Raw genomic sequence first — 67,218 nt, forward strand, 5'->3', positions numbered from 1 at the left:
ATAATAGTGGATTAGGATGACAGGTGACCGCCATACACTTAAACATGCCGTTATCTTAAAGATCAAGGAGAAAATTGATTGGTGATTGTAGGTGCGAATAAGATTCATCCAAGCTATGTTCCAGTAGGACCTGCCAAATTATACCGTGTTTTGAAAGAAGAAAAACAGTAGATATGAATTCACAGGGGTGCGAAATGTCTAAATTTCGATACTTTTATTGGTATATATTATATCTTTTATTTTTGATACAAGTAGCCACTATCATTACTATTATTATTATCATTATCATTATTATTACTAGCATTATCATTATTATTATTATTATTATTATTATTATTATTATTGTTGTTGTTGTTATTATTATTATTATCATCATCATCATTATTATTATCTAGTTCTAGTGGGAGAAGAATGGAGACCAGTCTAAGTTACTGCCGAGCGTCGCCAGACAGCTGTTCCGCGAAATTATTGAGGAAAACTATTCCGGACGTCTTAGATGAGACTACGGAGAAGTATCCTGACAGGGAGTGTGTCGTATTTTCTGCGGACAATGAACGACGGACGTTCAGACGTTTCAAAGAGGAGGTAAGGAAAGTAACGGGTGGCGTGATTTTGCTCACTTCGTAATCCATGCTATGAAATCTGTATAACTATTGTTTGATATGTTTATGTCGAGTCCTGTGATGTCCTGTATTTTCAGAAGTAAAACTAAAAGGCACCTGGAAAGTATTCTTCAAAGCTCTGATTAAAATAAAAACACGAAATCCGGACTTCTTTATTACACATGAAACCATTGAGACAATGGCACCCTTTACGAATATTTCTCATTTTCTGTCAGCATGAATGGACAATGTTTAATTCCTGGTTCGATTCTAACAGATCTCCCTATCACAGAGGTTAGACAACCAGCACCTCACAAGGGCAACAGCTGATACATTGTTCAGAAGATGTTCACAAAAACATGTGTAGGGAGATGAATGGAGTGCAAACAGATGGATGGAAAGACAAAAAGAATTCAAATGGATGGGGCAAGAAGGAACTCGTTTGATTTTATGGGAGCAGAACCTGTCTCTCATTGGATTGTACACGAACACTTTACATGCACTCGGCAGAGAACATAGGTGCCTTAGCGTTCTTGACGTGTAGAATGTCTACCTAAAGAAATATCAAATTCGACTTACTTTGATGAGAGTCTATTCATACCCCACATTTTGCCCAAAGCAATGAAGAGGTTACAGAGGAGGCGGGGGGGGGGGGGTTACTTCGAATCAGTTTTAGATAATGTTGTTCGGCTACAACTGCAAACAGATATACAATGTAATTCTTCCTTCCTACAATTCCCCCGACAGATGTTGTCCTACGTCTAAAAAGCGACACAGAGGCTCAAAAGATATATTCATGGTAAACAGGATACTCATACACTGCCGTGAACATGATGAATGCACACACGTGTACACTAGTATGCTGGTGGAATTTCCATTTGTAACGTGCTTTTCCTTTTCTTTTTTACTGTACTCGCATTGTGTGTAAAGGTTGAAAGGCTCGCCCTCGGTCTGGTTCGCATCGGGGTACGCCACGGAGACCGGGTGGGAATCTGGGGACCCAACACCCTGGAGTGGCTACACACACAGTATGCTGTGGCGTCTATAGGCGCCATCTTGGTCAATATCAATGCGGCTTGTCGACCCTCCGAATTACATCACATCGTGGCTAAGGTGAAAGGGGGTTAAACGTTGATAGTCTTTGTACTCTTCGAATTTGTGACCTATACTTACTAGCCTACTTGCAGCAGATCCATACGCCACTCGTGGCTGTAAAGGAAATTGATTCCATATAACTATAATATACCCCTGAAATGTCGTTCTTCATAAGCTATTATCCCAAACATTGATGGACTAATGTCAAATGTAATATTTAGCTATGTTGCATAGATTGTGAACTTATACTGCTTATATGTAGCCTCGACCAATTTTAGCTTCGAGTGAATGACTTGTAAACGACCAACTTGAGCTGAGAACATTACACCAATGACCGAACATTAAATTTAGCTTTGAAGTGCGACCCCTATGCCAGGTTAAAAATGCAGTCATACTCAGTACTGCATATAAGTATGACGTAAAGTGTTTTTCTGGATAATACGAAGAGCAATGAATTTGAGTTCGAGGGCCAAGAAAATCCCTCCCAAAGAAAAACAACAAAGCAAGAACTAGATAAGGAAATGAATAAATGAATAATAGATTAACAAAAATATGTAGATAGACTAATAAATAATATTGAAATAATGGCGAGATCGCCGTATTGGTGCTGATATGCAACACGCCGTTAAGGATGCGGCTTCATTCATGGTGCGTCCAACCCACATTCAAGGGGTCGCTGCATTTAAAAGATTTCCGTCTGTTCATGATACCGTCTGTATTCCGTTTTCGGATTGGATTTTTGTCGAGCCCACCGGGGGTGTGGGGAGACTAAGGGATCGCCTGCAGCGTCTGTCCGGCCTTGTCCGTCCGTCGTCCGTCCGCCCGTCGTCCGTCCGCCCGTCGTCCTTCCGTGCGCTACGAAAACTTGAATAACTCTCTACTGAGGACTTCAATTTCAATCAAACTTGGACGGAAGAGTGGTTATACAAAGTTACACATATTACAAAACATAAAAGTCACCTCAAGGTCAACGGACACAGGGAGAGGTCAATGAACTTTAGGGCCCAATGTTAAGTTTTTACGGCGCGTTTCGACTATGGTTCATAACTTTTGATGTAGGCTACATGTCCGTTTGTGACCAAACTTGGATGGTAGATGTCCCTTGGGGAGTTGAAGGTCACCGCAAGGTCAAATGTCATAGGCGGGTCAATGAACTTCCGGGAGTTAGAAAAACGTTAATTTCTTCTACGCGAATGGGCGAGACACAATTTGGCACTTGCCTTGTTTTTTGTTTTTTTTGGGGGGGGGAGGGAAGGTGTAAGTATGACAAGGCCTGTGTAAAAAAACAGGACGGAACTACTGCTTTTATTCCTGAAGAAAAGAAAATACGAATGGTTCCGATTATTGTTGTTATTTGTAATGTTGAGTCGTCTTGCTTGAGAATTACTGTAAGTCTTAGGGATTGTATAAATCTAAATTCTTTATGTACGTAATGGTCACTCCATTTGCGTTAATGTAATTTAGAGTGTCATATAATGACTGTTCCTTATATCACACACTCAGGCAGGTGTGAAGACTTTGGTGTCTGCATCATCGTTCTTGACACAAGACTACTACGAAATGATCGCTGAAATTTGTCCATCCATTACTTCATCGTTGGCGGGAAAGTTGCAGAGCCCTCAGTAAGTGTAAAGTTGAACAAACTGCGTGAGTGAGTATGCGTGTGTGTGCCTGTGTGTGTGTGTTTGATTTCAGTTTTTATGATTTTTTATGATTTTTGATTGTGTTTATGCAATGAAAGATTCAGGCCAAAAGAGAGCTGTCTAACCTGCAGTTACTGAAGTCTGACCAAGGAGGTACTAGGCGAGCTCGCCTAGTACCTCCTTGGTCTGACGCACGAAGAATTGGGTAAAGACAGATCAATTGATATTGATGGCAATAATCATAAAATGTTTATTAAATTGATGGCCATGTCAATGCTAACTGCTGCTTCTGAAATACGAATGAATAATATACTAAACGAGGCAGCTGATTTTGAAGCTCTTGTGAGTTTATTTTCCAGCGAACAGTTCTTTTGGTCAGGCACACGACGGAATATGCCATCTAAATTTATGTCTATACTGGGGGGGTTTTTACGATACCATAAACAATAATTTCCACTTTTTAGTTATGTAAGGTCATTACTCTCTTTAATATATTTAAGTACAATGTTATACTATCTACATAGGTTTGATTTTTTATGACTTCCCCATTGATGTATTTAGACTGCCTGATATGGAATCTGTGGTTATGTATGGAGGTGAAAAGCAACCAGGAGTCTACGTCATGGATGACGTCATGTCGATGGGGACTGCTGAAGACATGAAGGTCTTAAAAGAATGCAGGGACAAGCTTGAATGCGATGACACAAGCAACATGATTTTCACATCTGTAAGTGTACAAGAAGACTCAGATAAGATTGTTAAGGACGCTACAACGGACCATCAATATTGTAAGGTCCCTGCATATGGGTGGAATTCCCTGTCAGCAGGGGTTATGCCCCGTAGACAACGTATTTCATTCCTGTGGCCTAGCCCTTTAAAGAGGACTTTAAACCGTTGGTCATGTAGAAGCATGCGCACAAGCATTAAGCAGTTTAAGTACTTCTTTTTAGTAACAACTTATAGTAAGTCCGCATGAAAACAGAAGTGACGTAATTCACTGTAAAGAAAATTTTCTCTTTTTTCATAAAATTGCTGGTGGACACTTTTTTTCGCATGATTCAAGACCCGTTTCGAGTTAACATCTCTGCTCGTATGATACATATCAGATCAACAGTGAGACTATTCCTCGACACCCCGCTGTAAATCGATTCATGAGTTTCCTATAGTCTAATGCTAATGACCTATCACAAAGCCGGCACTTTCACAAGCATAATCATATTGTACCAAATTACTGTAATAATGATTGCACCAATAATATTGTAAGGAAAAAAGAATGGCAAAATCCTTCACCGGTCTTGATGCTTGACAATAAATCACAAAGCTGTCATTTTTACAAACGTAATCATAGTTTACAAGTACCTTATCATTGCAACAATGATTGCACCAATCACCGGTGTTGACGCTTCTGCATTGAAAGGAAGCCTTTATGTTTCCTACAATCACGAGTGTGGGCTTTACCTATATGCGAGTATAAATCTGGAGAATGCTTGTTGATTTAGGTGATCTCTTATTGTTACCTTTCAGGGAACGACTGGGGCACCGAAAGGAGTGGTTCTAACTCATTTTCAGTCTATCAACAGCATGCATCATGCTGGCCTGAGAATGAGTTTTGACAAAATCGTGAGTAATCATGTGACAAGCGCTGAGTTGGTGAGGAGTTTGCAGTCCATAAAACAGGTGCTAAGATAAACACTTCAATTAATTACAATTACATTGATTCATTAAAGGTGACGAGTTTGCAATCCATAAAACAGTTCTAATATGAACACTTCAATTAATTACAATTGCTTTAATACATTAAAGGTGACGCGTTTGCAGTCCATAAAACAGTGTTAATACGAGCATTTCAATTAATTACAATTGTTTGGATTCATGGAATTTCTTTTTTTTTCTTGCGTTGGTCTCTAAGTTACATTTCTTTGATTTAAAGCCTATAGATAATTAAGGTTTAAACTTTTCCCTTTTGTTTCATCAAACAGGATCACATATCTTGTGCACCGGTTCCTTTCGCACATATATTTGGCACCAATAATATATCACTATTCCACGTTTTGTTTGGTCGAAAAATGGTGATTCCATCCCCAAGTTTCCAGGCAGAGTCAACCATCAAGGCTATCAACGATGAAAGGTAGTGTTATTGTTGTTGTTGTTGTTGTTGTTGTTGTTGCTGTTGTATTACATTGTTTATACATTATAACACTTTATGACCCCTCTCCCTTGATATATTATTCTAATAGGTATAATTCTGTCAGAGAATCTCCCGCCGTTGTCACTCTTATCATCAAGGAAATAAACTTCAACGGAGACATTATCAAATTTCCCAGTACTTTTCCTCCCTTGATTTTTGTCCCTACACACATTGATCCATCTACTGAATACTGAAATGTGCGTTTTTTAATCCTCCCAAGTTGACGAGACACCCCCAACATGGCAATTGCCTAGAGCTGTATTATAGGCGACACTGCTTTCGCGCTGTTTATCATTACATGATACATTGCCGTATTCAAAACAGTTTACATTAGCTACGTTCAGATGGTGATCCTTAACCTCGAGGATAGCTAATCTCGAGGATAATTTCTATGGGGTGCAAAGTGTCGCACGGTCGATTTCGTTACGAAATCAATCATTTTCAGCGACAAAATGACCGATTTCGTAAAGAAATCGACCGTGCGACACTTGGCGCCTCATAGAACTTATCCTCGTGGTCAGCTTTTCTCGAGGTTAAGTATCACCGTCTGAATTGTAGCTACTATGAGTACTGTGAAATCTCGTGCCAGTCATAACCCTAGAAAGATAATATCACAAACATAATTTAGGCTGTGAATCATCGCAGTTCAGTATCTGTTTAGCCTTAAATTTGAACTACGTGTAAACTCCTCTGCTTTCGAACTTTTCTGGCCAGGTGAGTGTCATTATAAGAGCATAGTACACCGATAATGGTCACAAAGCCAACACTCGTCTCAGTGATATACCATCCCTCGTCGATTAGGTGCACGATGATGTTCGGCGTACCGACAATGTACATTGCGGTCCTAAACCACGAGTGGATCAGTCGCTATGACGTCACCAGTGTAAGATCCATCTTCGTCGGAGCGTCGCCAATAGCCCCCGAGACCCTGGTGGAGGCTAAAAAGGTCATGGGGCTGGAAGAAAGCATGGTAACGTTTTCCTTGCCCCCCCCCCCCCCCCCATCCTATTTCATGTCTTGGTCCTATGAGAATGTTTGTGGCCTTCTGTCTTAGAGCAAATGTGGGACATAGCTTCAAACGATAATGTTACTTCAAAGATGGATTTACACTTTACTGACGTCCTATGTACTAATTCTAAACTTTACAAGAGATGGATTTACAAAATTCATATGTCAGATGACGCAATACATATGAATCCTAAAAAGTTCTTTGATACTTGATTTCAATTCGTTTAGTATTCAAGTAAAACATGATAGTTTTAGGCAAACAAAAAAATGATAATACATTCTGTCATTAGAAGAGTACTTGATGGTATAATGCAAAGAAAATGATCACAATCGTAAAATTTCAAAAGGAACTTAATTTATCGTTACGATAAACTATTGAAACCACCTCATTGCACATCTGCCCTCTTAAAAACAAATACATTCGTGTTGCATGACATCAATATAAGAGAAAGATGATTTGACATGAACTCATGACGACTTTATATTATTCATTCATATCCATTTATTTTTAATCAACATTTTGATATGTAAATATATACACTTTGTGAGGGCTATCTTCGAACAGAGCGATCGATATGGAGAAGGCACACACACACACACACACACACACACGCGCGCGCATATATATATATATATATATAGATATAGATATAAATTATTAATATTATTATTATTATTATTATCATTATTATTATCATTATCATCATCATCATCATCATTATTGTTATATAATTACGAGCAATTAACGGAAATTGCGAAATAAGTGCACGAAGGATGGTTGATAGATGTAGATAAAGAGTTCTCTAGACACATCCAAAAGTTACATTTACCTGTGACAATTTCGACGACGGGCTGTCATCTTTCTCAAACGATGGCTAATCGGCAACTGATGATTTGGCGCCAATCAGCAATCACCCAGATGTGACATCTGAGTGATGGCGCCATCGTAAATGTTAGCGAGAGAGAGAGACAGCCAGGACCTGAACAGACGTGTCAGGGAGGTAATTAGGATTATAGAGAACCCCCCCCCCCCCCCCCCCACAACACACACACACACAGCATGAACCGGGATTGGGGGTGCATACCAACTGTCTCACATTTACGATGGCGCTAACGGATGTCACACCGATTAGCCATCGTTTGAGAAAGATGACAACCCGTCGTCGAAACTGTCACAGGTAAATACAACTTTTGGATGTGTCCACAGAACTCTTTATCTATTAACGGAAATTGTTTCGCTGAATGGAGTCCAGCTAACAAATTTTTTTTTACGATATTGTGAAGTAATTATAGAATTATATTGATGCCATCGAACGCCAGCTAAAGTTGATCCATCATTTCACTTGACTTAGATAGTCACGACCCAATGGGGACTGTATGACATCCGTTGATATCCCCTTATATAACTCCTTACTTTAGAATGCGTGCAGTCTTATAACATAAACTTAACAGTCCCTTGTTTATCTAAGTTTGTTCAGTTTCATACATCTAGAGTGCCTACGGGCTGACAGAAACTTCACCAATGGTAACGATGACAACACGCAGTGACACAGAAGAGAAACGTATCTACACAGTTGGGAAACTGTTACCCTACCTGGAGGTTTGTATGTTGATTTTGTAGACTGTAGAGCTTTAGATAGACCTTCAAGACCGTGTCACACCTTTCCAGGCAAGCTACGCGGGCTTATTGCGAGTAGGGATTTTCCAGCTCGCAGGAGAATTTTCTGCGGGCGGACAAGAATGTTTGCGAGTTTTGCACTTGTGCCTTACCTGCTAGACGCGTGCTACTTACCTTCTACTTGCGTGTAGTCGGTGTGACTTGCGTGAGATCTTTGAAACCGATCCGTTTTCTGTTACGAGAGACTTACGCGTACTGCGAAGTACCTGCGTTGGAGTTGCCTGCGAGGTGCTGCCGGTAAGGGTCTCCTACTTGTGTTCTGCGTGTACCTCTGCGGGCGAACCCCGCGACTCATTCGGAACAAGTTTTGAGCATGCTCAAGGCCTTGTCATACTGTATTTGGGGAAGTTTTGCGCGGTGACTTGCGGAGGAACAAATGTGCTACCCGGAGCTCTCCGCAGTTGGTCCGCACCTGACAGTATTCTAGCGCGTATCTCGCCCGTAGTTGCCCGGAGACAGCCATTGTCCGGTATGCTGGAAAATACCCACAAGCAACAAGCCCGCGTAGCTTAATCGGAAAGGTGTGACAGGGCCTAAACAAGGTTGCGGGTAAAAGGATTTGCGTGCGCACCTCCGGGCGACTACGGGTGAGATACGTGCTAGGTACTGTCATATGCGGGTCATCCGTGGGGACCTCCGGGTGGTAAAAATTGTTCTTCGCAAGTCGCACGCAAGGCTTGCCCGGAAAGGTGTGACACGGCCTTTAGATGTAGCAACTCCGCAATCGAGTAAACTGTATACCATAAAAATATAGGTGAAGAAAAGGGGTGCACGTCACGTGTTCGACACCCACGAATCAGACAGCCCACGAGTCATACAGCCCATGAGTCATACAGCCCATGGGTCGTACAGCCCATGAGTTCGACACTAAGCAATTAATCTCTAAAAAATAAACGAGTGAAAATGTTCACTCTTGAAGGAGTGAATAACAGAAAAGAGTGAGTTTGGAGTGAAATTGGAGTGAATTTTGAGTGAAAATGTTTATTTTCACTGATTTTGGGGTGACCTCAGGGTTTACTCAAAGATTTTGAAGTGGTCCCTGAGGTCACTCCAAAATTAGTGAACATGATAATATTTTCACTCAAAATTCACTTCAATTTCACTCTAAACTGCACTCTTTTCTGTTATTCACTCCTTCAAGAGTTAACATTTTCACTCGTTTATTTTTTAGGGAGTAAGTTCCATGATTAAGTCTTACGAGACCAACACATTAAGCTCCTTGATGATTGTAATGTCGAACTCGTAGCTTTTGCTTAGTATCGAACTCGTGCGCCTTGTCTACCTATTGTCGAACTCGTGGGTCGTGTGTGCCTAGTGTCGGACTCATGGGCCTTATTTACCCTAGTGTCGAACTCATGGGATGTATGATTCGTGGGCTGTATGACTCAGTGAACCTTTTTTTAAAGTCGAACCCGAGGGCCGTATGACCCGTGGGTGTAGGTCTCTTGCAATGATCCTAATAAAAGCACAAGAAGCTATAGAGAACATAATCTTTTATTAGCGTCCTAACAGAGGGGCAACGTTAGCCTTGCCAACTCTAAATCCATGCAGACACTGAACTTCCGAACACATTCAATAATTTTTTTTTTCATCAATGCTATTTATCAATTTCTGCGTGATCGAAGAATATGGTCAGTTTATCTCTGTTGCTCAGAACCCGTTCTGCAAGAATTTCTGAGCTGGTAGACTGATAAAAGTTTAAACGATAACCATCAATCGATCGATTGATAAGCCAATGTCTGACCACAACGGGATAACGTTTGCCCTACTTCAATTCTGCGCAGATGAAGATTATAGATCCTGAAACACAGAAGACGGTTCCCGTGGGGTCTCCAGGTGAGGTGTGCGTGAGGGGCTATGCCGTCATGGCGGGATACTGGGGACAGGAGGCAAAGACAAGAGAGGTCATTGACGACGAGAACTGGTTGCACACTGGGTAAGGTCATGTCAGGAGCAGGAGAACAAGCTTGAAGTTAGTGTTTTAGTGTGTGGTTGGCATAGACGTGCTTCACAAAACATTTTCTGAATCCTCACAAATTGGGAGGCGGTGTTGCCCGTGCCTATTGGACACAAATGATAGTGAACACACTCTCAACCCGACTGTGTTAGACATAGTGTTATCAGTATATATTTCATGGTTCATTCAAAACTTGAGCATACAAAATGATTTGCCCCAGCAAGTTGTTGAGGTCTCCCATTAGGTTCTGCCAGTGAACATTGAAATGATCGTAGTATTGCGCATGCGATCTATTTTGTACACCGAAAGAGGTACTAGGCGAGCCTGTTCCTTCTTGGTACACCTTGGTCAGAGTGGATCGAGGTGTTTAAGGGAAAAGTAATTGTCACAGAATGTATGCTAAACCTACCAGAAATGAAACTTAGAACTAGATGGTGTAGAGAGTCGACTCTGGAGCACTTTTACACTTTACAACAATTACTGTATACAAGTAATTCTTAGCCCCTTTGGTTTCGAGATGTCATAACACCTTGTATAGGCATTATAGGTATCCTACTTACGGGACATCAGTGAGGACCTTCAACATGTTGTAAAGGGTAATTAAAAGAACCTCTCGAAGCCAACCAAGGTGCCTAGACGAGTTTTAGGAATACATCTTCTTACAATCTCTTGTTGAACAATGCGCCTGAGTGAGTTCGGAGAAGGCTCCTGGATGAGTTTGGAAAAGGCGCCTTCTCGCATGTTGAAGCGTCAATAGCCAATGGTCCGACCAAAAGAGATAAGTTCAACCTAAGTGCATCATAGGGCACATCAAGACAACCAGCCTTCCAGAAAATAAATATGTGGGTGCATACGAAGACCATGATACATAATACTGGACTTCTCTTCCTCTCAGTGATGTGGGTAGTATGGACAGTGAGGGATACCTTAGGATTGTTGGACGCATCAAGGACATGATCATTCGAGGAGGGGTTAACATCTACCCCACGGAAATTGAAAATTTCATCTACACTCATCCAGCCGTCCAGGAAGTACAGGTAAGATATATATATATATATATATATATATATATATATATGTAATATATATATTTATATATATATACATATAATTCATATATATATATATGTATGTATATATATATATATGTATATCATAATCTTTATTCTAATTGTTGTGTTATATCATATGTACATAATGCTGTATTTTGATTTGATATTTTTTCCGTATTAATGCGCGAAGAAACGTCAGTATTTAGCGCTATATAAGTGTTACTTGGTATGGTATGGTTTATTAGATAAAATGATCTCGCAGCCAAAATGCTGAATTGCAACATTCGTTCACACAATACATACTTGATTAAAAAAGAAAGTAATTACAATTTTCAAATCATTCATCACTATTTAAAAAATAACAATTGACATCATTTACAACATTATTCATTATAATTCTTATTATTATCATTATTATGATTATTATGATAATAATAATAATAAAAATTATTGTTATTATCATTATTATTATTATTATTATTATTATTATTACTACTACTACTACTATACTTTTTAAAGGTTTTTGAAAAGCAACACGTGACGTGTTTGGTGTATAAAATCCGGAATAGAGATTTTTAGTCCATCTCACTCTTGGAAAAATTGCGCTCTTCATCCTTTCTTGTACATCTATGACAGTTATAATTCCACTTCTATTTTTCTAATTTGTAATATGTCAATAGAGAGCATTAGTCCACGGAGGCAAGACCTCAGAAATGACAGCTTGTAGTGTGCGTACCTCCGATATCATAAGATATTTGACAAACTTATGAAATAATACATGACTGTGTAATTTCGGACACACGGTAAAGAGCAGAACGCTATAGGTACCCAGTCTTCTTCATTATCATTGTATTATATTTAAAGACCGCTCGTCGTTAAGTTAAAGGGACGGTATTGTTTGGATTGACGTGGGGATTCAGATTTAAGCTTTTTGCAAGATATTGAGAAACCACTTATGAAATACTATAGATACGACACAATTCTAATTCTGAGAGTAATTCAAAGTTTATTTGAGATATCAAAACGCAAGCTGAAACAAACTGGTCCTAATAAAAGATGGGTCCCTCCTTTTATTAGGACCTCTTTGTTTTTGGATATCTCGGCCATATCAAAACCTATTTTCATCGAATAGATGTTGAATTCCTCTTAGAATTGTACGCTCTTTCATATTTCATAAGAGCTTTCTATTATCTCGCGAAAAATAGGAAACCTGAAGCCCCATTTCTACCGAAATTATACTATTCTTTTGAGCGTTCGCACCCGTAAAGTTTGAGATGACATGGTAGATCACACTGTACAGCACGGTTAAGTATATTTTCCGAGAACGTAGAATGAGTTACGTCTTTCTTGTCAGCATTCAAACTTCACACAGCAAGATAAAATCCGATACGTATTCATTGTCGTATGACCTATGCAACGTACTCGCGTGTTGTATTATGCATGTTTGTGTGTATGTTTGTTTGTTTGTTTGTTTGTTTGTTTGTTTGTTTGTTTGTTTGGTGTACGTTTTATGTTTTTGAAGAGGAAACGTTGGGTTACACCGTTATTGACTTTTTTTTTCAGGTGATCGGCATACCGGATAGCTATATGGGGGAAGAGGTTTGTGCGATTGTTAAGCTTAAACCAGGGGAAAGCACCACTGCTGAGGATATCAAGGCCTTCTGTAAAGGAAAGGTTCGTTGACGTTATGTAGAGCAGTATTTAATCTCGCTTCAGAAGAGGCGAAGCACAAAAGAGGAAATCCAATCCAAAAATGAATAAACTTAAGAAGGAAAATATTCCCTGCAGAACGATACAAAAGTGACAAAAATCGGATAAGAAATATGGCATTTTGAAACTTTACACTTTTTCGGAAAACATATTTTGGCCAGTCCTTGTGAATATTCAAATGAGAGTTGATGACGTCATGCCTTAAAAATATGTATGTTTTATAAGAAAATTGGGAAAAATATTTTTAACTAATACGATTAAAAGCACATACAGAGTTAACATTATTCCCTTTTATTTTAGATGGTTTTATGACACGTTTATATCTATACAGCTAAAATATGGGAATTTTTGTCACGTGTGTATCCTAAATGAATAAAAATTGTTAGAGCATGACATTGTCAACTTGCTGATTTGAATGTCACGAAGTGGCTTTCGAAAATTTGTGAAATTTTAGAATGTCGTAACTTCCTCATTTCTTATCGGATTTTGATCATTTTTGCACTGTTCTGCACTTCTTTTTTTCTGACTAAATCTATACAATTTGGGGTTGCATTTCTTCTTTAAGGCTAAGGCAAAAGGCAAGACAACCACGACTCCGATGATTTGCTACGGACGCATGCAAACGTGAATAGTATTGGCTTTTGTAGTTGTTTTACTCTTTGCAAGAGATCGAGTTTCCATGTAAAATATATCATACCCATAACTGGTAACGGCGTATTAAAGACAAGTTTAATTTCATTGGCGTCACTAAGTGTTCCCTGATCTGTTATTGATGTCTGTCAACGTTATTACTCTATCCCACCAGATCTCACACTACAAAATTCCGCGGTACATACGCTTCGTCCAGGAATACCCGATGACCGTGTCCGGCAAAATTCAGAAGTTCAAGTTGAGAGAGCAGTGGAAGAACATCGCTGATGAATAACTTCGTCAAAAGAAGAAGAAAAAAGTTTCATTGTAGCAGTCATGACGACCAAAGGGAGAGTCGTGTCACGTTATGCTATGGATGCCGATGACATAATGTGTACGGGTTGTCTCTCCGTCCATCCCTCCCACATCCCGTTATTACGATTTATGAAAGAAGAAAAAAACCTCTCCACTAATCTGCATGGTACTTACGTCTGTCCAAGGCATCTGCAGGATGTTACAGATGCACTGATTAGATTTTCGATGTGACGATCTCAGCAGTGTATATATGGCAGTCCAGTGGGAATACGTGGGATAAAGAATAGGTATTAGCCAGGTTCACACGTACACCAATTAGCGGGATACAAATCTCGAGATTTGCATCGCGATCGTCATCCCGAGTTTTTTGCACGTGTGGACAGAAAAAAACCCGAAAATTAGCGGGATAAGCATCGCGATGCTAATCCCAAGAAATCTTGCGCTGGTTCGTCAATTAGCGGGATAATTGTAGTGGGGCAGATATGTGAAAAAGATGCTCACATCCGGCGGAAAATATGAAATTTTGCATATTGGGGTATTTTGGGGCGCTGATTTCAAAAATTGCCGGATCCAAGAAATCTGGCCGCGGGGTCGGCCGCCATTTTGAATTTCAATATGGCCGCCGTCAAAGATCCCTATCTTCAATTCTGAATGACATAAGCCATTGAAATTTGATACATAAAAGCGTTGTGATATGATGACTTCAATAACAGACTTATGTGATTCGTCTGACAAGCAGCACGGCAGTCAATTTGAATTTTCCTACGTAGTTTCCATGTTAGAGTGGTGAAAATCTCTTTCTCGGGTTTGTGAATCAGGCTACCTGATTGAGCGCGCGTTTGTAACTGATTGAGTGCGCGCAGCTGTATTTCAATTGTGACGTCAGTGAAAGGTGCGTTATGCTTCATTTTTGCTGCACTTTTTTGCATGCCCGTGAATTTAGTCGTGATGTTTGTCTTCGAAGCCATATTGGAATTCAAAATAGCGGGCATTGAATTTGTCAGACACTTCGCATTTGTCCATTTTTAAACTCAGTATATTAAAATACTTCTTTGCACCTAATTTCAGCGTCACTCACCACTTAGAACTCGAGATAGGGATTTGGAACATTTCGTCGAGGCGGCCATATTGGAATTCAAAATGACGGCGATTCGATGTTTGTCAGACACCTCAAATGAATCTGTCATCACATTCAATATGTCAAAACGCTCTTGTGTACCAAATTTTAGTGCCACAGGTCATTCAAAACTCAAGATAGGGATCTTTAAATTTATTTTGTGATGGCGGCCATATTGGAATTCAAAATGGCGGCCGACCCCGTGGCCAGATCTCTTGGATCCGGCAATTTTTGAAATCAGCGCCCCAAAATACCTCTATATACAAAATTTCATACTTTCCGCCGGATGTGAGCATCTCGACCAATTTTTGCTACATATCTGCCCTACCAGTGCAGATATGTAGCAAAAATTGGTCGAGATGCTCACATTAGCCGGGTTCACACGTACAAATTAGCGGGATGACGATCGCGATGCTCATCCCGAGTTTTTTGGCGAGCGTCCACACGTACCAAATTAGCGGGATGGCGATCGCGATCGGTATCCCGCTAATTTGGCGAGCGTCCACACGTACCGAATTATCCCGCTAATTGCCGATAGAGACAACAACAAAGCCTGCAAACTGGGTCACACAGCGCCCTTCTCTATCACTGCTTGCGCGCACTTACCTTTGTCTATTGTCTTTTACGCGTCAGTGGTGTGGTTCGCGCGCTGTTGTTGTTGTGCTCCAAAGAGGTGAAGGACCTCTTCGCAGAGGCCTCGCCGTTGTGATGTGCGCATTGCATGATGGGATGTAAAAACTCGAGATTGTAATCCCGACCGTTCACACGTACCAGCGCGCGGCCAATTATCCCGCTAATTGACGAACCAGCGCAAGATTTCTTGGGATTAGCATCGCGATGCTTATCCCGCTAATTTTCGGGTTTTTTCTGTCCACACGTGCAAAAAACTCGGGATGACGATCGCGATGCAAATCTCGAGATTTGTATCCCGCTAATTGGTGTACGTGTGAACCCGGCTATTGGCCCCGCGCTGGTACGTGTGAACGGTCGGGATTAGAATCTCGAGTTTTTACATCCCATCATGCAATGCGCACATCACAACAGCGAGGCCTCTGCGAAGAGGTCTTTCACCTCTTTGGAGCACAACAACAGCGCGCGAACCACACCACTGACGCGTAAAAGACAATGGACAAAGGTAAGTGCGCGCAGGCAGTGATAGAGAAGGGCGCTGTGTGACCCAGTTTGCAGGCTTTGCTGTTATCTCTATCGGCAATTAGCGGGATATTTCGGTACGTGTGGACGCTCGCCAAATTAGCGGGATACCGATCGCGATCGCTATCCCGATAATTTGGTACGTGTGGACGCTCGCAAAAAAAACTCGGGATGTGCATCGCGATCGTCATCCCGCTATTTTGTACGTGTGAACCCGGCTATTGAAAGGCAAGCTCAGAACTCAGATTGACTGTCATCTTACTTGTAGTGAAACCTCACATTCAATTGGTAAATAAATGTGTTCGAAGGAAAGTATAGGTGTATTGTATAAAAGTATGTTCCGCAGCGCATTCTTGTGCTTTTGTATAAATCTTTTATACAACCACACATATTATATGGTATTGAGGTATGGGGCAGTACATGTACTTATAAATCTCACCTAAATTGTATACATATTTCTCAAAAAATGGCTCTGAGAGCTATAACATTTTCGACTTTACGAACGCATTCAGAGCCATTGTTCCAACGATTCAAACTTCTAGATGTTGTTAGGTTACATAAGTTTTCAGTTTTAACATTTATGTACGATCTCTGCAATGGAACTTTTCCGCACCCACTGTATGAATATTGCCAAATTGTGCATCATACTTACAGGACAAGAACAAATGAAAAAAGAATGTTGTACTTACCAAAATCTAGACCACACAGGGACAATTTTCGATTTCTTACTTAGGACCAAAACTTTGGAACACATTGCCACGAGAAATGCGTGAACAAAGCAAAAGATCTACATTTCGTAAATGCCTTGTAGATTTCCTACTCTGATAGATATTATACTGTAACAAGTATGATTAGTTTTCTGTGTTAGAAAATGAATGATGTACATTGTATACATATTAACAGCCATTTCAACTAACCATGAAATAATTTTTTCTTTTGTGTTTAGCTTTTTAGTATGAAGATCAAGGTGACCAATCTCGACTAGCACTTGTGCTTACTTTTGGTTCCCTTGTTAACAACAACTTTGTAGAATTATGCTACACGTATCATATTTAAATATAAATCTCAAATGTCATCCTTTAATTATGTATTGTAAAGGAGTAATAGATAAGTATTTTTTTCACATATGTATGTAATTATACAATAATGTTATGATTGAAAATGTACATGCTCAATTGTTGTTGCTAATAAAACTTCAAACTTCAAGCATTTCCACGATGAAAGGTCATTTGCAAGTCCTTTTCAGTCAGTACTTCAGCTAGAAATATGAAGTTGTGATCTAAGTTGGAGAGAGTATGAATTCATGAAATGACAATAATAAGTTCGAGCATGATGGTGATGCCAGATCAGAGGTCACTGCACTGTGGTTAAAAAGTCTTGCTGGAGCAATAACTTCAACGAAATAGGGACTTCCATAGGGAGTGTTGTCTCGTATAAGAAGAATAGTATACAAATATCGACTGCTGCAGAGGGAGATGGTAAAACTATTTGCACCGAGGTGATTTCTCAACATTGCTATGTCCCGAGACGAAGTCGAGGGACATGGCACTGTTGAGAAATCACCGAGGTCAAATAGTTTTACCATGGCCCGAAAGAAAGCAGTCGATATTTGTTTTATATCCCTCTCGAGCATTTTACTAGAGTAATGACGGTTCCCTTTTGGAAAAATGTGCATGGTTTCTGTAACGTTAGGCCGTAGCAGTGCAGCAGCGGCGCTACGTTGTTGATTCCTACACACGAGCTACACTACACTATATACAGCGTGCAAAACTCCGAAAGATCGAGGAGGTCCAGGACTACGTTAGAAGTAGGTCCAAAGCGGCTTGGTTACCCAGATCATCTTCAAAATCGCTTTTAGTTTATTCCTAATTCGTACCTGATCTGATATGGTGTCCTTCTGCTGCAATCATTCCTCCGTTACTTGAAGCGCAGTCACTTTCTCTTTGTCAATTAATTGAGCTGAATTTAACTGCATTGATCACACACACACGCGCCATCGCACCACAGATTTCTGTAATGCCGTCGCGCAAAGCGCTGCTCAGCGCTCTAGCTATTACTACAATACAAGCCGGCCACGCACAGGACTGTCGCTCAAAAGTATCGCTACTACGCGCACTGCGTACATTCTTAAGTGAGAAATGTCGATATCGATCACACGGTCACGATTGAGTGCAGATCGTGGATTCCCAAAAGTACTATATCCCGCTGGCTAGTAACCAATTGCACCGCATCCAGCTGCTCGTAGCTAGCTAGTAAAACTACACCATGTTCGTGCTCTGTACAATCCTATGGCAAGAAGCTTTACGTGAGGGATATAACAATGAATATTAGAACAATTCGTCGCCCGCCATAACGGGAATGAAAGGTCAACGTTCAAAGCTTGCCAAACACATAGCTTTAATGTTTATATACATTTATTTAAGTGGAGCTTTTTTGCAAAATAAATGTACACAAGTCCGATTGCTATCAAATAATGATGTAATTTGGCGCTATGGGTATAAATGTATTGAAGGATATTTTCTTTCTGGAGAGGGGGTAAATTATTGTCAGTCCTTAGATCGGTTGACTTCGTCAAATTTCAATGAAGGGCAACGTTATTACGGCAGATGCAGATTGCGTGAGACGCGGAAAAGTTCCAGTCACCATGTATTTTTACATATGTAAATTATGTATCGACATGACAATTTCATGTCTGTCATCATACAGTTCTACAATATATCAAAAACTAGACTGTTAGAACTATTTATATAGTAACAGTTTTATGTATGAGATAATAGCTTTATTGTTAGTCTATGTTCTGCTTCTTTTTTTTTTCGCAGGTGATATTCTCTCAGGTAATCCTTGCGACCATTTTCCATGGTGTCAAATTATCTCAGCGAGGTGTACTATATTGCAGATATGCTCATGAACGGGTTTCAGATATTAAATGAAATTAAACTCGGTTATGCGGGTGCAATGGTATCATTTTACACATTTATATCTCTACTGTATGTAAATGCAGACAAATACAAGTTACCGTAAAGTGTGAGTACATGTACTATCTATATACATTCGCAATTTTCATATGTCTCCGGTTGTTTGAAGTTAGTTTTTCAACAGCACATAAGTGCTGTTGTGTAATAACTTTTGATAGGCTTTGTTTTTGACCGTTGTTTTCTCGGTGATCTTGTAAATATTTCTCACTATATCGTATTATGTCTTCCCTTTTACATTAAGTTTCAATCATCCTTAAATAATCATGTGGTTAAAACTGATGTTCTGGTTGAAAGGAGGAAATATTTTTTTTTCGACATGCCGCGTGGAAGCTGTAAAGATTTCCATCTCATTCCCTTATACTCTATCACACTATTCTGATTTGCAGAATGCTGTAAGCTTCCATGTCTGGGGTATATAATAGTATAGTTATAATCGCGTTCTGGTCATGTAGGACATGATGGTCGCTGGCACTTTGAATGCTGTAACGCTTTCACAAGAATATTCAACTTTGGTTATCTGTTTGTTTTGTTCATCAGCTCAATAATAAACTCTATGATCAAGATGTGATACCGATTCATGACGAAGAAGAACTCCAGTCACAATGATTATTTCGGTTAATATTTATTCTAAACGTTATACAAATCCAAATATAACAGCATGACAGTGTTTTACTATGCATAAATCTGGCTAAAACTTTTTCTGTGATAGGATATTGGAGTGAAGGAAGACGCTATACTGTATATTACATGATGATCGGTCAGGGAGTATCTACATTGTCATGATTTCTCTTTTTCTACCTCTGTATAACCATTACATTGAAAAATGTCATAGGCACACACAAACATATCATGAATGCAATGGTGACAATGTGAATTATGAAATAAAGTTACTTACACTTGAATAATGTGCGTATTGTCTAATGTTTTTCGAAATTTTGTTTGTGCCAAATACGTGTAATTCAGCCATACGAGTATATGCATTAAAACCCAGAAAAAGACTCATATTGATTTCAAATGATACCATAATTCTTGAGCAAAATGAATTACAAGTAAAAAATATCAAAAATTAGCAGACTCACTGTTACTATACTGCATGAGAAAATAAGTACATTACGAGCTAAAGAAAAATCCGTACTTTGATTTCCCGATGGATGTCGCGTTACAATAATCCGTAAAATTCAGAAGGATGCATACAATCACATTCCATCCAACTCAACTAAGAATAAAGCTTGAATAACACTTCTGTGACATTTTGAGAAATAATTCCACTGGATATCAGGTTGCAGAAAAATAAAAGGCATTAACCTTGTTTAGAATACAGCTTGTTTTGCAGCATCCTGTGACTCTACAATACTCGAAAAAATAAATGCTTCCCAATTGGACCCCACGTATCACGTGACATTCTCCAGAAGTTATCTCTACATGTTCTCGATGCTTAGCGTGCACATTTTGTTTTGTCGAGCCAGTTTGGACGGCTCACGGTGATCATGATGTCATCCATTCACATTAAAGTATTCCCCTGATTTAATCAAACTTAGATTTGGACCATCGCACTCCTCTGACGGCACAATATAATTGTTTTGCACCTCCCACTCAATCAGCTACAACAAAATTTTACTTTCAATCGATCGCTCCTCAGTCCATATTACAGTTCCACTCACCATTTGCTCATCTTTCCTGAAATATTACTATTACTGTACTAGATATCCGGGTACTCGATTCGTCTATACTCGTTATCTTCCAATGTGTTGTATAAAACAAATAGTGAATGGTTATTATTTTGTGATTTCGCATTGGGCATCGAGCGCAATTTCTTTCCATCGCACTCGTGACCATTCATGATTTGTAAACTATGTTACCGGGAGACACATGGAAATGCTAAGTGGGAGAAAGAAAAGGCGAAGGGGGAGGTAGGCCTCATATTACAGGAGGTTCAAAAATGGTTCGCGAAAGTGCATAGAAGGCATTTCATGCAAGGAAAGGTAGCTGATTTTTTTTCCGTAATTCATTTATCACTGGTGGAGTCTATGAACTGTTTAACACTTCAACACTTCTTGAAAAGGCTTGTTCTTCCGTTTGTCTCAGAAAGCCTATCATATGCAGAAGTTTGTCAGAACATTAGTCATGAATGGACCACCATTTTCGTTACACAGCTTGTAGAAAAAAAAAGTGGCTGCGAGTACCGACTTTGTGGAGCGCAGAAAGATCGAAAATATTGGACAGGTCTATCCCGATTCAATCCAGCGCGATGTCCTTTAGTTCTTCTTGCAGTTGATTTTTTTGTACTTTTCCTGAAGCTGTCATCGGATATGCCTCCACGAATCTGACGTAGGTCGGTATCTTGTAGTACGAAATCTGACAAGACAGTAAACGTGAAATGCATCAATCGGCACTGTAAAGGTGAAAGTTTGTTCCACAGACGCATGATGCAATATTGCAAGTATTCATAGTTGACTTGTTCAATAAAGTCATAAGCATATAGTAGTTTCCTCTTCGTTTCCACTGAAGCATCACTGCCTAATGATTGTGAAATTCATCTTCCCTGTTGCCCACTGTCAATCTCCTCTCTCTCTTCCCACCTTTTCATATCTAGTAGTTCTCTTTTCTTTCTTTTTTCCACAGTCTCTATTCCTTCCTCTCTCTTCATTTGGGAAGAAGGCTACATGTGACTAAAAGCAATCGATCATATGTAAACATGAAAGACAAAATACAAACCCACAGATATGGGGTTTCAATGGTGAAAGAGAGAAAAAGAAAGAGAGGGAGAGAGAGGAGGAGAGAGAAGTCTTCGTTGGAAAAGAAGGCAAGGGCAGGGGTCAAAGGGTCGACTTGTTATCAAACTAACAGTCAACAACTACAACAACAACAAAAAACTTATCGCTGATAGACTTCTGATAGCAATCATCGTAATACATGTATCAGTGTTTAATGCATTATGATATGAAACATCCCTATCCCCTTCAGAAAGAATATGTACACCGCACATGGCCGCGACATCCGGCTATAACAAGGTCATGTTTTAAGACAAGGTCGTACCTTTCCTTTGCAAAACGTCTTGACCTCTTCCTCTGTAGTTTCCATTCCAGCCCTCAGTATTAAAACTGCACACACAGCTTCTCCGTAATTCTTGTGCGGAACACCAATTACCTTTGATGGATATCAAAGCAGTATATTATGGTAAACTAAACCACTTAGACTAAGAAAAGACTAAAAAAATTGAGTTTCATGTCGCTGTAACAATCATGGATTGTGCATGATGTGAAAGTGTGATGGCGCAATATCATTCAGAGAATCCTTCAGGATTTTAGAACTGAAATCTTCAGTTCTAAATCCCAGAAGGTAGAAACTTAGTGATCAAGCAGTGTCAGCAAAAACAAAGAGGATATATACTTAGACTCTGAATGCATTGGCATCGTGTATGTGTGTGTGTGTGTGTGTGTGTGTTTGCGTGTGTGTGTGTGTTTAAGTTTTCACGGGATAAAGGAAATGTAAAAACAGTACAATGTGTGTACACTGGTTAAATATACATGGAACATCTCACCTGCGCTGCAGCGACTTTTGGATGCCTTACAAGCACATCTTCGACCTCTGACGGAAAGACTTTCACACCGCCCCGGTTGATCATTTCCTTGCTACGACCTACAATTTGACAGTAGCCATCTTTGTCCAGTGTACCGATGTCCCTGGTGGTAAAGATAAACCTCTTTTACTCTATATTTCCTGGTCACTCCCCGAGGTAAACATTGATTATTTTCAAAAATTTGTTCAAAAATACAATCCTTATATGTCTATAAATTATGAAGGAGTTTTTTTTATGGCGTGTGTTTCCGTTTATTATTCATAATATACGGTATCATCACACTCAGTCTATATGGCGGTTCGGGGGGGGGGGGGCACCGCGGGAGTGCCCCCTTTAATTTGTTTCTTTAAGAAAGAAAAAATCCATTACCGAATTCCTGGATCCGCCCCTGTACTTTTGAATGACAACATTTACAGGTTCATTTACGTACAAAAGCTGGATGCCACATACCCATTTACTGACAAGTATTCTGCAGAAACTTCATTGGACAGTCTATGTTAAACTGTTCAAAAATACAATCGTCGAGTTTTATATGAGCTCATTATCGTCTCAAGAGCATTCATATCTAGACGCAATAATTATACATTAAAACTCCTTTAACAAAAAGACCATCTTGTTAACTGTTTTTCCTCGAAAAGAAGATTCTACTAGTAACTTTATGACACACATGGTACCTTTTCGAAGCTACAATTTGTCTTTGAAGGGTACACGTGATAGCCCTTTTAGAGCTTTATCATCTGACAATTCATTCTACATTTCTCAAAAATATTGGAGGTAATACACAACACCCAATGCGTGACCGACCGTCGGCGAGTCACAGTAATACAGTTTTCTTATAAGTGACCGATTGACATCTTGTACTTACCCTGTTAAATACCAATTGTTGGGGTCAATAACCTCTCTAGTTTTCTCCTTCTGTCCCCAGTATCCCTTCATCACGTTGTAGCCCCTGATGCATATTTCTCCCTTGGAACCCAGTGGGACGATCTCTCTGGTATCAAGGTCTACAATCTTCACCTATGTGTAACATGAAAATGAATATCAAAGGGATCGTATAGTTATGGTTGAGACCTAACTTCAGGTTTCTAACATTTGTTGTTGTTGTTGCTGCTGCTGTTGTTGTTGTTGAGATAAAGAGAAATCTCTCATGAAATGTGAAAGAGCATGTAATTCCAAGAGGAATCCAATGTTTATTTGATGAAAATTGGTGTTAAATGGCTGATATAATTAAATGCAAAACAGAGCAATCCTATCAAAAGGTGGAACCCACCTTTTATTACGATGGCTTTGTTTAACTTTGTTTTTGGATGTCTCAGCCATTCCAAAACCGATTTTCATCAAATAAACTTTGAATTCCTCTTTGATTGGCAGGCTCTGTATCATTTCATATTTGGTTTCTGGGCATCTCTCAAAAATTTTAAAGCCCATCAAACCTTATCTCCACCAATACTATACCATTCCTAACTGTTGGATGTGTGATGTCTTGCTCCTCACTGGCATCATCATCCGTAAACCAGTTTCATTATATTTCATTTCATTTCATTTTATTTCGTTTCCGACAATAATATAGAATGAAATATGACATTTGCATACTCAAAAATTGAATACAACGTGTCTTTTGCATATTCAAGCGAGATTAATGCAGCTAGTATTTTTTAATACAATAGAACACAACATCAATCTATATAAGGAAATACATAGGCACTGTAATTGAATCGTATCAAGGAAAAGATTTCGGAAATGGAGGGAACTGCTAAAAAGCCTAACGTGTAGGATGCAATCCCATTGTTAGCATTAAATATAGTAGTAATACTCAAAAGAAACGATAAAACAAATTACCCGAGAAACAGAGAGAACATTAAAATACATTATCTATTAATACATTACCCATATTCTTATATCATAAATGATTTCAATCCTACAAGGAAAATCAAGTATGAATTTCACGTATTCAAAAACTGAAGTGCACACCTCTACGTGTGGTAACACTTTTCCAACGGTGTAGATACGTTTCTCTTCCGGGTCATCGGGTCGACTTATGGAGACGCCACATGTCTCGGTTATGCCATACGCGGTCTGGAATAAGGGAAAGAAAACAAAACCCATCTGATCAACTGGACAGTTACAAGGGGTATCAATGATATCGAATCACATACTCATTGCCTGCTGTTAGATGAAGCAAAAATAATCGTAGTAAATAAAGTAAATCCGGACTGATGTAACTTATAATGAAAGGTCACGTGCGCATCTGAAATGCCGAAGTTGCCATTATGATAGTCATGATGATGCACAGCATAGCGCCATTTGTCTATAAATCATTCAAAGGTGCCCGGCTCCCACAATTATGTCATAAACATATCTATCATTCACAAAGCTGCTGGTATGCATACATACATACATACATACATAATGGTTTAGATTTGGAGTACATGTATCAAGGTTGTTACAGTATCGAAGTTGAATTGGCAGAGAGTTCCACAGATGTAAAGCAACAGACGAGAAGGCTCTATCCCTGTAAATTTTTAGGTGGGTAGGCACCTATCATTGGCTATTGGGCACTAGAAGAGTTTTTGCTCAGTTACTCACCACGATTTCTTCGGGTCTAAAGATGCCTTTGGCCTGAAGAATAAGTTCGGGAGGAGTTGGGGAGGCGCCAATCATCATAGTCCTGATACCCGATACATCGTGTCGGGCGATCGCTTCGTGACTGAAGAGTGCTACGTACATCGCTGGAGTGCCATAGATTAGAGTGCACCTATTTGGTTGGGAGGACAATACGTGTAGATATAATGCAGGGTATACTGATAGATATACTGTAGATAAGTACATGACATATACAGTGTAGATTGATAGATATGGATAGATACGGATAGATATAGATGGATAGATAGATAGATACAAAACGGGAGGGGAAAGGGGGCAGATCATACTTTGAGATTGAGGAGAAAGATCGACGTGCAAAAAGTCGAAGTCAGTAGTGATATATCAAAGAAGAAAGAAGAATGAGGTGGATAAAACATAAAGAAGAAGATGAAAACGAAAAGTGAAAGAAGGAAAGGAAAAGGATGCCTATTTAGCATAGAAAGTTCGTAACATCATCTACACTGCTATACAAACATAAACAAATAGCATAAAGAGATTATGTTTATCTGACGAAGGTAAAAATATGTGGCTGACTATTATAACAAAAATCAGGCACTGTAAAGATAAAACCCTTACAACACGTACAACGTTCATTCCCCTTTCATGCATGTCGACATCAGTACAAAAATACTAATTATGAAAATATGGCAAATTTTCGATCTACTGTACTTTACAAAGAATAATTAATATTTTCATTGAAATTGAAGATCTACAGATTCTCAACATGATCAGCTGTGCCATGAAGAGCTACGATAGAACGGCCCAGCAAATCGAACCTTTCGTCGTCAATCGCCTTGATTGTAGCCTCTGGGTCAAAGCCTGGTGACGGAACCACAGAGTGCACACCGAAGGTCACGTGACATAATGACGTCAGCATGCACCCAAGAAGGTGGGTAAAGGGGACAGTGCAGCATGCTGTATGAGCCTTGCATGGTTTTGAAACAAAGAAGGGAAATGGCAAGTTGTGGATTTTTCTCGTTCAAAGTTACTCTGTAGTAATGCGAGTGTCATCGTGTAGAATAACACCTCATTACATGGTTGGCCAAGATAAAGACACAATGAAGCAGTAGGCCCTCATTGTTTTCTCTCGTTTCCTGTTGTTGTTTTTTTTTTCAGTATATCATTCTCACTGCCTGGCAAAGGTGTATTTTCGTGGTACGAGTGAGACCTCTCAAATTACTAGTATCATGAAGTCGATGCGTGCATACATATTCCAAACTGCAAAAATGTCTGCTCAACAATTAAGGTAATTCGTAAATACAGTAATTACTGAACATGAGCGTCGTGAAATGTAAGTATAAGGCGACGGGGAAAATGAGTGGGGAACAAACAAAAAACAAATAAATAAAAATGGCATGTAAAAACAATCGTCGTGGCACAAGTCAATCAAGTATAGTATTAATCAGTGACGTAAAAGAATTAAGTGACACTTTAACGCCACGAAGGTAAAAGTGTTTATGGAATTAGATACAAATTGATTATTATTGAAGTGTTATTCTTTCTATGCTCCAATTCATACTTCGTTTACTTAATTGAGATGACGTTTATGATTAGGACTCAATGGGTAACACAGGACGAAAACTTGTTTGACGGAGTAAATTGGACTCCATGTAGTTGTGCTAACTTTAATGTGAAATTTCGACAAAGGAAATATTTGGACGAGAGAAAACAGAAAATGAAGTAGAGGAACTCACAAACTTGTCAAATTGCAACATTCGTCCCAAATGATACACACTGTTCACAGCGTTGTAATGTGTCAGTGTAGCACCCTTAGGCAGTCCAGTGGTACCCTATATAAAACGCAGAAAGAGAGATTACTGGGGATGGGATGTATAGAGGGAGGAGCGCAGAGATCTCTGTTACTTACTAGTCATTCATATACACGCACGCACACGCGCACAAAGACACACACCCAGACACACACACACACACACACACACAAAGGGTGTGTAATTGTGTGGGTATTACAATTGATTATAAGGAAATAAATGATGCAACCCAAACAGGTTGCTTGGGTCTGGGTAAGTGGACCTCAACCAAGAGGTGGACAACAGCCTCAGTCAAGGAGCAAGGTGACCTTGTCATGCACGAGATTCGGGAGGCTGAGGAGAAGAGATTAGCCACAGCAGCAGTAGAAACCAAGAACTGAACATGATCTGTATTATGGCAAATGGAGCCACTCCGAAACTCTCTCTTTGTTCAATCTACTCATGACGTTATTTCCCACTTCTGTCAACCTTCACATGTGATGCGATGAACCTAACAAACGTGTTGCTTGTGGAGGAAGAGAAACCCTCCAGCATATTCTGAGTGTCTGTGAATTCAGTCTTGGATGTTGAATGTACATAGTTATGGAGGCACGATCAAGTCTTGGAGGCCATTTATAGAGACTAAAGAGAGTGACTAGCCCCAATTCCACAAGTGGTATCTCTGGTGTTGCTAGGCTCCAGATAGATTTTCTTAAGTCGGGGGCAAAACCAAGAGTGATGCCAAGAAACAGTCGCCATATAGCATCGATCCTGTCATCAGCTGGCGACTGGCAGGTCAAAGCTGATCTGGACGGGAAGGATAATTATGGTTTCCCCACAGTATGTGGTGCTCACACATCTGCGTCCAAATATAGTACAGTGTATAGTGGGCTAACTCGGTCAAGGGGATGCTCGATCTTGGAGAGCTGACTGTTCCATGGGAGGACAATTATCGACTATGCTTTTGAGCGTAAGCTTACTAGATATTCTGAGCTGGCAGCAGAGGGCTCAGACAGAGTTTAGAAGGTCTCTTGTTTTCCATTTGAGGTTGGCTGTCGCGGATTTGTCGCTCGATCATCGCATAAGTGCTTTCATGATTTGGGTTTTACAAGCGGAGAGACTAAGGCTGCATGCTTCCAGAGCTGCAGCAGAGAAGGGTTCTCATGCCTGAGTTTTTCACCAAGTAGATCCAGGAGAAAAACGCGACCAGCGACTATTTGAACAATGTTATTTTCCACTTTCGCCTTTTCTTTCAATTACTACCAATGGGGAAAGTGACGCATTACACTGCTGGCTCACCACCAAAGAGAGTATTGTAAATAACGGCCAAAACTCCCGGTGATTAGTGGAGGAACAACTGATGATCCGCCTGGTAATTCATGAATTTTTACCAGCATCTCGTGTTTATTCAACTTATATATGCAACTTATATACGGGCTGATTATTCACACTATACAAAAATCGGGATCGAGGTGGGAGAGACCGTTTCAGGGCAATTACCCCCGGCTAAATACTGGTTAGTGATAAAGTTTGAGTAAAGATTAGGGTTAGGGTTAGGTTTAGGGTTAGGATTAGGTTCAGGATTAGGATTAGGGTCAGGGGAAGTGTCCGGGATAATTGCCCAGGGCGTAATTGCTCTAGACCCGGGAGAGACACTCTTACCTCCCTATATCAACCATGGAGCTACTACACAATTCCACTCACAAAATATGATTATCATAAGGGAACATTATAGAAGGAATGTACCGATGTAAAAATGATGTTGCTTGGATCACTGCATCGACTGACACTCCGACACTCTCTGAGTATCTTCGCCTCCTGGTCGGACCCCACAGACATGACGTCGTCCATGACGTAAGTCCCAGGACGCTTCTCTCCTCCGTACATGATCACGCTTTGCAAATCAGGCAATCTAGAAAAACACGGAAGAACAATAAATGGATCATTGCTTATTTTATTCATTTGTTTATTTATTTATTTGTTTTGTTTCAGTAGGGTAGCTCTGTCAGTGGCTTAACACTGTTATTCTCAGAGGCCCTACACATATAATAAACGCAATAATCAGTCATGATCCTTAACTTAAAAAGCAAACATATACAAATGTTATGAAACTTCAGCCGTACACGAATAGAAAATAAAATATGATATATGAAGATGATAATGATGTCTCGAACCCCTCCGGCAAGAGGGTCATTTGATTTGTAAATTTTGGTCACATTTTCCGAAACAAGATTAAGCTTATGAATGGTGTACATCTGTCATTACGTTATCCGCATCTGAGAGATTTAACATGGTATACATCTTTGAAAGCGTTTACAGAACAAACTAGATGTCTTTTGAAGAACTTTCTGTAACTTGGAACATCAGTGGTGGATCCAGAGGGGGACGCATCGGGCGCACGCCAATCTCTTTATTTTATTTTTTTTTTGTCAAAACAAAAGAAATAAATAGAAAAAATAGGGGTGTGTGTAACCCCCCCCCCCCTTTAGTTTTGTAAAGGCGCATCCCCTTTGCGGAATTCCTGGATCCCCCTGAATATTACACGAGATTGAATAGCACTACTGCCTTGTCCTTCTACGACGGGCAGAATACACGAATTCTGATACCGGTGAATTAGATGCTGCCTAGGTGAATTTAATGTCCATATTTGTTTTTTGTGTACAAAAATATCTATGGAATTGTAAGAATTAATGAACCCGTATGACATATTACTTAGACAACACTCTTAAGGAATGGAGCATATAGATTTGAACGCACAGTGACACGGGATTAAATGATGGAGCTATTTCCCACTCTACCTAAACCCCGGTTTTGTGAAAGTGCAAATTCCTCTTGTAGTCGCCGTTCCTTTTCAAATAGGACATTTTATGCACGTAAACATAAAGCCGCATTAGGGCATTTGCCATCAAGGCAATTGCAAGCATCGTTAGTCGTAGTCGTCAATACGTTCTTCTTCAACGAATAACAAAAAGAGAACGAAAGAGAGAGAGGGGGGGGGGGAGAAGAGGTAAAGAGCTAGAAAGGGAGATGGGGAGGTATTGGGGAGGATTACTGTACTCTTGACTCCGTATCTTCCCTGGGGTAGCAGATGATATTTCTGGAACGACTTCAGCCATGATGTCATAGTATTCTTGTGTCTTGTACGATGATGCCGAGACGATGGTCTGCACTCCAGCCTGCAAGAAGTGATTATGTTAAAGTGAATGCTATGGTAAAACCAGTTGTAGGTTTCAGGAAGTATGGAGATAGAACACGAGACGAGTATAAAAGGTGACGTACGTAGATCTAGACTTATGTTAAAAAATAACGAGTGCTGTGATTAGCTGAGGGACTACTTTTTATTTTGAAATGATCACCATATTGTTATGATTCATGGTGCATACATTCTCACTCAAGTCGGTAATACCTGTATTCCTTTTGACTATAACATTGTAAACGTTAATTTTTGTATTTTATGCATGTGGTACATGTAGTTCTCTGATCGTACTGCCTAATTGCTTCTCTTGTATACGACCTATTTATAGCTTTCTCTTTTATTTTGATATATTACTTACATCGAAATAATCACGAATATAACAATTGCTTCAGTTGCACTAGAGTGGAATTCCGCACCTTGTTCACTTTGACGTAAATCAACACAGTATAATTAATCAGAGGTTTCTTCGAAATGGGACATAAAGGAAACTGTAATGGAATTCTTAAATTCAACGTGTTTCCATTAAACAATTAAGATCGGTTGCAACCATACATTTCCTAATCGGCAAGACCGGTGTAGTCTAGCTGCATGCCGTAAACATATTCACAAAGATGGTCGATATGTTTGATGATGGCATTATCACCTCTCCTAAACTTTCTACGTGTGATTGCGCTAATAGCAGTGTCTCGTAAAAACTACTGTAGTTTCAAATTCGTAGACTCTCTAAATTCTCGTGCGATCTTGATGAAAATATCAACGATTCCATCCGTCTAGGTTTTAATGTAAAAATAAAAGTCAACTTGATCATGTTATGAATTGCACCTTTAGTTGCATAGTTGCCATTGCTGCAATTAGTATAGGCCTATGATTTTAAAGGTTTGCAATTAAGAACACGCCGGGATCCAGATCGATCAAAGACAGACTTATCGTGCATTCCTGCTGTTCTGTCCAACCCTTTTCCATAATACCTGAGATGCAATTTGTCGAAGTTCAGCTGGCCGACAAGCCGGGTTGATGTTGACCAAGATAGCGCCTATGGACGCCACAGCATACTGTGTGTGTAGCCACTCCAGGGTGTTGGGTCCCCAGATTCCCACCCGGTCTCCGTGGCGTACCCCGATGCGAACCAGGCCGAGGGCGAGGCGGTCAACCTTCCAACACACACGAAACAAAATGTATTCATAAGATTCAACTGAGACGTTACAAGCAGCGACTGCTGATGGGCAAAAGATACTGCAATGTTGAATTATTGACAACATTGCCATTTATGTCGATTCTGTGCATAGAAAACATGTTGACTTTGACCATTGATAATGTATGATAATATACAATATAATCTAGTTTCCATTCATACAAATGAACTTCTCCACAAAACAAAAAAAAAAAAAATCAACAATACATCACTGTTCACAGGGAATCCAGCTCTCCTGCTTTGAGGCCATTTTCTCAAAATCTCTTGCTCGCTCCAACTTGAGTTTGAACTTCTCCTGCTCTAGCAGTGTTTCTCCCGCCCAACTCAAGTTTTATCAAATAACTAATAGATTTGTTCAAAAATATTAAACTGCTGCAACAAGCCGGCCCCACAAGTGGACGTCGCGTCGCGCTTAGCGCTTTTGACGATTACTTGTATGCACATGTTTTGTGTTATCACCGCCTCCAGTTTGCTGGAGGTTCCAGGCGGGAGAAAATATTATTGGGGCTATAAAAGGTCTGTGTGTGACCCTAATATCTTCATCTGTAATTCTCGTAATTACTCTGTGTATGAAACAACCGATGTATAGGAACGATGTACAACAGGTTCATATCATTGCTAAACGAGGTCGTCAATCGCCATGCACCGATGCGTAAAAGGATCTCCGTCGATGACAAGTGAAGGCATTCTGGCTATGATTCGTGATAGGGACAAGCTCAAAAGAAAGGCAAAAAGATCGAAGCTGTCTTCGAATTGGGAAAATTATAAGAAGGTTAGAAAATTTTTTTCCCCCGATGGATCACAACCTTGTCGTGGTCGGATGGGCTTGCGTGTCTCAGTGACCCCTAGAGCTATGCCGGCGGGAGACTATTCTCCCGGTAGGGCCACCCAAGCCGGACAGGTCAAAGGGTAGAGACCAGACGAATTGTGATCCCTGGCCCTCCAGGTTGGGGGTTGGGCACAGGGTTAACACCCCTGTCCTGTAAAAAGAAATCTGTTACGGAAACAGCAACAAAAGTCAAAGCAAAAACCAGGCGCAATTTGCCTCCTGGTGTACCAAATGGTACCTGGATGATTGGCGGTGGTCAAAGCCGAAAGGAAGCCACCGACAGCAATATGGGGGTCATGAACGCCAAATGTAGAACGCGAGTAGGATTCTGGAATGTAAGAACTATGTATGAAACGGGGAAATTAAATCAAATCATTGCAGAAATGCGAAGATACAATATTCAAATTCTAGGTATAAGTGAAAGCAGGTGGACAGGATCAGGAAGTCTACAAACCAGCACAGGAGAGACTGTACTTTACTCGGGAAGAGATGATGGACATCACTCAGAGGGAGTCGCCATCATTCTTGAAAAGGGAGTTACGGAAAGTCTTCTTGAGTGGAAGCCTGTGAATAGCAGGATGATGAAGATTAGGCTCAGGGGGAAACAAATTAACACAACTATTATCCAGTGTTATGCCCCGACTAACGACAACGTCGAGGAGACGAAAGATGCCTTCTATGAGCAACTGCAACATGAGCTTGACAGTGCTCTTGGACATGATATGAAGATTGTGATGGGGGACCTGAATGCCAAGGTTGGAGACAACAACTCAGGCTATGACAGGGCTATGGGGAGGTATGGATGTGGGGTGATGAATGAAAATGGAGAACGCCTTGTGGAATTCTGCTCTCTCAACAATCTAGTAATTGGAGGGACACTCTTCCAACACAAAGACATTCACAAGCTGACGTGGTACTCGCCAAATGGCAGGGATAGAAACCAAATTGATCACATCATGATTAATGGTATGTGGAGACGATCGCTTCAAGATGTTAGAGTCATGAGAGGGGCGGATGCTGCTAGTGACCACCATCTAGTATTAGCAGTGTTTCAAGTGAAGCTTCGGAAAACAGGAGTTAGCAAAGTAAAGCAACCAAGATATGACATTGATAAACTTGAGGACCTCAGAATTAGAGGCACATTTGTGTTAGAGCTTAGGAACAGATTTCAGGTCCTAGTAGATCTTGAAGACACACAGGAGGAACAAGATAAGACCAATAAAGAGTGGGAAAGGGTCAAAACGGCCTACCACAAAGCAAGTGAAACATGTCTTGGAACTACAAAGAGAGAGAGAAAGGAGTGGATGACTGAAGGCACGTGGCAAACTATAGAGAAGCGTAGAGAAGTGAAAAGACAATGCATGGCTGCAAAATCAGACAGGTTAAAAGAAAGATCTAGAGTGAGATACAAAGAAATGAACAGATTAGTTAAAAGAAAGTCAAGAGCTGATAAACGAGCCTTTATTGACAATTTAGCTAGTCAGGCAGAAGAGGCTGCAAAGGCTGGTGAACAAGGGAATGTATATAAGCTGACCAGAATGATTAGCGGCAAGTACAGTAAATCCTCGGAATTACCAATAGAGGACAAGGATGGAAAGCTTCTTACTACTGAAGCAGAGCAGGATGCCAGATGGGCCGAACACTTTGAAGAAGTCCTCAACAGGCCAACACCAATTACTGAAGCTGATATACAAGAAGCAGTTTGTGATCTAGATATCGACATATATCCACCAACTCGGGCTGAGATCATTCAGGCAATCAAGTCCTTAAAGAATGGAAAGGCACCAGGATTAGACAACCTCAATGCTGAGTTATTTAAGACAGACCCAGAATTGGCTGCTGACATACTGCATCCACTTTTCATTGACATATGGGAAGGAAAGAAAGTCCCGGACGATTGGTCACAAGGGATCATCATCAAACTCCCTAAGAAAGGCTCACTCCGGAAATGTAGCAACTGGCGGGGAATAACACTTTTGTCTGTTCCGAGTAAAATACTAGCAAAAGTCATCATTCAGAGGCTGACAAGGGCTGTTGATGAGCAACTGAGACCAGAGCAAGCAGGTTTTCGAAGAGAAAGAGGGTGCGTTGACCAGATTTTTGTCTTGCGCAACATAATTGAGCAATGCACAGAATGGCAAAGGCAGCTGTACATTAACTTTGTTGACTTCGAAAAAGCTTTTGACAGTTTACACCGAGACAGCTTATGGAAAATTCTACGAAACTACGGCATTCCTCAACAAGTAGTGGATATCATCAAGAGCTTTTACAGCAATTTCACTTGCAAGGTTGGAAGTAGCAACTACAGTTTCCAGGTGAAGACTGGGGTGAGACAAGGGTGCGTTATGTCTGCACTACTCTTCAACCTAGCCATTGATTGGATAATGAGGCAGACTACTGCAAATCAGAAAAGAGGCATTAGGTGGACACTCCTTTCAACACTTGAGGACCTAGACTTTGCGGAAGATCTGGCTCTAGTGTCTCATACTCACCAACACATGCAGGAGAAGACATCCCGCCTAACTGACTTTGCACAAGAAATTGGTTTGAAGATCAATCACAGGAAAACAGAAGTAATGACACTCAATGTACAAAACCCTCGAAGTATACAGGCTGATGGAGAAGATCTTCCAACAACAGATGAATTCACTTATCTTGGAAGTACAGTAACACATGATGGAGGTGCAGGAGTAGACATTAAAAGCCGCATGAATAAAGCAAGGACTGCATTCTCTATGCTGAATCCCATTTGGAAATCTCAGCAGTTCAGCACCAAAACCAAGTTAATGATTTATCAAAGCTGTGTTCTCTCAACTCTCCTGTATGGATCAGAATGCTGGAGGATGACGAAGAGCGACATTCAAAAATTGTCAGTTTTTCACAACAAATCACTGAGGAAAATTTATCGTATATTTTGGCCAAATACGATAACAAATGAAGAGCTTTATGATAAATGCCAGATGGAATGCATAGACACAATCATCCAAAGAAGGCGCTGGAGATGGATTGGTCATGTGCTCAGGAAAGAACAGGACAACATTACCAAGACAGCACTCCACTGGACTCCAGAAGGGCGGAGGAAGAGGGGGAGACCCAAAAACACATGGAGAAGAACTGTGGAGAGAGAGATGAGGGACCTGAACCACACCTGGGGGACACTACAGCGCCTGGCCATGGACAGGATCAATAATGGCGGACTTTTGTTGCTGCCCTACGTGCCCATGGCATAACGGGCAGTCAGTAAGTTAGAAAATTTATGTGACTTCCAGACTACGGCAACTCAAACGTTAATTTCTTTTGAATAAGATTGAAACAGCCGGAAATTGTACAAGAGAAATTTGGCAATCTTTGAGGTATATGTGATACCGGGAAAGAAAACAGACTCACAAATCACTTCAATCAATGTAAATGATAATATTGCCAGTGGTTAATGTTTAGCCGATTTGTTTGATCGTTATTTTGTTAACTTAGGGGGAAATAGATAAAGAAAATTCAGCCGTTAACCAACGAAACAAATGTAATTCTACAGCAAAGGTTGCAAAATTTTCCCTCAAAACAGTCGATGATAGGAAAGTGTCTGACCTGTTAAAGGGGCATTCCAGACGATTTTCAAAATCTCATATCACGTAGTATATAAATCGACAGCTCCATGTATAAATTTGTCGAATTTGTTGTGGTTCTTGAGCAGAGAAACCAATACTCTAAAAGTCTTAAACAAATTACTCTGAACATTGTTGATGACATACAAGCCTCATATATTTCAGAAATGTATAGCAGTGTAATTCTATTACAATACCGCTTGTTTAACAAGTTCACCTGTGTATAATCTATGCATGCCTTCTTCTTTTGTTCTGCTTCCTCGAGCCCCAACTCATGCATTCTTATGGTGAGGCTGCATGTCATCATCCTTGTTCATTGCAATTTGTTATAGATTTTGAAAACATTCTTATTTCTCATCCCAATCACTGTAAATTCTGAAATTCTGTACTCAGTATAACTAATTTATCGCTGTTCAAAATTAATGTAAGGGTATGAAAAATGAAGGTCTCCTTTAAATTGACTACCTGCTGATCGAGCACACGGGTCCGGACAACATACACCGGCCAAACTTCTGAACTGCGTTGCATCTTTGATAGCTCCTCCGCTAACTTTTTTGATAAACCAATCCGCAATACAAAAGGGCACATAGATGAATGGAAGGAGGCTCGTGTCACACCTGTTTACAAGGGAGGCAGCAGAGGTGATATCAGCAACGTATAGACCTATTTCTATGACCCCGATTTTTGCCAAGATCATAGAGAAAGTTGCTTATGACCAACTTCAAACTTACTGATTGAAAAACATTTTCTTACAAATAAACAATTTGGCTTTCGTCCGAAGCACTCCACCCAAGATGCATTGTTAAATGTAACAGAAAAGTGGGTTTGATGCCATTGACTCCAGTAGTATTGTTGGGGTAGTAATGATTGACACTGTAAACCATTGTATACTGACTAAGATATTAAAAATGTATGGTTCTGATGAAAATGCTGTAAGATGGTTTGAAAATTATCTGTCGAACCGGACACAATGTACATGTGCGTATTGTTTTGTTCAAATAAGGAAAGTATAAACTGTGGTGTACCACAGGGATATTCCTGTTTGTACCTGTCCTCTTTTCCTTATAAATATATGTATGTGAATGAATTGCCTTCAGTGTTAAGCATATAGTGAATTGTCACTTTGTGAAGATGACACTTGTTTATTTTGTTCTGCAAAGAAACCCGATGACATTGTTAAACGGTTAAAATAAAAGACCTTGTTTTGGTATTGCACTGGTTATCCTCTTAAACTATTCGTGAATATTTTAAGGAGAAGTGTGAACTTATATTTCTTGGTACACCATCACGTGTAAATAAAATTGAACCAAATGCCAGGACTATGAATGTACTCCTTGATGATAATGTAATTCAGAGAACAAATACATGTAAATATATGGCACTATTGATAGATGAGTAATATGATCGATTTCCGTGTTTCGTGGAAAAACAGACAATGCACATATCATTTTGTTCCATATATTCCATTGGTCCGAGTATACATCTCTGCTGACTGCGGTACTTGCCTTGATCGCCGCATGATGGTTCAGACAGCCATTTTCCTATTACACGCTTATATAGTTTCTCCTGACCCATCCAAATACCAAATACTTAATGATTATATAACTTGCCTCATTAGAATCTTTTTAACATGTAATTTTACATTATCCTCTTTCAATGCATGGCGAATTAATTTGCAGTGTATATACGCTCACTTTACCTCGCTGGTTCCAGCGTTTATGCTCCCGTATAATCATAACACTAGCACTCACTAGTACTCATACTTTGAGCTCGTTATGAACTTGATTCTAGATATATTATGCTCGTATAGTTGTGTATTTAGATGCTATTTTTTCACTCAGTTCTTATTCTTTTCTTTTGTTTCTTTTTTCTTTTTCTTTCTCTTTTCTTCTACTTCTTCTGCCCCTTATATACCTTGCTATTTTAGCTTATTTTATATAGTTTCGTCATTAGTACTTCGTGCCCTATCTCCATTGCAAAACAAATTTACACTGGTATTTTTTCCAGGAACCCGCGGTTACAAGCTTTGCTTATGAGGGTCCTTCACAGTTAAATTTCACATGTTATAGAGAATTGTCTTTTATGTACATTATGTATTATGCTGCCATACTAGTCGTAACCCGCTTTATATCATATTTTGTATCTTGCTTGTTTGTATTTTTTTTCTCCTCAGTATAATTATTATGTCAAGTGAAATATGAAAATAAACGTGCTGGAACTGTTCACTGTGTCTCGAGTGTGAGACCAGTGCAGTTTCAGCAATTCAATTCAATTCAATTCAAAAGTTGTGCATTAGTTTGTTGCATGCTTAAACAAATTACAAGGAATAAATTGTCGCCGACATTTCTCTCCCATGATAATAGTGTCCTGGTTTTGCATTGAAATTCAAGCATTCAGGTCTTGTGAGTTGAACTTGCAAACAGAGTTCTTCCAAATAAGGTAAAAAGGTAGAATTTCCATACACACCTCCCTCCCCATATATTCCGAACACTTCGCGACCTAATAGATCCTAAATAATAGGATCGACTATTAGACTTTGGACCCAACGCGTTCCCAGACGCAGTGGGTATAATGTTTTGTTTTCTAGTCTCGGAGGCCTGGTCCACCTGGCAAAAGCTGAAAAATTGAAATCCGAAACTGGCAAAGATCATGAAATAAGTTCATATTATCCATATGTAATCATCTAGAAGGGATGTCATTGAAGGGTCCAGATTGTGATCATCAGCTCACAGATAGTTTAAGCGCACTATCCTTGTATTATGTTTTCTGTTCATGATACATAACCCCGAAGTTTGACCGAGGTTTACCTGACTTACAACAGCTCCTGTCAGCAAAGCGAATTCCAGCTATATACAAAATGCAAACGAGCCGATGTGTTCATTTTCTTTCATGCATTTAGAGTTATCATGGCTTTCTGTTTCTCCCACTCCCTCCCTTGATAGATAGATAGATAGATAGATAGATAGATATTACAGTAGATAGATAGATATATTAATAAATGGATGGATAGATAGATGAATAGATGAAAAGATGAAAGCTATCGCAAGGAGCCCTAAAGGCGTCTGTAGTATGTGCTGGACTGCATTGTTAACTCGTCTCACTCCTAAACCCGTTTTCATGCATGTTGTTCATAATGAATATCGGCGTGTTACCTTTCTCGGTTTGTTTGCAAAGAAAAGGGGTACGCAATACTATGTGATGCCCCCCCCCCCCCCCCCATCCCATCAGCCTTGCACAATGCGAGAATGTCTGAAAATAAGTGCAGTGTACCGTAAACGCTGTTCATGGGCATTTATGATTGCTAACCTGATGGAATTCATGTCCCAAGCATGTAAACAATGCGTATGCATCAACTTGAACGTAATATGCATTGTGTGATTTGATGTTTTCAGAATCGGAATATCTCAGAAGCGTCGTGTATTTCTATCTTTCTTTCTTTTTTCTTCTTTTCATCGAGCAAAGGATGACTCTTGTAGCTAGCGGTCTCCTTTTGTACCTCTGCAACTGAGAATGCCATTTGAAACAGTACGGGGCGATCATGCAGCGTCATGGTTCTTTTGCAAAAGTACTATGAATGATACATGATGTATTATATTCAATGCTAAAATGATCAGAGGGTGAATGTAATATACCTCGATCTAAGGACAGACATCTATGCGAACACACATGACGATTTAATACCACCCACGGATGTACATTGATGTCAAATGATAATGAAGGTAATCATAAAATTATATCAAACTGATATGAATGCAATGAAAAACAAACTATGTGATACAGTACAGGTACAGTTTTGTAAATATCATGACACTAAGTATTTTTATTGATTTCTCGAAGGCTTTTGACACGATAGACCATGATATTCTCCTTTATAAGTTAAGCCATTACGGCATTCGCGGGACGGCTTTAGAATGGTTTAGAGATTATCTTACTGATAGAAAGCAGTATGTTTATCTTAATGGTCATGAGTCCTCAATGAAATCAATTACATGTGGTGTCCCCCAGGGTTCCCTACTCGGCCCGCTACTATTCATCTTGTACATAAATGACCTCCAAAATTCATCAGAGATTCTTTCTTTTATATGCTTTGCAGATGACACAAATTTATTTCTTTCACATCGTAATCCTAATACGCTTATTCATATGTTAAACAGCGAATTGAAACTTGTTCAATCCTGGATTCATGCCAACAAGTTATCACTAAACATTGATAAAACATATTATATGCTGTTCAGTAACTCTTTGCAATTTATTCCTGGTCATGTCCAAATTAATGGCATTAATTTAACGAAGGTTGATAGTGTTAAGTTTCTATGACTATATATTGATAGCGATTTATCTTGGAAGTCTCACATCAACTTTTTAACCAAAGTTTTATCTAGGAATGCAGGAATTCTAAATAAACTGAAAGATTACTTCCCCACCAATATATTGCAAATTATATACTGGACTATGATTTCCCCTTACCTCAACTACGGAATACTGGCATGGGGTAACACGACCCAGTCTTTGCTTGACTCGCTCTTTCTCTTACAAAAGCGCGCTATTAGAATAATTAATAAGACTGGGTATCTATCTCATACAGATGAATTTTTCCATAGGAACAAAATTTTGAAATTGTCAGATTTGTTTTATTACAATTTAGGGATATTCATGTACAAATTATCCAAAAATGATCTTCCTGATATTTTTTTGCATATGTTTAAAAGAAATTACTCTATTCATAACTATCCCACCCGCCAACGTGACGATTATCACCTACCACGTACCCGAACCATTTTTGCGAAAAAAACAATTATGTATGCAGGGCCGAAGTACTGGAACGATCTCCCCATAGAACTCGCAGGTTGTTTGTCTTTGTCGACCTTCAAATACAAATTAAGACATAATTTATTGAATAATTACATTGCGTAAGTCCATTGAAATTTCCTTCTTTCTTGTTTATGTGCCATTACCTGCTGTGTTGGTTGTTGTTATTCAAATCAGCTAAGCCTCTCTGTTTGCGCTCTTAAATTCCTTCACACCAGTACCCCTTTTGATAACCCTAAGACTTCGGAACGCGTGAACAGCTGGCTTGTTGTATTCCCCTTAGTGCTATACTGGCTGGTAATTCTAATTAATTCCAAATTTTCTTTGAATGTTAGTACTTGTATGTTCACTCTTTAGGTTTCCCGTATCTCCTCCGAGGACTCGCATGTCGAGTTGTTCTCTTTTCACCGTTATTCAAATCATACTACTACACTATTGTCAACATTGTTAAATCAACTGTTCTTACATCTGCAGAATGTGGTTGTCTGTATATCACTATTAATGTATTGAGAAGATTCTGTTAGTGCACCAGGTATTTTTGCCTTTCATTTTTGTTTCTCTTTATTTTGGTCCTACGTTGCATCCGTGCTCCTCATCTTTACACTCTGTTCAGAATTTGGGACCTACGCTTAACAAGCTCGCTTTTAAGTAGGTTCCGTCATATTTCTTTAGCGTTATACATAGAACCAAACGTACGATGATTGACCACTATATGTTTTATATTCTTACATTAATTTACTGTACATCCAAGCCGGATATTATGATTCACTATGTTTTTATTATATTTGCTATACATTCCTTCATTGAGAAGTATGAAAATAAATTGAAATTGAAATTGAAGTACAGAAAAAAAAAATGTTTGGAAATGGAGGGAACGTTTATAAAGCAGAGCTTGTAGCCTGCAGTCCCCTCATTTGAAAAAAAAAAAAGATGTCTAGTTATAAAACAGATAAAAACGAGGCAAAAAAAGGTGAAGGAAGACAGAAACGAAGTACACACATACAGACACAGTGATAAACACTATAGAAAGAGGAAAGGTAAAAAAAAAACGTGGAATGAATGACAGGAGGAGATTACCTATGTAGTGGACTGAGAAAGAGGAGAAGAAAGAAGAAGATCAAATTGTGTTTCTTAAAATTATTACTTTTCGGGCGTTTTTTTTATACATGCGTGTAAAAAAAAGTATTATATACTATTGTGCTAAATGCACTTAAGCCTTTGAAGAACGAGTTCAAACAAAAAGATAAATTAAAAGAGATACTAAAACATGCAAACAAAGATATAGAGCCTATGAATAGATTACCTCATCTTTGAACTGTCGGAAGGTCCGTCGAACCTGGTCTGCGGAGAACACCACGAACTCGCGATCGGGATGCGCCTCCGTAGTCTCTTCCAAGACGTCAGCAATTGTCTTTTGCGAAAGACGATCAAAACCTTCGTGACCGGCCTTATAGTAGCTCAGACCTGAGACTGATCTATGCTGTGAGAGTCTAAAGGCAAGACATAGAGAGACAGCATTTTTTAAATGAAAAGTACACATTAATTTTCCTCGACTTATTGCTGATACATGTTAAGGGTAGTAATATCATTCTCACTGCTTTCTGACAGAGGTAAGTCAACTGTGTGTTGTTGTTGCTTTTTTTTTTGCTAGAAATATGAAAATATGTTGGACTCTATTTTCTTTTTATCGTTCCTGCAGTGACGTCACAAACTGTTGTAGTCTTCTCATCCAGTAACTTTAAAAATTCATGACTTTTGAACGGATTGTCCAACTCTCAAACCTACTATACAATTGCTACATTAATCCACGCACATACTTGGGTGGACTTTTCCGTGACATAGATATGACGTATGTTTTCCTTTTCCTCTTCTGTTTATAAATTCTATAAATCTTACAATGTACCGCTTGCATGCAAAAAAAAAAAAAAAGCAAAATGACGATACATTTTCTTTTTTTTTTTCAGGTTGTTTGGTATTTAGATAATCATTGTATCGAAGAATGTGCAAACTCTGCGGGGAGAGCCAACATAGGTCACGTGTTTAATGGACGAAACATTTTTTGTTTTTATTCAATGCATCCCATATCTCACGAGGGTCAAAACGATGTTGACTAAACTTCTCACCGACTTAAGGGGTATCTCACCGGGCTTGAAACTAGATTAGCTTGTTGCGGAGACGTCTCCGAGACGTCTCCTGAAAATTACAGAGTCTCCGAGGAGTCGCAAGAAATTTAAACATGTTCGATTTTTGGGGAGACTTTTTCCAGTCTCCGCGAAGTCTCCGCGAAGTCTCCGCGACGTCTCCGAGACGTCTCCATCAGTTGCGGAGACGTCGCGGAGACTAATCATATCCGCGACTGCCGAGACATCTCCGCGATGTCTCTGCAAAGTCTCCGAGACGTCTCAGAGACGTCGCCGAGACCTGCTGAAGACCAGAAAAACTGGTGAGAGGTCGCGGAGACGTCTCCGCGACTCTATTTAACAATGTTTGACCTACTTTAGAAACCACGTGACCCATCTGCGAGCTGACATCCTGCCTAGATCAAGTCAGATATGAGCCTGCAACGGCTCCATCATATTTGACACCTGCCATTACTTCCACCAACATGCCATCCAAGGCTAGTGGGGGCCGCAAGAAGAAGGTTGATCAAGTTGTTGTAGAAACTGTGGCTGCTGAGGACGCATGCGATGCCAACATGGCCAAATAGGCCAAACAATATCTCTGGAAAGAAGAGCGGCCCTCTGGGAGGATCATGCTGAATTTTATGACAAATACCACAAGAAATTCAAAGATAACGCCTACTCAAGAGAGCAGCTGTTGAATCCTTCCTTCTCGATAAGAAAAAATATGTTTGAAGGGCACCCCTACCTACATGTGAGTTTATAGTTAAATTCCATATACATTCATTTGCGTTACAATGGATAATTTGTGTGAAACATAGTAAAATAATATGCATTCAATTTTATGTGTTACTGTATATATTTCAATAAAATGTAAATTCAACAAAATCCATTTATGTAATAAGGCGAATAAAATGTGAGCGTGCATCTCAAAACCAACCAAAAAGCGCCAGACATAATCTTTTTTTAGTTAATATCAAATTCTACAAGGAGATTTTTAGCTTTAGGACCTAAAATGACTAGGTTCAGCGAAAACGGGAAGAGAACCCAAGCTTTTGAGGCATTGTGTTGGGAGCTGGTATGCCAAAATAGGACATAACCTCTATAGAAACCATTGTGAAGGGTTTATCAGATCAACCTGAAATTTAGTACACTATTTAAACACTCTCATGATGATTATTCATAGCTTTTGGGGTCATGGCTTTCTCTTTTCAAAAGTTAGTATTGTTCATGACAGGACAGTTACTAGAATCAGTCTATGTTGACTTGTTTTCCCACTCATTTTAGAAAACTTATCACAGACTGAAAAATGTTTCTCGAAGATCTGCTTAAAACTTTACTTCCCATTTGTGTTATATCCCCAAATTTCACGACATACAAGAAGAAATATAATTTCTTTCTGAAAATAACGGTCAAAAACTAAAAATCAGACATGTTGATCAAAACCGCTATTTCTAGCTGTACTGCAAAACCATGCTATGCGATTTTCTTTTTTTCTTCTTCTTCTTCTTCTTCTTCAGATGTCTCTGAGACGTCTCAGAGACATCTCCTTGGTGAGATCGCAAGCCATTTTTATGTTTGAGACGTCTCCGTTGGTGATCGAGATACGGCCTTTATCATACGTTGGATCAGTTGCAGCTGTAATTTTTTTTTCGCATGTATTGATTAACAGCCTTTGAATCCCAGATGCAAAAACAGGTCAAAGTCCCACAGATTAACTGTGTTAAACCTTTAATTAAAGCCCAAGTGCGGGGGGCACATTGTGCCTCCTACCATTTTCATTTGTCAATCCTACATACTTCACTCAAATTCAACCAAATTTTAGTGACGTTCCTCAAAATCTTATTGCAAACATTTTGATACATAATTTAGCTATGTCCGATATTTCTAGTTGCCATGGCAACCGTAAACTGACAACCATGTCATTCAGATTTTCCGTGGGTTTTTTTTTTCAATTTTAATTGACAATACAATAGTGGATAATATAATGGGGTTTTCTTAGCTGTGATTTGCTGAAGGAGCAAATATGAAGCAATTATGTTTGTGAATGGCCCTAAAATGGTTTATTTATTATTTCCTTTATTTTTCATGTGACATAGGCATCACATGATATATAAAATAGCGATAATTACACCCAAAAAAAGTGTTTCCAAAGATTACCCTCTTATTTTGTGTCAGTTTGACTCTTTCACACAGGTTTTGCTTGTAGTATCTTGTTAATCCACAAACTCAAAATTCAAATTTTATGGAAATATGAAATGTGATACCTATATACATGTACCTATCCCATACAATACATGATAGGTATCATAATATATATCTTTATATTCTAATGAATAACTGCTATTCAGCTCAATGGTGTCTAGCGTGTCAGAGCAAATTGTTGTCAGTTGAGATCCACATTGAGCGTTTGATATGGTGCCGATGCATTATCATGAGTTAAGCAGAAATCAATTGCATTTCAATCTAAATTGTGACTATCTTATGAGGTTCAGATTCAATTTTGGTTTATAATGGTGGTGGACGACCTAACTTGAGACTGCACATCCACCAGAGAGCTTGGGCCGTACTTTGCAATGATATGCTTATGATAGAATTCCTAATTTACTTTGTGTTATGTTCTGTTGGAAGAAAAATGAGAATGAAATAAATGAATTGAACTGAATTGAATTGAACTGAACTAAATTGAATTGAATTCAATTGAGTTGATTATACTACGGACTCCTCTCCTTCGATTTTCGACATGATGCCCTCTTGAAAGCTTCCCAAAGCTTCCCAACCACGACTCTTCATGTTCTTCTCGGGTAATAGTCTCCTAGAATGTTTAGAAGGTGAACTTGCGATACTCGGAAGAGCGCAAGACACGACTTTTATTCCTCATCTTAGTATGGGAAATTTGAGACCAAATCGACTGATTCGAAAGAACATGGCATTCCTTCGATTCGATTAATTCTTACTGAATATCTCATCATAACTAAAGCTTTACCGTTTTTGGTTGTTGTTGGTGTTTTTTTTCCTATTCATACACCACAAACATAAACTGACATTTTCTTTGAAATAATAATCCGCATTCTAGTGGAGTCCAAAGCGATCAGGTCCATTTTTGTAGACGTTTTGTACGATATTGATAAATGACGCTTTCGCTGTAGGCCTAAATATACACAATTGCACAAACGCAATGAGCAATGTCAAAAGGCCACCTCGCGTTAGTTTCTGGTTTCATCCCCAGCCCCGACGCAGAGCCAAACTTATTCGAAACACACACTCTCCGAAGTGCATATTATATACACGCATATCATCTGAACATTCATAAACATTGTTTTTGTCCCATGGTAACCTACCCGTCTTTCTCTGGGTTCCCAAAGCCCATCCGCAGAAGACATGGCCGAGTCGCACTAAGCACAACACCTCCATTTCGCCGTAATAACAGTTTAGACACACTCTGCAGCAACAGGAGAGCCATGCCCACTCCAAATATACCTTGTTTATATAATTTCTTGACCTGATCCCAGACAACTAACGAGTCAACCTTTGGACAACCTCGAAGTTTGGACAACTCCCGAGGTATGGCTGGAACAAACGTCGAATTATGTCGAATGTGCGGGCGCTATACCAGACATATAAAGAAAGAGGAGACCAGCAATGGCACACACACTCTTTTATTTGACTTCTGACATCACCTGTAGACTTTTCAGAAGGATTCGTTAAGCCTTTGCGATTCCACTTAGGAACAATAGTTTACATTCTATCTCTCTGTTGTGGAAAGAAACTCATTACTCACGAACAGAAGAAACTCTTACAGTTCATTGTGTGTGTGTGTGTGTGTGTGTGTGTGTGTGTGTGTGTGTGTGTGAATTTTGGTTCCTAAATTTTCACTGATCCATTTTTCTGAATGGTCTGTTTTCATTGAGAGTAACAGCTTATATCGGGATGGAATTTCCCTTGAAGTGAACGGACCCGTCGGTGCCCTTAACGTCTCAACTGGGTTCATTCGCCGAGTAGATCACATTATGAAATTGTAAACTAATTTTAACAGACTGTGATGCACCTTTTTAAACTAGACAGGACGGTCAATTGCCGAGGGCAAGTTCTTCAGCCGGGGTTCAGTCAGTTTCTGGACAAATAAATGCTACGTCATAGCTTTTTTCTTCCAAGTCCCTTTGCTTTGCAATGGGGTGTGTTTTTGTTTTGTATTCATGCATCTCATCAATGTCAAGTTCAAATGAGGCACTGAGAGTTCAAGAAGCAACATCAAAATTTTGTAGGACATGATTGTGGGCTACAAGTGTAGTTATTTTGGCAGACGCTTGTCAAGTGTTTGCTGTGACGTCACAAAAAGCAAATGAAGCCAAAAAAAGGGGGGAAAGAGGGATGCGCTGTACGCGTGTCAGAAGACAGCTTTCAGGGTGCGGTCGCGCAGACGTTGCTATGCGCAATAAATTGATCTGTGAGGAAATGCGCGCATTTTATTTAGATGTCATTTTCGTTCATCATCTACAGTTTGACAGTCATTTTGTGATCGGTTTAGATGAAATAGCAACAACTGTGATCCACTGATCGATTGATTTTGCATGGTGAGTACAAGCTCCACTGTGTCTACTCTCTACCGCTGTGTAAATAATTTCTGTAAAGGTTCTAAAAGGAAGATCGCTTTCTTTGGGAGTTATCATAAGAGCATCAAAGCGCGTATACAACTCGCTGTCCTCTTTTTCACAAATCTTACGTATACAAATTGTACAGTTTGTACAGTACTGTAGTATAGTAGACTATTTTATGCTTTCATCATAACTTTTCGATCATACTAGGGTACAAAGTTTTGGTCATTTTATGACACGGATTACAATGGATACTTAGTACTGTGGTGTAGCTCTATACATTTACGTGAATTTGATTATGTTCGTGATTATCAGACGTTTTACTGCAAGAACTTTATTGCCAATTATATCATTGTCAAATGTTGGAAGAGGTGCAAAATCTTCAGCTCCGCTGGAGGGCAGGAGAGTTTTAAGCTGCACACGTTCTAACTATTACTGCTCATATAGCCTCCTTCTTAGCAGTTCACTGTAGAATCTAGAGTCTACATGCTTCGTTTCCAATAAAATCAGTGGTTACAAAACACACAAAACAATAATCAATCGAAATTGACATAATATAGATAAACAAAGTTCAAGTTTGCATATTTGCCAAATCAAACACGTCATGGAAATGAAAAAGAGAACTAGGTCTAGAGAAAAGCCTTGGGACCTTGTATGAAATAAGTTCCCTGAGGTACAGTAAAATGTATGAGTATGACCAAGCATTGTGGGACCGGACGCGTACATGGAGTCACTTTGAAGGGGAAATCCAACGATTTAGCAGGTTAATTCTCACGCCGTTTTCAGAGTATGTTGTCTAGTATATGAGGAGTCTATATCAAGTATTTTAAGGTAAAGGGTGCATATTCTATGCAAAATAGGTAAGTATCCGGAACCCCCCCCCCCCATCATACTAGAATATGCAGGCACACTGAGTGTTTTGCAGTTTCGAGACAAGATTAGAACAAAAACATAGAGGTCTAGATGTAACAATCATATGAAAATGTGCAGAAAAAAGATATGGTTCAGTATTTGTGAAGAAAGTACTTTTTTAGAGATTTTTAAGCATCCTTACATATTTTGGACATCCTATATCATTTGACAAAGAATTCCAAATAACGGGGAGATTAAAACGGACAGATTGTTTAGCAAAAGTTGTATTAACCTTAAACATATGAAATAAATTACTGTTACGAGTATCATGATGATGGATGCTGTTATTTACGAGGAACATTTCAGAAATCAGTGAAAGGCTCATAATACACCGAATGGGTGGCCTGTACTTTTTGAAAGAAGGAGATAAATAGTTATAGTAAATGTCAAAATAACCACTAACCACTTTCTCTTTGTCCCCCCCCCCCTCTTCTTTCGCTCTTCCACAACAGACAAATCACAATCATGCCTTAATCAGCGACGTTCCCTCCTGAAAGAGCTGCTGAGCTTACCATAATAAGAGAGGGCGATAAAGCATATAAGATCCCATGGGTGGAGACGATATCAGCTTGTATTTGGAAAGCTGCATGGCCTGTCAAGAGCGGGCGATTAAAGAAAGTTTAGGCATTGGAAACAGGTGAGGTATGGACGTATATACACAGCCATAAACTTAAAGGGATATTATAGTTTTGGTTGAGATGGGGATTTAGGTTTCAACTTTTTGCGAAATGATTAAAAACTACTTATATGAAATATCAAAGAGCATACAATTCTAAGAGAAATTAGAAGTTTAATTCATGAAAATCGGTTTTGAAATTGCTTAGATAGAACCAACTTCTACCCCAAAACAAAGAAGTCCTATAGAAGGACCCACCCTAATTTATTACCCGGACCACTTTGTTTGCTTTGTTTTTGGATATCTAAGCCCTTTCAAAAACGATTTTTATCAAGTAAACTTTGAATTCCACTAAGAATTATTGTAATGCTCTTTACTATTTCATTATTTCGCAAAGTTAGAGCCCGAATTCTCGTCTCAACCAAAACTATACCATCCCTTTAATGCGAAACCCAGTTCTACGTATAGAATTGAGTTGAATTCATTAATTTTGCAGCAACACCGATGCCATCATCTATAGATCCTATTTCTATAATGCATTTTGTTCATATTTAATATCGTTTTTTAGTGAAAAGTCCGCAACTTCCTTAAAGTTTATCTGCGCGTTATAAAACTTCCTCTCTTCCGTATATTATGTTTGACTTGACTTTGATTTCTTTTTTTTGGGGGGGGAGGGGGTCAACTTCAACACGGAGAGCATTATCCTTAGACTGAAAGACTACAGAATCAATTGAACTTCACAACAATTACGTCCTTCCGTGTTCGATAAAGCAATTTCTCCCACTATGCGAGTTCGAGCGGCGAGCACTAGTATTTTACAAATCTTCCAAGGGGCCTAAGTGAAGCAGCTTTTTTAATTTTCATATTATGCATCCGGGGTAAATAATTATTACAGCTTATCTAATATCGCATATACGGAAAGACAAGAGGTTATAATCATTATCAATAGGACTTTCTAAAATTTAAAATTACACATTGGGCTTTCACCAGATCAGGAGGGTAAAAGGAGTTTGTCATTACGTAATGTAACATGTCAATGCTCTGGAAAATGTCGTGATGCATTTTCAAACAGGTAATTTTGATATTTATTTTTTCACTAAATTCCTTTCCCATGGTAAAACATAAATCAATGATATAAAATGGTTGCTCTCTCCTGCTTATTCTTTACTCATTTCTTAGGCAGTTTATTGTTCCTGTTAGTTTCGTTTCATTGTTGTTGTTGCTGCTGCTGCTGCTGCTGTTTTTCTTCTTTTTGTGTTTTCAAATATGTCATTTTTGGAGTGAGAACTGTCCCAGAAAATCATAGCGAAGATGACATTGCTAATATGAACATGGCTGTAAAGACGATGATGATTATGATTGATGATGATAACGGTGTTGATAAGGTTGTGATAGAGAAAGTTGATAATATTGTCTTGTCAAATTTTTGTCGTCATATCCCCAAGGTTTGAGTCGATGCTTTTCAACAAGTGGGCGCCTCATCTCCACCCTAGGCGGGGTAAACGCCCTCTACGTCTGTCCGAGGACAGGGACTTCGTCGTCTGCTCGGTGGGAGACGAGTATGGCGATTTTCCAGACCGTCGACCACCATGGAAACCCGCCGGAGAGGTGGTGGAACGCTGCTTTCCCCTTCGGACGCCGCTGGCGCGGAGCTGCACCACGAAAGCGCCGACATCAGCGACGATTGCCGGCTACACTGGCGGACAAGACCTCGAGCAGAAGCGCCGGAAGAGAGACTCTGAACTGGAATCCGAAATCTGACGAAGCTCAGTGGAAACTCGCGTGGTGCGAGCAGGTCGTCATTCTTGCGATGTACGTTATGTTCATTGTTGCCTTTTATAGGGGCGTGGTTAGCATGATCTCGGGGGATCCCCTGTGATGAAAGATAAATACAATCTGCTCTGGAGACGATGTGACTATCGTCCATCACGCAACTCGTATTTTGCTTTACAATTCATTTTGTTGCATGTATGTTTATTCGTTTATATATTCATTTATTCATATATCTATCAATGTATCTATCAATATATCTACATAAGTAAATCTATTCATTCGTGCATTCACTATTTCTCTCTTTTCAATGCATTACAGTTCTTGAGAAGGATAGTGCCCTTACAGCACTTTTGCTTTAAGGTTTGTTTGTGGTTTGTTTGGGGTTTTTTTTTTTCGCTTTAAAATCACGTATATTCTGTTAACATGCATCTATAGGCAGAGTTGACTCAGGGAAACCAACTCGCGCATATTGAACCTATCGTTTGTGGAAGTTATGCCTTGGCCATGACCCTTCACTCTTGAGACTGAAAACTGATCTCAGGATCCCGCAACGCCGACAGATCGGAGATCAGGGGGTTTACAGCTACTTGATGTCCAAACATTGATTCTTTAGATTCCTACTTTTGGCGCACTAGTTATCGAACCCTTATACTTGGGGGCACGTGTAATGCTAGTAATAAATACAGCCAATTTTACCATAGAACCAACTCGTCCTCACTATGCATATTGCAGTGTCTCAACAAGCAGACGCATATAGTCACATACAATGTGCACATCATTCTGTCAAGCCCATCCACGAATCATCAGAATATTTGACGGATCAGACAAGCTATAATCTAGTGTGCCCAATGCAAATGTGCGTGTCAGGGATTGATACTGCACTTCTATCCACCTTTGGAAATGATGCGGGACACCACATGAAGAAAAGTCCCAATATTATAATGCCTATCACCACGAAGTGATGGATACAAACGTTACAGAGCTACCAAGTCTCACGCATTCTGCGTGAGACTCAAGCATTTAGGGGCCATCTCACGATCTCACGCATGACACCCATTTTTTTCACGCATCGGGCGAAGTCTGCAACTTGGGCCTATAATGAACATAGCTCAAAAGATTAAAGTGATAGTTGCAATTGAAGGTATATTTCCCTTTTGTCTTTCAAAATAAGTAAAAAATAGTCACTTAAGTATGCACTTGATCACACCATTAAGAGCTAAAAATTGAAAAAGCTCCCTACCGTGGGAGGCCACAGGGGGGGGGGGGGGGACCCCTCCCACGTCCTCGCTCGCGCGCACATTCGCATGCCGAGATGCCGAGTCATGAAAATCTCACTCATAAGATTTTTTGTGAACTTGGCATCCCTGACGTTACACCAGTCTTGGCTGGTTTGCCGCCCCCTCCCCCCCCCCCCCCCAACTTTACGCTCCTACTGAAGAGGGACGGGGATGAATATCATTATTACTTGTTCGAGTACAGATCTCTTTTTGTTTTTCAAACGTTTTGAATATTCGGGGCTGACCGGCCAAAGAGGGATATTGGGGGAGAGGAATATCTCAGTGCTAAATCCAAGATAAGGTTGGATTTTAAAGGGTCATCCTGATTTGAGATGTACTTTTTTCTTCCTTTTTTTTACAGCCATTTTCTTTTTTTAAAGAGAGGGGGGGGAGAGATCCAAGGCATTCCCTGCTTTTACCGGGTTCGGCAGTCCTTGGATTTCGTACTATCAATAAGCCCACTACATTTTTAGTAAAGGTATAGAAGGTGTAGTATATTAGCATGAGTAGTATTGAGTAGTGAAGATAGCAGTAGCAGTAGTAGTATATAATAGTAGTAGTAGTAATAGTAATAGTAGTAGTATATAGTATAATAGTAGTAGCAGCAGCAGCAGTAGTAGTAATCGTAGTAGTACAGTAGTAATAGGGCCTATAAAGTAGTAATAGGTTAGTATACTAGTAGTAGGCCTGCTATAGTACATGGCATTATTTGTATTATTTAAAGACCTCTGTCGAACAAGAAAGACCATGGGTAAGCGGGCCTCTCACAACAGGTCACGATTATTTCAGTCTCTGTTCTGTTGAAATGACAGCGTGTGTATTTCTCCCCATGTGATTCAATACTATAAAAAAGCTTTGTACAATTGACAGTACTGGTGTTCAGAATAGTTCTAACATGTGAGTTAGGGATAGAAACAACCAATGTAAAAATATGTACCAGTATAATCGATGTTAACTGATGTTACATGATGTAAATACGCAAAATTTGAACAATAGTTATAATAAAAATGTTTTCAGAATAAACCGTCGACAGTTATGGTTTAATGAGAACTAGAAGTGTCGCTATGGCGACTGACGCCTCCGCCATAATGCATGATTCTCCCAATAGGTGTATAATACAATGTCTGCTTCATAATGTGTGATGACAATTTCACATAACTGGCAAAATATTGAAATGACAGGTTTGTCAGAAATATCTTGAATGCTCACTTTCCTTGAGCTGGGTTTGTTGTAATTGTCTAAGAGTGCAGGTACACGTATTTGGGGAATTGAGGATTTTTACTTGACTTCTGACCGACCCTTTTATAAGTTTATGCATTGAGTAATTTTCGAGGTATGAAGAAAGAGTGTAATTACAGCACAAAATAGATTTTTTTTCATTTAAACCTGGCCTTTGACCCTTAACCTTTTTGACCTTCTGGCTGGAAATTTCCCAGAGAATCTCCATTAGGTAATACATGTATATATAAAGTTTTAAAACTAATAATGCAAGCATTGCATATATACTAGCATATGAGGGAAATAGTAAAATTTTGAGGAGTAGACCTTGACCTTTGACCCCCTGACTATTGACCCATGACCCCTTAATTCCCTAGATAATCCTTGCCAGTCAGTACATGCATATGTAGGCCTACCAAGTTCCATGAAGATACATTGAACTATTTGCGAGAAAAGTGAAATTGTACCATTTTCACCTAACCTTTGACCTTATGACATGAAACTCTCTCTGGAAACTCTTTACGCAGTAGTATATGTCTACACTAAGTGTCAAGAAAATACCTTCGGGCATAGCATGGATATGGTGGGAAAAGTAACATTTTTAGCATTTGACCTTGACCTTTTGACCTTTGATCTCTGTCCAATATCACTAAAATCTACTCAACTAATTGCCCCATCATACATCGTCCTTGGACCAAATTTGGTGAAAGCTGCTTCATCCAGTTTTGAGTTATCGAGTAAACAGATAAATTTTAGGATTTGACCTGGATCTTTGACCTTTGACCTCTGTCCGATTTCACTAAAAAACTAATCAAGTAATTGTCTCATCACACATCATCCTCGGACAAAGTTTGGTGAAATTTGCTCGATCCAGTCTTGAGTTATCGCGTAAACGGATACAATTTCATGATTTGACCTTGACCTTTGACCTCTACCCTTTAGCCAATTTCGCCAAAAATCTAATCAAGCCATTGCCCCATCATACTTTATACTTGGACCAAGTTCGGTAAAATTCCAGTCAATATTACTCAAGTTATCGCGTAAACGAACGCGGACGGATGTACGGACGGACGGACGGACAACCCGAAAACATACCATTTCATGAAACTTTTTGTCGGTGATTTGCACTGACAACTGTTAAAAGCTACTGAAATCCTTGCGTCTGATTGGCTGATAGCAAATTTGTCGGTGAAAACCTCCGACGAACTCGTTGATGAAACACCCCCTAATGCCTCCGGCACCACTTCGTGGCGGAGGCATAAAAATCGTGATATCTCCTTATATTTTAGGCTTTATTGAAGAAAAAAAATACAAGTGTATATGGTAGGATGTTTTGTGATACAACTGACCTACACATTCATGCACCAAAAGTGATATCTTGAACATTTTTTTAAATCATTTCTCCCAAAGGTAAACAGGACCTTTGATATCTCAGTGATACGATGTCATGTGATAAAGCATTTACAATGTATTTGCTCGCGACAAAAAAAAAAAAAAAAAAAAAAAATCTAATCAGCAGTGTTGACAAAGTTCTGGCTAAACGTGAAACGATATATATAGCCTACTTTCCAAATAAATTGTGCAAACAATGACAAGGCATGTAAACATTTTTGTTTTCAGTGGATTGAAGTAAAAATTTATGACTAAAAGTCAATGAAATGGTCAATACAAAGGAAATTAGTCTGTCAATGGAATTCCTCTACGATGCGCATCAGAATCGAGCACCGATATGCTTGTACAGTTTATTTCACTGTCTTTGCACATAAAAATATAAATCCCGGAAATATGCTGCTAAAATGACAGGAGGCATTAAAAAAAAAAAAGAAAGAAAGGTCTAACGTAATGCAAAATAAGTTTGTTTGTTTGTTTGTTTGTTTGTTTGTTTGTTTTTAAGTGTATCCCATTATCTATCTGCAGGCAGTGCAGGGCTGTCAACACTCACAAAGAATTGGAGACATTCCAGGGAAGGCTACTAGTATTACAAAGATACATATATACGTGTATTTGTGTTTTCTTGTTGCACGCATCTCAGCAAGATAATTATCAAGTCAGGGAGACTATTCTTATTCTTTTGTAAAGTCAAGAAAGGAACATTAATGCACTTCTAATATATTTTCCATGGACCCCCCCCCCCTTAGCATCAAGCAGACTTGGCAGTTCTCAATTTCTTGATTTATATCAGTTATACACGTATAGTCAGAACTTTGTAATCGTGACGTATACATATAGGTCCACAATGATTACTTGTAGAATTAAGAGAAAAATAAAGAACTAGAAATGTCGCTTTGGTGACTGGCATGCCTCCGCCGTAATGCATGATTTTCCCAATAGGTCTAGATGGTACATGTGGACAATGTGTGATTACATTTTCACAAAATTGGCAAAATATTGAAATGACAAGTTTGTCACAAATGTGTTGAATGTTCACCTTCCTTGACCTAGGTTTAATTCGATGAATAGGAGAGCATGTATCTAGGGATTTAAGGACTTTAACTTGACTCTGACCCATTCATACATTTAGGCATTGAGTAATTTTCAAGGTACAGGTGTGGAGAAAAAGTGCAATTTCTGAATTGAATAGTAAATTGTTACCATTTTCATCTGGCCCTTGACCCTAAAATTCATAAGATAATCACTTTCAGGTAGAACATGCATAATATGTACTAAGTTTCAAGATAACTTGAGCCACTTCCGAGATATGGAGGAAAAAGTTAGTTCAGCACTTTCACTTGATCTTTGACCTTTTGACCTTTGAGGCAAAAAAAGAAGAAAAAAAAACTTTCCAGAGAATTTCTATTAGGTTACACATGCATACACCAAGTGTAAAAAAAAAAAATAACCCTGCTGGCATTGCATAAATATGAGGGAAATAGTAAAATTTTGAAGTGTTGCACTTGACCTTTGACCCTGACCTTTGACCCCATGAACCCTACATTCTTTAGATAATCACTTCCAGTCAGTACATGTATATACTATGTTCCATGAAGATACCTTGAACAATTTTCCAAGGTACGGATAAAAAAAAGAAGTTTTAATATTTTTACTTGACCTTTTGACCTTTGACCTCATGACCCAAACTTTCACCAGAGAATCTTAATTGGGTAATACATGTATACACTAAATTTCAAGAAAATATCTTCAGGCATTCAATAGATATGGTGGAAATAGTGAAATTTTATGTATTTGACCCTGACCTTTTGACCTTTGACCTTTGACCTCATGACCCAAACTTTCACCAGAGAATCTTAATTGGGTAATACATGTATACACTAAGTTTCAAGAACATATCTTTAGGCATTCAATAGATATGGTGGAAATAGTGAAATTTTATGTATTTGACCCTGACCTCTTGACCTTTGACCCCATGACCCAAACTTTCACCAGAGAATCTTAATTGGGTAATACATGTATACACTAAATTTCAAGAAAATATCTTCAGGCATTCAATAGATATGGTGGCAATAGTGAAATTTTATGTATTTGACCCTGACCTTTTGACCTTTGACCTTTGACCTCATGACCCAAACTTTCACCAGAGAATCTTAATTGGGTAATACATGTATACACTAAATTTCAAGAAAATATCTTCAGGCATTCAATAGATATGGTGGAAATAGTGAAATTTTATGTATTTGACCCTGACCTTTTGACCTTTGACCTTTGACCTCATGACCCAAACTTTCACCAGAGAATCTTAATTGGGTAATACATGTATACACTAAGTTTCAAGAACATATCTTTAGGCATTCAATAGATATGGTGGAAATAGTGAAATTTTATGTATTTGACCCTGACCTTTTGACCTTTGACCCCATGACCCAAACTTTCACCAGAGAATCTTAATTGGGTAATACATGTATACACTAAATTTCAAGAAAATATCTTCAGGCATTCAATAGATATGGTGGCAATAGTGAAATTTTATGTATTTGACCCTGACCTTTTGACCTTTGACCTTTGACCTCATGACCCAAACTTTCATCAGAGAATCTTAATTGGGTAATACATGTATACACTAAGTTTCAAGAAAATATCTTCAGGCATTCAATAGATATGGTGGAAATAGTGAAATTTTATGTATTTGACCTTGACCTTTTGACCTTTGACCTTGAGCATGTGCACCCAAAAGTTGATAGGCACAACTTCACCCCCTAATACACATACATGCCAAGTTTCATTAGGATACCTCAACAGGTTTTGATAGTTACCTTGTCCACAAAATTCATTACGGACGGACGGAAGGACGGACGGAAAGACGGACGGACGGACGGACGGAAGGACGGACAGACGGACGGACGGACGGACGGACGGACAACCCGAAAACATAATGCCTCCGGCACCACTTCGTGGCGGAGGCATAAAAAGAAAAATGGGCTGCTTAATATGTATAAATCTGTTAAAGCATAAATTGGTCTTGTTTGTGTTCATGTTACAATCTAAGAAGAAACAAAAAAGATAAATGAAGTTCCATTTCACAACCATTCATCTTGTTTCACAAGTGAAGCACCATTGATCAAATTTACCACCATGTTTCACTCAAAGTAGTTTGCTCACACCCGATTTAACCACTTTATCCCTACAAAGAAATATCTAGTACATGTTGAGATAAATACATCACACAGCATCACCAATATCACTGCTCATACCCTTGCCGTCATCCATGTAGTAGCCCGAGGCTTGTTGGCTGATGCCGACTGTGATAACTGCACAAGGTAGCCCGAGACACACATACCACACACACACACACACACATACGCACACACAACCACACACACATACGCACACACACAAACACACACATGCGCACACACACAAACACACATTGACATAAACACCAAAACATGCATACAGTATAATTCTCTCCTCTCACAATTCATTCTTTGGAGAGAGTTGACATCTAGACCTCTGAACACTTAAACATCTTTGTTTGGAACGATTAAAATACAGAATTTCACTTTATTAGAACATGCAACAATAGTTTTCTAAACTAAAATACACAAAACTATTCTAACTTGGTCAGTTGACTCAATTTCATGTGAACACAAACGAGTTATTTTAATGACTGAATCAATACTGCACAGATTCTACTGAGAATCAGAGATTGTTTCTCTCTCTCTCTCAAAAAAAAAAACAATTAACTTGTTATTGGTTGTTGCTTTTTAATCTATTGTTTGCTGCACTTGACTATTATATGATTAACTGTTTCTTTGTAATAGGCCTGATATTCTTTTGATAAGCTACTGTACTTAGCCTCCAACATTATCATGTTGAATTTTTGTGCCACATGTAAGTCAACTGACAAAAATCATTCCTACATTGTATATGGGAGAGGCTGTAATATTCTTTCATGATGAAACAAAGATGCAGCTATTTCTTTACAGGGCACCCCCTGCAGAATCAGGCGACTTGGCAGCTCTGCAGGGGGTACGAATGGACTCATGAAAGGGGTGTTGCATTCACAATGAAGAAGAATCTCCAGAGCAAAATTACACGGACTCTCCCGAATTTTCAAAACATTATTTCTTCCCTAGTGGGAGAGCACTTCTACAAATATAACAACACGTATACAACATAAATGCATCACTAAACCAGGCAAAATGTCAAACTGTGTATGTGCTACGCATTACTTACCCTCACTTAAATGAAGTCGTAGGCTCATAAGAGGAAAAAAAAATTACCAAATGTTGCAAGTGTATTTTACGTCTATTCATATGTGCATTGTCAAGTAATTGCAAATACCTACAAAGCAACAAAGATAGATATTGATCGTACATGAAATCTACGGTACTTATTACAGTTTCATTATGGTATGATATGTAAAATATGTTACATCGTTTTTCTTCTTCTCTCTCAATCACTCTCTGCATATACAATGTGCAACTCATGGAAAAGGGCACATATACAATCAATAGGCCAAAATAATGTTCACACAACTCGGTGCATAACTTTCAGTTTTATCAGAATTACACTATCTGTGACCACTGGGCCCACTGTACACTGGTCACTTGGGGTGCTTTCATATACCTGCAGGTGCGAACAAATGGAACCAACTATCACAGGATTTTTACAAGGCAAAATCAGATCGTGGCTAAAAAAGAGCTGTCCGTTCTCTCCTCCATGCAAAAAACAAGAAACAAAAACCAGATGACTGGAATGTCCACAAATGCGCTAGTGTTCTGACATACTTGTTCAGTATTTATATCTGAGGCTCTAATGTTGGAAAATTGGATGGGCATCATCCTTGCCCTCAGTGTAGAATACTTTTACGAAAATACATTTATTTATTTTTTTTTAAGAACTGCACAACAATTTGTGGCAAAAGCATTTTTTTTTAAAACATGGGACAAGAAATTAAGTTACAATTATATTAGTTCATAAAATAATCATTTATTAAGACTACTCCCCAGCCCCCCCACCATTCCCCCTCCCCATATACTATGTCTCAATTCGTATAGGTAAATGAACATGTCCAAATGAAGCAGGATTACAAGCTAAATAAACCAGAATCAGCCTATTCCCAATGGTACTCATTCTGGTCAGAGAGAAAAAAAAAAGAGAAGAAATGTGGTAGTGATGCCTGAATACACACAAAAGCATCAAAGCATCATGCTGCCATTGGCTAGTAGTTTTATTTTTTTAGGTTTTAGGGGTTTTTTTTGGAATGAGTGAAACCTGGAAGGGGGAATTCCCATCAACATTTGAATAAAGGAAAGAATGTGGTAGCAGCAGAGGATGTTGTTTTAATTTTTAGCACTCAAAATGCACCAGGTATGTGGATAAATAATATCACCCCTACAGTGCTCTCATGGCCAGGGATTTCTGGACAATTTCTTCATCCTGACTAACAGAAAGTCAGCATCAAGTTGTGTGGTTGACACCGAAGAGATAGAGCTTCTAAATGAGAGCAAGAGAACCGTTATGACTCCTATGGGTGCTCTTGGTTACATTCCAAGCAGACTTGTCTGTAGACAAACCGGCCGTATTATTCACAAGCATTGCAATGGGTAAAAATGCATGTACATGTTTAGTTGTTTGGTCTAGCTGTTGACGAAAATCAGATGAAACATAATGAGGAAAAGCTGGAAAGGACAAAACTCAATGATACAGCAATAAAAATGTACAATATTCAAAGTGTCAATGACATTTATACACAAAAAAAGAGAATCCACAACCCACAAAATATGATTCACAAAGTCATTCCTCTTGACCTCTGGTGTTCCGAACAGCGTCCAACAATTTGAGTGTTTCCATGCCTAGTTCCAACTCTTCTCAACTCTATCCTACACAGCTAAGCCAGATACCCTCCTTCTGAGGCAATTTTCGTGTTGGCCTACACCAGAACCTATGTCAGACAATCGAGGTATGACACTATTCATTAGAAATTGAAATATGAAATTTACACTGATACACACAGCTCCCATCTTGATGATGACCTGTTTTTGTTTTTTCTTTCTTTCTTTCTTTTCTACTTCATTCTAAACTGGATACATAGTAGTGGTTAAGAAATCATGGAGAAATTCTTTTCACATTACACATAATTACAATTCCTATCATCTTGTGTTCCTGCATCACAGGTGGTATAGCGCATCAAGGGCTCTCCGTTACTTCCACTGATTGCTTTAAATATAATTGTATCAAGAGAGTGTGTTATAGTTATAATGTGCCACTTCCTTGTTTATCACGGCCCAATTTCATTAAACACTTTACATCAATTGCAAGCTACAATAATTGCAGCTACTGTGACAACAGCCAGGGTGTGTCTAACTAGGAGAGGATCATTTTAGTTGTTGCCATAGTAACTGTAATTACTGATTATCATTTCGGATGACTGTCTTCATGGAAGAGGGCCTTGATCTATGAAGTGCAAAGTGAGGACATGATGTCGGGGTCAGACTGGATTAGATTACATATACCCGAATAAGTGAAGTGGGACACTGGGGGTCCTGGGAGAATGGATTGACGAGTTGGTCAGCAGGATGCAAGACAGCTGCCATACATGTAGGTTGTGGTGAAAATAAGGGACCAAACCTCCTCCTATCCATCGGGGTGAGGATGCGGCCTACCCTCTCCCTCCAGTCTGCTCTTGGTATGCTTCCAACTGATCGTCGTCTTCGAGAGCGAGCTGCATTGAGGAGGAAGAGGGTCACAGACGGTGCATCAAAGTCTTTAAAAATCATACAAAATTTGAAGGCAGTGCACTCCCATTGTAACAAACATGGTTACAATGAAACTCCAGTTACAACAAAGAAAAAATTCAGGCGGCAACGTTATCTGCTCGATGTTTTATTTAAATTTGTTTGGGTATGACAAAATTTTGATAATGAAAGAAAACTGCCGGTCCCCGAGGACTTCATTATAACGGGAGTCCACTGTTTTAACAATGCACTTGCTCATGAAAATTCCACTGCTGATTTTCCCATGCAAGACTAACTCAATGACAAAACGGGTTACGACCAGATTTTGGATGACACATGTCCCTCACGTAATGAAGTAACCCCATACAGTTGACTCCTGCGACAGGGTGCAGCCCAGGATCAAAACAGCATGGAAGATGGGTAGCAACAACATGTGCTACCGGTACTCGTACATGAGAAAATAGGTGCTATATCGGCCATTGTAAAGTGGCTTTAGAATCTTTGCTCCAGCTCCTTCCTTGAAGCCTTCCCCTGCAAGGAACAAGAGTTTGAATTACTGTGGGGACAAGTGAGGCATCCTCTCAAAGGTATTGACTCCTTTTGAATGCAATGATAGGGAGCTTGAGATTTGCAGACACTAATTTCTATGCCATATAATCCACACTCTGGTTGTAACCAACGACGCTTAACTGAAAAGACACGAAAGTGCGCGCTAATCCTGTACAAAACAAATGGGCAGCGCGCGGTCCTCAAGCGTATTACGCACGTCACCCGAGACCACTCAAAGACGCTCGATAAACAGCAACAACTTCAAAGACACGTGTCTCAGGTGATGTGCCTGAGACCCGCTTGTCTTTGAAGTTGTTGTTGTTATTTATCAAGCGTCTTTGATTGTTAGATCATGTTGTTGCCGAATTTTTACCTCCACGAAATAATCCTTATTACTTTAAAATCTCGTTCTTCAAAATAATCCCCTTCATCAAAAAAAAAGCTACGACTATAATTTTTAAATCTTTTTAAGATAACAAAAATACCACTACCTTTGGAAATGAATGATGTTTCTAGGTGTACTGAGTTTGTATTTAGCTCGCTTTTGTATCGTCATGTAGGGTAGCCATTTTGTGTCCATTTTTATCGCGCGCCTTCGTATCTTGTTATCTCTACTATCTTTGGTTGTAACTTGGAGACTGTAAAGACCCAGCAGCTTGGGGATACCACGGAGTGGGAAGGATGGCCCGGTTCCGATGTATTCGAGAAGCCCCTTACAAATTGTGTACAGCATTATCACTAATCTCTGTGTAAGTGCTGATCACAATTGGAGTCAATCATTACTAATGAGCGTACGCTTCAACGCACATATTCGCTGACTAGTGCTATACACGTACACGGTTTTCGAACGTTTCCCAGTGGGTGGCGGATGAACCGGGTCACCCATGAATCCCACACTATAGGGGATTTAAAAGGATTAATGTTAAAGTTTATGGTCAACTCACACAACATTAACTCATCAAATTGCAGAAACTGCATTTATATGGGTTGGTGCTGATCATCTTTTCATCCCATTTCTCTCTCTCACTATTAGTCTTTTGTAAGGCAGAATAAGAATGTTTCTTTCATTTGAGCCTGCTGCTGTTCATATCATACTAGTACTACTTGTATCTGTTACACAGTTTTTGAAAGCCTCTTCATGGTTCAGTTCACGGCTGATCAATAAATGGCAACAAACTTCAGAAAATTAAACACTCTGAATTTTCCCTCAAAATGGCAATTCATTTTCATTCTTTGTCTGAGCTCGTGCACATTTTAAAGGTGCATGGTCCCGGTGTTTTAGTCAAATGCGTACGCGGGCGCACGGCGCAAGTTTCCTATACAGACCTACGCTATCGACTCCTCTTTAGCGCTTACACTTTGGCCCACTTCCCCTGTGTGCGAAGAAGTCCGATTCACTGTAGTCAGTGGTCGGATCACAGTTCGGCTCATGATTCAGCTGAGGGGTATGACAGCTTTAGCAAACTTCTTTTGTGATGTCATGATAACAAGCACATATGCACGCACCCTGGCATTACTACAGACTGCGCGATGCGCAGAGAAGACAACGAGGGCAACGTTACTTAGCAACAGCTACGCACTTTACTCTTGATGACAGCTCAACTTCGGTAATCTTCGTATCAATGCTAACGGTGATCGGCAGTACCATCAACAGCGCCCTCTACACTACCGGGACTATGCCCCTTTAAAGAATTTATCAAGTTCCTAGAATCTTTATCCACTACAAGATAAACATTGTACAGACGGTGCCACTTTATAACAACACAATTTACGCAGCAAAATTCCCCCAGGAATCAATGGTTTAAACCACGTCTCAGTTGTCACTGTCACATCTGATGTGACTCTCTGTCCCACTGATACATTACATGACATATTACTTTAGGTGAGTCCCTCCCTCAGAAAAACCTTGAAGTGATCAGCACGCAAAAAAAAAAAGGATGTTGCCAGTGGACAAGCTATGCTGTCACATGATCTGGCATTTCCTTCAAGCGACAAAAACCACATGCACGATCAGACGATATGACATCAAGAGAACTTACTGCCTCTGGTGTGTCGTCAGGATTTACCGGCTGCCCGTCGTACCGGAAACGGAGATGATGTCCTCGTAAGCCCTACAGTTATAAGAATATCAAGCAGGAAAAATTAGTAACACATACTCACACACCCACACACACACACACACACACACACAAAGATGAAGAAAAACAATAACAACAACAAATCAAATACTTGGGACTTGGGTACTGTGACCGTCACATACATTAGGCTAATAGGTAAAAAAACAAAACAGCACAGCTGTTCTCCCTCATTATACTGAATGCTGAATTTGTCATGTTCCATTCACAACAATGCAGATTTTCTTAGTCTGATTGCATTTGACTTCACTTTCAATATTTCTGTCAATTTTATAATCTTATTTTCAAAAAAAGAAGAAAATGGCATTTCCATGATGACTATATCTACAACTACATCTGCTGCTTAAAATTGCTAGTACTTTTGACATACATTAATCAATCTGCCAAACCTATGACCGATGTGAGATCCACAGCCAGTGTCAATTTGTTGGCTGTGACAAGAATTGTTGATACAAAATGTAAATAATCATCATCATCAATATTATCATAATAATGATCATAATGACAATAACCATGATGATAATAATATCAATAATAACAACAATAATAATAATAATAATCAAAACAAATACAAAACATGTCCACACAAATACATGTAGAGACATGGCAGAAACAATACCTGGATTTTCTCGCATGAGATTTAGCCAGCCTTACTGTCATCTCACTGCTTCAATGGGATAATCACATTCCACAGAATGCAACAGATGACATGAATCCACAAAATATTGCAGCACTTGTCACTTCAGACTTACAGCTTCAATGATTATAAAATGCTAATAAAATATTGTTCCTTCCAGCAGAATTCACACTGATCAATTGCACAACGGTTCATTGGGAATACAATGTGTTTGCCTGCAATAAAACCATATTATTTTTTTTTTCCAGAAATAAAGCAGCAAACTCGCTTTTGTTCGTGCCAGTTAGGGGGAGATTTCAAAAATTCTTAAACACATTGGCCCGAATTCACGAAGGTGGTTTAAATTTAAACCATGGTTTATGTATATTTCTTCTGCGCAGATATGATTAACAGATTGCGTACGCTAACAGACATCCAGTAATAAAACGTGCATTGATGCGCGCATGTATTGATACGCCTATTTAACGCTTATTTTAGACCATGGTCTAAATTTGTATCATGGTCTCAGTTTAAACCACCTTTGTGAATTCAGGCCAAAGTGCAGCATGGATAAGTTTGTTATGCCACAGCATCAATTGCAAGACAATTTATCCTCCCCTGAATGCACCACACAAACTACATGTACATCATGACTTGTGTGGATGAAAACACAAATGTGCATGCTCTCTTTTTCATGAGGCTCATTCTCAAGTTTGAGACAAATAAATTTTGCATAAACACGCTCAACTATTCTTCATATCACACGCTCAATAATTCTTCAAAATTCTGACACACAGCTTGCAACATTTGGTTGATACCTGTTAAACTTACAATTTAATTTATAAACATAACCAATTATATGGAAATATGCAAAATATGCAAAAATACAATGAAGTTTGTTATCAAAATTCAAAACAGTGATGAATCTTTTTTATTGGAATTAAGTCCCTCTGCAATTTTTGTGTTTATTTTGTTTGTTTGTTTTCTGTTTTTACGGAAGTTGCGATGCACCTCATACAGCAGGGGGGCGTTTCATCAACGAATTCGTCGGAGGTTTTCACCAACAAATTTGCTATCAGCCAATCAGACGCAAGGATTTCAGTAGATTTTAACAGTTGTCGGTGTAAATCACCGACAAAAAGTTTCATGAAATACCCCCCAGTGCAGTCGTAACTCCAACGTACATACGGTGTACATATTACTTAGGACTAGGCTCTCGTGAAAGTCCAGGTTTCTTAGAGCCTCTTACTCACCTGCTTGTCACGGTAGGCATCCATGAGCTTCAGGAGCTTGGTCTTCCGCCTGATCTTAAAGCTGATTGTTGATCCATCCTAAGCACAAAACCCCATTTAAAAAAAAGAAAGAAAGAAAGAAGAATTCAGAAAGAAATCATCAAACTCCCTCTGCATCTTTTCTTAATACTTTCCTGATCGGTGATGTTAAGATCCGTAGTGCTATATCTACAAATATTACTACTCATACTTGGGGGGGGGGGGGGTAGGGGGGAGGAAGCAAACTAATCAAACATATTGTGCATTGCATTTGTTCTGGACATCAGTGAACTACGCAAAACAGAGAAAAAACAAAACAAATCACTTTTACAACAGTTTGTAATCATTAACCAAGTTGCAGAGGAATTAAATCAGAACTATAAGGAAGTTTTACTTATAAATGGAACAAACGGTTTTCAAAAGTTTTTGGAATTGATCTGTGTATACTGATGTAGCAAGTTAAATGCTCGATAAAACCAAAGAAGATCTTTTTCCAAACCGTTGTTTCCACCTTCCACATTTCTATAGATCCATTATGTTACAACACTGCCAGCCAAGCATGACCCGTACATCTTAAAATCTGTTTGCACCTGAACCTGCCTACGATGGCCTCCCCTCCCCAAAATCACTGGAATGCCTGCAGTCACCCTTATGTGACTGTGCTAATGTGCTTGCACGTTTGTGAGTTGGGTGCAGGTACATTGTAGGTGAAAGTGTGAGTGTTTGTATGTTTCTTTGCCTGGTTCATGTCATCCCAGCGTCAACCAACCCTGACAATCTCATTTCCACCAACATTTTGAGATTCACTGCTTCTTTGGGTGAAGAGAGGTTGACTTTGTAAAAATGCTCAAGGTTGATGGCTAATAAGGAAGTGTCCAATATACTTACATCTCCCGTCACCTTGAGTGTCACATGCTCATTGCTCGGTTTCACTTCCTAGGTGGATAACACAGAAATGGAAAGTCATAAAACAATTACAGACAATCAAGTTACATGCATTAGGGTATTTTATCTTTGGTCACAATTTCACATATTCCTAGTTGCACGATACTATAACGTTTTGAAGTGGGGTGTGCACTTTAAAGATCTTTCATCCCTTCATATTGTGTTTCAGAGTGCAATCAGGGAGAAATGTATGTACTGAAGTCTATGTGTTACTGTTAGTTTCAAAAGGCAAAATAATTCCTGGTTTTAAAGGTGCATGGTCCCGATATTTTAGTCAAATGCGTACGCGGGCGCACGGCACAAGTTTCCTATAGAGACCTACGCTATCGACTCCTCTT

At 39.3% G+C, this 67,218-nt stretch overlaps 4 protein-coding genes across 4 annotated transcripts in view; 2 read left to right on the plus strand and 2 right to left on the minus strand.

The window, feature by feature from the left end:
- Positions 1-411: 411 nt before the first annotated feature.
- Positions 412-13,858, plus strand: LOC139743786 (medium-chain acyl-CoA ligase ACSF2, mitochondrial-like). The gene is made up of 12 exons (XM_071654241.1): positions 412-585; positions 1,533-1,715; positions 3,201-3,319; positions 3,902-4,067; positions 4,865-4,960; positions 5,320-5,468; positions 6,330-6,498; positions 8,029-8,136; positions 9,999-10,150; positions 11,067-11,208; positions 12,787-12,897; positions 13,739-13,858. Exons 1-12 carry the CDS (start codon positions 412-414, stop codon positions 13,856-13,858), a joined length of 1,689 nt encoding a protein of 562 aa, XP_071510342.1.
- Positions 13,859-21,357: 7,499 nt separating this feature from the next.
- LOC139743787 (medium-chain acyl-CoA ligase ACSF2, mitochondrial-like) lies at positions 21,358-32,168 on the minus strand. Its single transcript, XM_071654242.1, has 11 exons — positions 32,106-32,168; positions 31,258-31,440; positions 30,151-30,269; positions 28,882-29,005; positions 27,040-27,135; positions 26,122-26,270; positions 25,289-25,457; positions 24,674-24,778; positions 23,568-23,719; positions 22,664-22,805; positions 21,358-21,477 (listed from the first exon to the last, which is right to left on the minus strand). Exons 1-11 carry the CDS (start codon positions 32,166-32,168, stop codon positions 21,358-21,360), a joined length of 1,422 nt encoding a protein of 473 aa, XP_071510343.1.
- A 720-nt stretch (positions 32,169-32,888) lies between these two features.
- Positions 32,889-35,540, plus strand: LOC139743788 (uncharacterized). Its single transcript, XM_071654243.1, has 2 exons — positions 32,889-34,393; positions 35,333-35,540. Exons 1-2 carry the CDS (start codon positions 32,889-32,891, stop codon positions 35,538-35,540), a joined length of 1,713 nt encoding a protein of 570 aa, XP_071510344.1.
- Positions 35,541-59,656: 24,116 nt separating this feature from the next.
- The window catches only part of LOC139743797 (small ubiquitin-related modifier 3-like), a 10,569-nt gene continuing 3,007 nt past the window's right edge, over positions 59,657-67,218 (minus strand). Inside the window, exons 2-5 of the mRNA XM_071654253.1 lie at positions 66,824-66,871; positions 65,918-65,995; positions 63,953-64,024; positions 59,657-61,351 (exon numbers count right to left, since the gene is read on the minus strand). Coding sequence (XP_071510354.1) covers positions 61,289-61,351; positions 63,953-64,024; positions 65,918-65,995; positions 66,824-66,871 — 261 coding nt within the window. The 3' untranslated portion in view covers positions 59,657-61,288. The remainder of the gene's footprint in view (positions 61,352-63,952; positions 64,025-65,917; positions 65,996-66,823; positions 66,872-67,218) is intronic.

The sequence above is a fragment of the Diadema antillarum genome, unplaced genomic scaffold (assembly GCF_040938485.1).
Source record: "Diadema antillarum isolate AM-2024a unplaced genomic scaffold, OU_Dant_1.0 seq00001106_RagTag, whole genome shotgun sequence".
NCBI lineage: Eukaryota > Metazoa > Echinodermata > Echinoidea > Diadematoida > Diadematidae > Diadema > Diadema antillarum.

What these genes read in the sequence shown, in the direction of transcription:
- LOC139743786 (XM_071654241.1), top strand. Translation starts at nt 412, where the DNA reads ATGGAGACCAGTCTAAGTTACTGCCGAGCGTCGCCAGACAGCTGTTCC. An exon ending in GGAAAGTTGCAGAGCCCTCA is followed by an intron (nt 3,320 to 3,901) that starts GTAAGTGTAAAG and finishes TGATGTATTTAG; the next exon opens with ACTGCCTGATATGGAATCTG. An exon ending in GCAACATGATTTTCACATCT is followed by an intron (nt 4,068 to 4,864) that starts GTAAGTGTACAA and finishes GTTACCTTTCAG; the next exon opens with GGAACGACTGGGGCACCGAA.
- LOC139743788 (XM_071654243.1), top strand. Translation starts at nt 32,889, where the DNA reads ATGATGAAGATTAGGCTCAGGGGGAAACAAATTAACACAACTATTATC. An exon ending in GGTTTTCGAAGAGAAAGAGG is followed by an intron (nt 34,394 to 35,332) that starts GTGCGTTGACCA and finishes TCATGTGCTCAG; the next exon opens with GAAAGAACAGGACAACATTA.
- LOC139743787 (XM_071654242.1), bottom strand. Translation starts at nt 32,168, where the DNA reads ATGCCTTCACTTGTCATCGACGGAGATCCTTTTACGCATCGGTGCATG. An exon ending in TTCGACAAATTGCATCTCAG is followed by an intron (nt 30,270 to 31,257) that starts GTATTATGGAAA and finishes CACTTCTTGCAG; the next exon opens with GCTGGAGTGCAGACCATCGT. An exon ending in TGTTGCAATTTGACAAGTTT is followed by an intron (nt 26,271 to 27,039) that starts GTGAGTTCCTCT and finishes AAACCATGCAAG; the next exon opens with GCTCATACAGCATGCTGCAC.